The 72,089-nt window shown below is 33.1% G+C and overlaps 6 protein-coding genes across 6 annotated transcripts in view; 3 read left to right on the top strand and 3 right to left on the bottom strand.

The window, feature by feature from the left end:
* The window catches only part of LOC115984341 (isocitrate dehydrogenase [NADP]-like), a 4,247-nt gene extending 423 nt beyond the window's left edge, over nt 1–3,824 (bottom strand). Inside the window, exons 1-15 of the mRNA XM_031107347.1 lie at nt 3,437–3,824; nt 3,120–3,163; nt 2,925–3,034; nt 2,358–2,395; nt 2,181–2,258; nt 2,015–2,068; nt 1,829–1,930; nt 1,567–1,658; nt 1,334–1,437; nt 1,014–1,082; nt 821–936; nt 623–657; nt 372–514; nt 115–237; nt 1–25 (exon numbers count right to left, since the gene is read on the bottom strand). The exon at nt 1–25 is cut by the window's left edge and continues 423 nt beyond it. Coding sequence (XP_030963207.1) covers nt 1–25; nt 115–237; nt 372–514; nt 623–657; nt 821–936; nt 1,014–1,082; nt 1,334–1,437; nt 1,567–1,658; nt 1,829–1,930; nt 2,015–2,068; nt 2,181–2,258; nt 2,358–2,395; nt 2,925–3,034; nt 3,120–3,163; nt 3,437–3,485 — 1,182 coding nt within the window. The 5' untranslated portion in view covers nt 3,486–3,824. The remainder of the gene's footprint in view (nt 26–114; nt 238–371; nt 515–622; nt 658–820; nt 937–1,013; nt 1,083–1,333; nt 1,438–1,566; nt 1,659–1,828; nt 1,931–2,014; nt 2,069–2,180; nt 2,259–2,357; nt 2,396–2,924; nt 3,035–3,119; nt 3,164–3,436) is intronic.
* Nucleotides 3,825–15,489: 11,665 nt separating this feature from the next.
* Nucleotides 15,490–16,919, top strand: LOC115987992 (7-deoxyloganetin glucosyltransferase-like). Its single transcript, XM_031111614.1, has 2 exons — nt 15,490–15,939; nt 16,032–16,919. The coding sequence occupies exons 1-2, from the start codon at nt 15,490–15,492 to the stop codon at nt 16,917–16,919; spliced, it is 1,338 nt and encodes a 445-aa protein (XP_030967474.1).
* Nucleotides 16,920–28,395: 11,476 nt separating this feature from the next.
* On the top strand, nt 28,396–29,933 carry LOC115987558 (7-deoxyloganetin glucosyltransferase-like). Its single transcript, XM_031111141.1, has 2 exons — nt 28,396–28,912; nt 29,002–29,933. Exons 1-2 carry the CDS (start codon nt 28,396–28,398, stop codon nt 29,931–29,933), a joined length of 1,449 nt encoding a protein of 482 aa, XP_030967001.1.
* A 12,990-nt stretch (nt 29,934–42,923) lies between these two features.
* Nucleotides 42,924–46,492, bottom strand: LOC115984028 (serine/threonine-protein kinase RHS3-like). The gene is made up of 4 exons (XM_031106902.1): nt 46,308–46,492; nt 45,675–45,750; nt 44,549–45,459; nt 42,924–44,010 (listed from the first exon to the last, which is right to left on the bottom strand). The coding sequence occupies exons 2-4, from the start codon at nt 45,711–45,713 to the stop codon at nt 43,146–43,148; spliced, it is 1,815 nt and encodes a 604-aa protein (XP_030962762.1). The 5' UTR covers nt 45,714–45,750; nt 46,308–46,492; the 3' UTR covers nt 42,924–43,145.
* Nucleotides 46,493–47,728: 1,236 nt separating this feature from the next.
* On the top strand, nt 47,729–51,331 carry LOC115984043 (UPF0678 fatty acid-binding protein-like protein At1g79260). Its single transcript, XM_031106922.1, has 3 exons — nt 47,729–48,129; nt 48,417–48,485; nt 50,974–51,331. The coding sequence occupies exons 1-3, from the start codon at nt 47,800–47,802 to the stop codon at nt 51,091–51,093; spliced, it is 519 nt and encodes a 172-aa protein (XP_030962782.1). The 5' UTR covers nt 47,729–47,799; the 3' UTR covers nt 51,094–51,331.
* A 774-nt stretch (nt 51,332–52,105) lies between these two features.
* LOC115987773 (DEAD-box ATP-dependent RNA helicase 51-like) lies at nt 52,106–64,798 on the bottom strand. The gene is made up of 11 exons (XM_031111370.1): nt 64,267–64,798; nt 63,245–63,616; nt 57,592–57,675; nt 55,829–55,870; nt 55,555–55,626; nt 54,667–54,966; nt 54,524–54,562; nt 54,303–54,407; nt 53,779–53,847; nt 53,567–53,692; nt 52,106–52,486 (listed from the first exon to the last, which is right to left on the bottom strand). The coding sequence occupies exons 1-11, from the start codon at nt 64,678–64,680 to the stop codon at nt 52,304–52,306; spliced, it is 1,806 nt and encodes a 601-aa protein (XP_030967230.1). The 5' UTR covers nt 64,681–64,798; the 3' UTR covers nt 52,106–52,303.
* Nucleotides 64,799–72,089: the final 7,291 nt, after the last annotated feature.

The following is a 72,089-nucleotide window of genomic DNA, read 5'->3' as shown; positions in this document are numbered from 1 at the left end:
ATTTAGATACTGAGACCTAGTAACCCTATACCAAACATGAAAGTTTTGATTATACATAAAAATTAAGCACAACAGCAGAACTTTCTACAGAAATATCCTTTTAACAGAAATTACTTGGGCCCATGAATAAGAAGTGCAAGATCCTTAGTCATCTTTCCTGATTCCACCGTTCCAACACAGGCTGCTTCCAATTTCTCAGTAAAATCCAAAAGTCTGGCATTGCTGTCCAACTTTGCCCTGATAACATTGATTTACTCAATTTTTATTTGATGATTTAATAAGAAAAGAATCCCATTCCCAAAATTTTTAACTTTCAAGAGCAAAAATTGTACAAGAATTCATCCATATAAAAGAATAAATACATATGATACCTATGTGCAAGACCCCGAGTCCAAGCAAAAATGGATGCTATGCTGTTTGTGCTGGTTTCACCACCTTTCTGATGGACCCGGTAGTGGCGGGTCACTGTCCCATGGGCTGCTTCAGCTTCAATAGTCTTTCCATCTGGGCACACCTGCAATCCCACTCCAACTTCTTATGATTAGGCTTAGAAGTGAAAAATGGACCAAAATGAGATGCAAAAATAATTGGGGAAGACAAAAAGGAGAACAGCAAGATATACCAGCACTGATGTCATCATCCCAAGAGATCCAAATCCTGTATCAATGATAAATTTTTTTATCATAAGCTAAATTAATAATTGAATACCTTGGCTAGGACACTCACAGAGCAAGCACCTTTCCATTTACTTTCAACGAAAGTAGCAAAAGTTACAAAGAATGATATGTCAATCACAGATTATTTCCATATTGATGCAAACCTTGGGCTAAGAAATCACTCTGCACATCCCCATCATAGTTTTTGCAAGCCCATACATAACCTCCTTCACTTTTCATGGCATAAGCAACCATATCATCTATGAGACGGTGTTCATACCTACCAATTCAGCTGTAAGTTGATGACAAGCTTCTCAAACTGTATAAACTAATTAGCATGATAGTTTGATATCTCACCATATCCCTGCAGCTTCAAACTTAGATTTCCATTGAGTTTCATAAACTTCCTGAAATATGTCCTTGAATCTTCATGAAAAGCACGTAATAATAAAATGACAATACATAATCAGTAAGAGCATAAGACAGATAATCAAGTCACAGTGACAAAAAAATGACCCCAAAAAAATCACAGAAAATCATACAGTAACACCCCATTTCTCTCTCTGTCTCTTTCTCTTTCACACACGAAGGTACAAGAGGGGCTTTGATAATTTAGTTTGCAACAAAAATTGAGCAGAATGAGAAGAGAAAAGAAAGTCCAACAAGTAACAGCATACCTTCCATCATATTTCTTAAGAATGGTATTTTTAGTGCTAAGATAAAGTGGCCACTTTTTCTGGTAAGCAGTATTCATTGAAGCCTCAGCAAAAGCACGAATAGACTGTTATCAAGGCAAAAAAATGAAAAATAAAAACAACATCAAAAAACTCTTCCGGCAAGTCAATTTCAAAGTAGGTGCAAGTATTAAAGGAAGCAAGGGAAAAGAACAAGCATTAATGGAAATCTGAACCTCATCAGTGTTGTACATGGACAAGGCTACACCTCCAGCACCCGTAAAGTTGAAAACCTCAAACTCTTTCTTCTCATTATGTCCATTGGGTACTGCAGATATTCCAATTCCCCTTGATAAGATGATTATTATTACGTATGAAGGCATTGATGGAAATATAGGACAGAAAAACTAAGCTGAATGTGCAGACTTTAACAAGTCTCCATAAAAAGTGAAACTAAAAAGAGTATTGAGAAGCTCATGACTGAAAGTAGAATTTTACCAAATACCAATTTAAGTTTTCCAGATTCTTGTATAACAATATCAGTTGCCCTATACTGATCACCAAAAGCATGCCTTCCAATGCATATTGGCTTTGTCCAACCTGAAGAGAATACCAAGTCAACCTGGGTGCTTGGCTCCATCATGAAAAGGAAACTGGCACTGAAAAAGAAAAAAAATTACAAACCTGGGACAAGACGGGGGATGTTTTTGCAGATAATAGGCTCTCTGAAAACAGTACCTGTGGTAAATGGAAAACAAAATGTCCCCCTTAATTTAATAAAAATAAAATTTGGAGCAAATAAAAGGACCCAAAAAAAAAAAAAAAAAAACCATCAGGGAAGTTCATTGACCATTTAAAATATTCCGAATTGTCCCATTTGGACTCTTCCACATTTGTTTCAAGTTGAACTCCTTGACACGAGCTTCATCTATCAAAAACCAAAACCGATTTTACACATAAGCCAGTTACTGGGCCAAAATTTCATCTTTTAAATTTGGGTCATTCCAATTGAGGCTAGAATGAGTACCTGGAGTTATAGTTGCACACTTTATTGCTACATTGTACCTAGAAAGGCCAAATGACAGGATGAATTAAACAACAAAAATAAATGGCACTAAAAGGTAGCAAAATTTTGTTAAAGACTGTACATATAAGTAAGTAGCTTCCACAGGAATTGAGAACACTTCTGAGTTCTAACAACTATACAAGCAAGCTATTCGAACCCAAAAAAAAAAAAAAAAGAGAGAGAGAGAGAGAGACAAGCAATCACAATCTCTTCCTTTGAGACAATGGTAAATAGCAATGCATTCTTCAAAAGGAAACCCAGCACTAATTGAAATGTCAATGAGGCATATTTTGCAGAAAATGATGATAATTGATAATGTTAATTAAGCACTAAGTCAAATAAAACTTAAGTTCCTCCTCTGCAAACCAACGGTGGGGTGAGGTCATGGTTTCAAAACTCACTGGGTGCGTGTATAATTTATCAATCTCAAAAAAATAAAAATAAAAATAAAAATGATGATGATGATGATGTTAAGAAAATAGAAGGTATGAACTATGAGAGAAAAAAGATAAAGACATGTATATATACCTGAGAGTGGCTTGAGCACTTTCAATTGTAACATTATCATTGGTGGCCTCACGATTAGTGAGACCAAGATCAAAGTACTTGATATCCAACTCCACAAAGGGAAATATAAGCTGTGCAGAATCAATACAAAATTTACACAATACCCAAGAAAAAAAAAAAAGGGAGATGAATTATGAATTACGAATGTAAAAAGACCTTGTCTTTGATTGATTTCCAAAAGACTCGAGTCATTTCATCTCCTGCATCAGTAAAGCAACGTTTTGAATATAAAAAAAAAAAAATAGCTGATGAAAATTACAAACTCAATGGGTCAAAGTAGTCTTGCTATCATAATTCATGTCGTGGTGCTTTTCATGGTTCATTTTGATATCAAACCAACACACATGAACAATTAGAACATGATTTGCAACATGTTTTTGTTTCTGGGTTTTGTAAAAATTGAATGATTATATATGTAATAATAATTAAAACATGATTGTAATAGATGATGAACGGTGTGAATTAATAATTACCATCCATTTCGACGATGGGGTTGGCCACCTTAATCTTCTGGAATCCCATTTGTAAATTTGTGATCGACGATGATGTCGTTTGTTGTGCGTTGATGTTGTTCTTCAGCCTTGTCTGGAACACTGTCTTCAAACTCCAAACTCTCGACACAAACCTCGGAAGCTAGGCTTTGAGATGTCCAAAAGTTTGATGGCAGGTAAATGGCCTAATCGACGGAGTTAATGGCACTTAGATTTCTCAATTCCTGTGTGTGCCTGCGGTTTTGGTGTTCTGAGCCTGGCGAGGGAACGGATGGCGGCAGAAAAACTGTGTGTGATTGTATCTTTCTCAAGCCGTTCGTTTGTATTTTTACCGGACTGTTCTCTTCCTCTTTCTCCGCACAGCCAGGCGTTTTTTTTTTTTATGCGGTTAATTTTTTTTATTTATATCTAGCCTTCTCACGCGCATTTCACATATAATGGAGTTTTCTTTTCTTTTTTTAGTGGTAGTAGCCAAAAAAAAAAAAATTTATGTTTTAGTAGAAATTAAGGTTGTATTTTTATGATATTGTTCTTTAACTTTGTCTCTACTTAAATATAGGGATGTAGAGGTATTTTAGAAGAAAAAAAATTCAATCCAAATAGGAAAAGCCTCTTAAATAGTAGTATAGAAAAAATTGGGGTAAATTTGTATTTTTGTTATTATTTGACATCTTCTCCCTCTTAAAACATAAAAACTAAAAATTAAAAAAAAAAAAAAAGTCAAGAAAAAGGGAAGATATAATAGCTAATTTTTGTAAAAATTAAAATCTAATTTTTACATCATCTTTTCATATATGATTCTCAAAAAAAAAAAAAAAAAAAAAAAACTTTCATATATCAACTTTTAGATCTTTTATTTTAACACATTAAGGTTGTGTTTGGATAACTTAGTTTTTGTCAACTTATTTTATTATTCAGCTTACTTTTACTATAATTCATGGCCTCATTGTACTTTTTGCTACTAATCATGAGTCTTACTGTACTATTTCATCTAATTTTTATTTTTATCTACCGTACTTTTAGCAAAAAGTTTTTGACAAAATAAACAGATCCCAACCAAACCATAAAATAGCCGATAATATCAGATAAACAACCTTTTTGGTACTAATTATGAGTTTTACTTTACTATTTTATTTAATTTTTACCTTTATCTACCGTACTTTTAGCAAAAAGTTTTTAACAAAATAAGGGGATCCTAACTAGACCCTAAAATAGCCAATAATGTCAGACAAACAACCAATAATGTCGCTTTAGCCTTACGGTGGAGAAATTATTATGTCTACCAAGAAGACTGCTGACGCAGTCCTCATTGACCTCCCAACCAATAAAATACTGTTATTTATGTAAATGTGACATCATCTAGTAATTTTTATTTTTTATCCCTTGTACTAATTAGAAAGCTCACACATACATTTATATAGATAACATCATCTTATTAGTTAAAAAAGACCACATCTGCTCTCCTTTAGGTGTAAATAATAATTTCTCCTACAAATCACAAGTAAGCAAAGCGTCATTTCCTCTAAAATATTCTTTGTTTTATAAAACCAATCATTATTTTTCTAATAAACCCTTTTTCTCTATCTTTAAAAAAAAAAAAAAAAAATCTATACTTCTTTTTACATTTTTTTTCACTACAAATTACATTGAAAATGTCTAAAATTCCAATATTTAAAAAATGTCTAATTTTTAAACTTATTTTCGTTAACTTTATTACTCTTTTTTAAAATTAATATTGGAATTTTTGGACTTTTTAAAAATGTCTAATATATAAAAAATGTCTAATATTCCAAATTATTCTATATTAGATAAATTTTTTGATATTGGAATATTTGGGTATGTTTGGCACACTGAATGTGGATTACAACAGGAATAGTAATCTTTATTACCTAGAATAAAATGTGTTGTAATGGAATAACTAAACTTATTCATTAGTTTGGTTGTAAGTTGTAATATTAGAATAAAACATATGATCTATTTTAGGAAATATCTCATTCATACAATTATATTTCTTAAAAAATAATATATTTTAAATTTTAAAGAGATAAGTTATTTTTGATGATTTTTTATTTCCATAATTGTTAGGTGGATATAGAAAGTTTATTTATTCGGAAATATATTAATGTTAGAAATTATTACATCTACGAAGGAATAACTATTACAACCCTTTTAGAGAGGAATAATTATTCTTTATTTTAAAGAATAGGTATTCATAAGGAATAGTTATTCCTTGTAATAAAAACATAACCAAACTATTGAATAGTTAAATTATAAGAATAGCTGTTATATTACAATACCTATTATAGTCTACCAAACATGCCCTTATATATACGAAAAAATGTGATCCATGAGATGCTAAACTTTGTTTTGATGTTGTCCATTTTTGAAAAATGAGTAATTTTTTTTATTTTATTTTTCTATATTTAGTAGAACCTTAAAAAAGTGTATACTATATCTTCATTTTCTATATTTAGTTTGGCACAATATTAATTTTTTTTTCCTAAAAAATTTAGCGAAAAATAACCTCAAAAAAGAAATCATACTTTTAATATGGTTTCCATTAATGATAGATAGTATTGACTCTTTTTTTTCCCCCTGATTTTACCAAACATGGAAAAACACAAAAAAAAAAAGTTATTTTCACATAAAGTCTTCCATCAAAATAAACAGAGGCTATAGACAATACATACACACATATATATATATATATATATATAGAATATGAAACGTAATATTTATTGTTACTACGCTTCAGTTTAGTCACATTAACAGCCACATCATCCACCTATTTCCAACACTTTCTCTCTCATTTTTAACCATATTCCTCTTTATTAATTTTTCAACTTATAATTATTCTTCCTCTAACATTTCCCCCTCATTTTTACATTTTTATCTCTCTACTACTTTATACCTAAACATTACAATTTTTGCATCCATTCATCTTCTTTTATTTTGACTCTTCTTCTCTCATTTTATTTATTATATAATTTTTCTATTCTTTCTTTCCATATTTTGCCCACACAAAAAATGAATACTCTCTCTCTCTCTCTCTCTCTCTTGGTGAATTTTCAATTTTTTATTCATCTCTATTTTAGGTTAATGAATTTTTGTGTTGACCATTACTTTAGGATGATGCGATTTAGTAATAGTTTAATTTGTTATCTTTTTTCCTTTCTTTTCCTTGATTGATAGATGTCATCCTATGATATTATATAGTTTACAATGATATAATGTTATTTTATTACGTAGCATATTTTGGATAATTCTTTTTTACAACCATACCTTTCCTTTTGAGTATTATTTTACTCATATTCTTTTATATAAACTAGTATGTAACCCGTATTTATACATGGGAATAATTAATTGTAGTAGTGCTATTGATCATAGTTCAATTATGACATTTGGAGGTAATAAAATAGTTTCTCTTTGCAATTTTAATGATATTGGTTATGCCAAGTTTCTCATTACATTGCTATTACATATATAATTTTGAAAATAACTATTAGATACTACATATACAATATCAATTCATAATTATTTTCTGTGAAAATTTACTAAATACAACACAAAACAAAATAATAAGTTGGTCAAATAGTATTTCCTAAATTGAATGGGAATAGGTGCTCGGAATCATTTAGCTTAATTACAATTTGTTACAAAAAATTTAAATATCTTCGCATACAAAAAATTTAAATATAAATAGTATAAAAATATGCTTATTAGTTCAGAAAAAAAAAAATTGTAAAAATCTAAACAATTTAATTTGTATGGAAAGCTAAAGAAAGAAAATTTTAATTTTGATTTTAATTGAATTTTCTTTAAACTTTGGTTTTAAAAAAAATTACCTAGTTAGTAATGGACCATATATAGTTATGGTATATTACATAAATAACTTATAAATTTGAATTGTTTTTAGTTATACATAAAAAAAAATGGTTCATAAATTAGATTTTTAATGGTTTTTTTATATTGGACTCCTAGTTTTTTACACTAAATTAACTTATTTGGCACAAAAATTGAAAAATTTAGATTCGATGGGACACTTAACCTAAAATTAAACTTCAACTGAAATCTAATTTTCACATTAAATTAACTCACTTGGCACAAAAATTTAAAAACTTAAATTAGATGGGACACATGATGCAAAATTAGACTTTAATTGAATCCTAATTTGAAATCTAATTGGATTTTCTCTTAATTTTCCCTATTAATAAATATAAATATATATATATATATATATATATATATATATTTATATATGTACTATTTTTCTCACATTATCTCCCCCCAAAAAACAATGTGACTATTTCTCTCTCTCTCTCTTAGATAGATGAATTTTTTTGTATCTCTACTTTGGTACATTTTAGTGGTGTGTTTTTTGAGTTCCCCATTGCATGTACTCTCTCTCCTTCTTATGTACTCTCTCTCCCTCTTATAGTTTTAGTTTGAGCTAATTCTTAAAATATTTTGAAACTAAGAATTTAAGTTCATATTAAAAAAAAAAGAAAAAATCTACGTTGCTATGTATTTGAATGCGTCTATCAATTATTTGAGTAATACCCATGGAGATTGTATATGTCAATTTTTTTAGTAATACCAATCGTAAATTTGTGATGAGGTTTGATAATTATGATAATAAACTCTTTAAGAGAATGGGAATTTTGAATCATTAATTTGAAGCTTAAAAAATTTTTGTTGTACCAAAAAAAAAAGTTTGAAGAATATAGACCACTTATAAAAATAATAATATTGTGGTGGGCCTTTTTGTGTTTTTTTCCTTTTTAGGCTGGACTGCTTCCTACCACACTGTGGCCCAATGATTCTAGGGTAAGAGAGTCAAGACCGGCTTGATTGAAACCCACCTCAAGTCGGCTTGTGCACAAGCTAGAATCCTTTCACCAAGATCTTGATCACTTGCTTATGGCAGAGGACGCTGTTATAAAAAATGTTCTGGCAGGAGGCATATAATACAACAAGAGTACATCTACTAACAGGAAAAGATAACATTTAAACCATTTTCTTAACAAGAAAATACGATTGTGTGAATATGACAAGAGTACGGTTAGTTATATGAAGGAAGGCAAAAGGGAATTAGTCTGCTGTATTTAGTTCATTAGTGGATTAAGTCCAAGAAGGGAACCAGCCTTCAATGTGAGCAATCTCACATGGAAATCCTGCCACAGAAATTGCTTACTTTGAAGAAGTGGACCTAAATGGCTTGATCTCAAGACTTCTAACTTGCTAGGGAGTAGGCTATTAAGAGGGGATAGAAGGAAACAGTCTATTAGTGCATGTCTTATCACACTTTTTTGTATTCTTCCTTTCCTTTTTTCTTTTTCTCTCTTTATTTTCCCTATTGTTTTTCTCCTTGCTATTTTCTCGCTTGTTTTCTTTTCTCTCTACTTTTTTGTTCTTGTTTTTTCCTCCCCCTTTTGTCGTGCACAGCTAAGGCCTTTTTATACTGCCTGTCGTGATAAGTTTTAATGTTTTACGCCTTGGCTACTTTTGGCCTAGTGTGGGTGTCCTTCCCGAACCACCCACTGGTTTGCTAGCTGCTCAGCTAGCACCACTACCCTGCATTGGCTACACCATGTCTTGATTCCAGAAAAAAAGAGTTTTTGTTTTACTTTCTTTCCTTCTATAGCGTTCCCCTCAGGATAAGAATTGGGCATTCTCTTTTACTAATTCCTATGGCATGCACCTAGTGATTCTAGTTCATCTTTCCCCCTTTTGGATGGTATGTCATCCCAGTAAGACATTTTCCAAAAGAGTTTCGAGAAGGAATCTTAGAATAGACTTTTCCCTTGTAGTGGTTTGGTACAAGTGAGTGGTGCCTGAGCCTTGTGTGTGCTTCACTTCCATGTAAGCCTAGGGCTTGTTTGTCATTCATGCATTTATCGTGGCCTATGGATTGATCTGATCCATCTGCGCATCCTACTGCTCATTTTTTAACCCTTTATGGGGTGGAGAAGTCACTGGGTCTTTATTCTCTGCATGTCATTCCTTCCATGGGATGGGCTTTGATCAAGTATGGGTTCTTTCCTTCTTCAATCCGACCCCTGCCTTCTTTATGGGTCGGTTGACACTTCTGCCATGCCGCTTCATTGCTTCTGCCATGTTGTCATTTGAGTTGTGCTTACTAGGCCTCCTTTGGGCTTGCCGTTCACTTTCCCTTTACTCAGTTCACATTGCCCAGTACTTTTATTGGGCTTGTTCTCATACTATTTTGGGCTTTCTTGGCCCATTTCATCCATTTGGAGCTTCCTCGATCCACTTCATTTCTTTGGACATCCTTGGCCCATTCCATTACTATATTCCCATGGGTTTCTACTAAATCTTTCAGGCTTCCCCCGGCCCAATTACCACATCATTTACTAATTCCTTCCCTTGGGCTCATTTGGCCCATTTTTGCTTGCTTTCCATTTCTTATGATACCCATGGGCTTCCTTTGGGCCCGTTTGCATTATTTGTGGCCTTTTTACTATTTTATAAGTCTGTGGACCATTATTCATGTCATTCGGGTTTAATGGTTTTTCTTTTCTTCCCTTACTAACTCTTCGTCCCTTGCCCTTTTTTATATTGTTAGGCTTCTTCTTGTTATTGAGCTTTTTTGCCAAAGTGGGCATCAACAAATATCAATTAAACACACCCAAGTTTCTCAACCAAAAAAAAAAAAAAAAAAGAACATCTAAAATAATAGAATAATATATTTGTAGAGATAAAGATATGGAAAATATTTTTAGAAATAGTTAAATTTTTAAGGAGAACAAATGATCTTCAATAAATTTGAAAGAATAAATTATATATTATAACATATATGAATTAAGGTAAATAGTAGTGTTGAGACGAAAATGTAAAAGGGAGGAAGAAATGTTTGAGGAAGTATAACAATAAGTTGAGAAAATAATAATGAGAAGAGTTTAAAATAAGAGAGAGATGTTATTTTGATTGTTAAATAATGGAGTTTTTAATTCATCTTAAATGAGTAAATATAAAAAAAAAAAAAAAAAATACTATAGGAAAAATTAGAAAGAAAAAAGATAATGACATGACTGTTGATGTGGCTCAACTGGAGTATAGCAAAAATAAATACTACAATTAAAAAGTGAAAATAAAATTTAATTTGAAAATACAATCTAATTATCTCAAGGAGTTAACTATGATTGAGAATAAGAAAATTATATGATTATACAAAAATTCATATAATGTTAACAATTGTTAAAACACTCTATGAATAATAACGACAAAGGTTAACGATTGTTAACAAATTAGTCAATCATATAATCTTATTATTTTAAATTATTTTACATAAGAAAATATTGCAGGAACAATATAAATTGGCAAATACAATCAATAAAAAATTTAATTTTTGTATAAAATATAAAAAGAGTTATAATTATCATAAGCCACTTTAGTCTCACACAATTTGCATTCATTATATAACTTAAAAGTAAAATATTAATTTATTTTTATTATTTATTTTAAGTAAATTAATAAAAAAATTATTTGTATATGAATTTGGATTAAGTCGTGCATTGCACAGGTATAATGCTAGTTAATAAAATAAATGCCAAAATGAACAAAGATACTTTTATTTTCTATTGCTTGGGTCCCCTTTGCTTCCACGAGTCCAGCAAATTTGGGCTTCTGAGTTCTATTTTCACTTTCAAAAAGAAAAATAAAAAAATAACGACTTCTGAATTATTAATCAAAACGAAAAAATAAAAAAAGAAGACTGAACAATACATTTAAAAAAATATTAAAAAATTATTATATGGAATCGAAGACTGAACAATCCAAACAAATTTCTTCACACTGCCTTCTTCATTAATCTTATACATCAGTTGACTCCCTCCTTACAAATTTCATAGCCAGATCTACCATCTTCTAAAGATCAAAGTGAACGTGTTCATTTTACTTGCAGACATGAGAGAGGAAGAGGTAATATATATATATATATATATATATATATATATATTTGGATAGTTCAAAAGTTATGGGAATTTTAGTTCTGGATATTATTACTGTCAAAAAAAAAAGTTCTGGATATTATTGATTTGCAATGAATTGTGCTACAAGAATTTTGGCAAGAGAGAAATATTTTTGAGAATAGAAAATTTAATAAAGAATGTGTGTATATTGCTAATGTTTTAGAATTTATTTATTTATAAAAAATGTTAACTGATGTTCCAAGAGTATTAATTTAAAAAAAAAATTTTAAAATTTTTTATGGGAAAAGAAAAAGGCAAAAAAAAATTTTACTTTTTTTTTTTTGGCTGATGTATTAATTAAGTGGCATTTTTTTTTTAGTCAACGTTAGATCTAATCAAATTTATCAAAAACTCATGTTGCTTAAACTCACCTCTATATATAAGAGTCATATAGAAGAGTCAGCAGGAATACATATGTTGAGCAAAGAAACCAGATCATAAATGCTTTGGGAGTGAAGGAGGTGGACCGGTTTGAGACCTATTTGGGTCTACCCACATTGGTAGGTCGAGCAAAATATCACTCATTCGCTTACCTTAAAGATAGGGTGTGGAAGAAGCTCCAAGAGTGGAAGGGTAAGCTATTATCAAAAGCCGGGAAAAAGGTATTGATTAAGGCAGTTGCACAATCGATCCCCACAAACACCATGGGGGTATTTCAATTGCCCAAGGGGATAATGCAGCTGTAATGTCTTCAATTTCATCATCTGGAGCTGATCAATCACGGCTTGGGCACATAACATAGGATATCCAATGGCTGGCCAATGGGATTAGATGGGTTTGTTTTAGTCATGTTAAGTGAGGTGCAAATTCGGTGGCACATGTTTTAGCCAAATATGTGAAAGATGTAACTGAAGACATAGTCTAGTTGAAGGATACTCCCCCACTAGCTATTGAGGCATTTTATTATGATTCCTTACATTTAAATGAGTAATAGATCCTTCCATTTTCAATATATATATATATATATATATTATCACAATTACATTTATATTTAAACATTCATTAAAATCATGATATTTTATATTTTATTTAGATATTAAAAATTTTATTCAAGTAATGTTACGTCAACAATATTTTCACAACAAATTTTAGGTGACATGATATTATTAGTTCTAATCTCACCATTGATTTTACTTTTTTACCCATTAATAATAACTTACAATCTAAGAAAAATTATTGTAAAAATGTTAGGTTATGTTTAGGAAGAGAGATGCAAAAAACAAGATAACATTGAAACATGTTATCGAAGAGAAAACCAAAGTACTAGGCGAAAAACCTCTCCACAGGCCTCCAAGCCAAAATGATCCACTAGTGAATAAAGTTGGAGTATAAAGATATTAAAAAGACTCTCCAAGCCTAATTTACCCACCGTACTTGAATCCTCCGAGTTCCAGCTACCAACGAACTTCATTAAGATTTAAATCATTTCTTCACTAGTTATCCGGATCTTGCAATTAGCACCAAATTGCATCCGTCAATCAATGGCTTCTTCTAATGCTTCCCACGCACACAAAAACTTCTCTCAACACTTAGATTGGGTGAGGTAAGTATTTGAGTTAAGAACCTCTCAAGGATTTGTAATTGGAGAAGCAAGAGTAGAGGAAAACTAAGAGAAATTATTTAGATTATTATGAGTTTACAATCTCTAACTCTCAAGTGTATTACTAGGGTTTTTGCTCTGAAAGTCTCCTTATAATTTTGTGAGTAATGTGGGCTTATATAGTATGGGTAAAGAAAAGAGGAAAGCACTATTTAAAATCATCCAGGCAGAGAGTTTCACAAGTCACTCGCGGGTTGACCAAGTCACGAAGTGACATGCAAAATACAGCCTGGAAAAAGACTATTCAGTTTCTAGCATGTGCTTCTCACATGACCTTTTGCAAGTTGTCCACTCGTGAGTCAGTCGCGAGCAAGTCATGAACTTCACTGTCTTCACAATTCTTCACCAAACTCTCACACTCAACTTTTACATTAAATCCCACAAACATACTGAGAAAAGATTGACAAAATATAATCAAATTTGACACAGAATTAAAACCAACAAAACATAGTTGAAAATCACAACTTTACAAATTTTATATAAACTGATAATGTATTACGCATAAAATATCCATATACTAGTAAAAGAAATATCAAGACAAAATAAAGATATCTAGAGATAATATAACATAGAGAAAACTTCTTTATTCAAGTGATCATCTACGTTACATTATAGATTTTTGGATATCTCTATCTCTCCATATCATAATTAAACACACACATTTATATATGTTATTCGAAGCATTTTTGATAGTGCCAAACTATTTAATTGGCATAAGAGGATGACAAACTTGATTGGCAAGAGAAGCTGTCAATTTTTTTTTTTTTTTTGATAAGAGAGAAGCTGTCAATCTTGATTGAGTTTTAGAGGTTACGCTACATACCAAAAAAGTGTCGGCAACTTTACATTTAGAACAACTTAAATTATATTACATATGTTTTCGGTACTATGCATACATTAGGTAAAGTCATAACAACGTTAACTATATTATTAGTTTATTACATTTGACAATGGTTCTTTATCGTCTACTTTATGGCATCAGTTCGATAATTATTGTTTTTTATTATTAGATCAAGATATTAATAGATTTTTAGTATAGATGAGATAGATACTATAGATCTCTTATTTTAGTCTAGAAACTTTTCTAATTGAGCTATTTAAAACCCACTATATTACATATAATATTGGTGGTATGCATACATTGGCTAAAGTTGACACAAAATTAAAGAGCAGCAGCCAGTTATAATATGATGTTTTTTTTTTCTTAGGCCAAGTGATTCGTTTTTTATAAGTAACGCTACGTTCACAGTATTTGCGCAATAAATCTTATTATGTGACAAACTATTGCTAGTAGTCATTCTTTATTAAGCAAAAAGAGAAAAAAGTTGCTCGTTATGGTTATTTCTCATGAGACAGTATCTTGTGAGATGGGCACATGCGCCCATTGTCTCACCGACATGTAGGTTCCATGCGTATGGAACCCACATGTCAAAGAGACAGTGGGCGCATGCGCCCCTCTCACACAAAATTTTTTCTACTCTGATATTGATGCTTATAAATAAATAAAAAATTGATATTGATGTATTAAATAATAATACTAAAATACGCCTCAAATTAATAGCGTGAGATTTAAATGTCGTAAGACAATGGGCGCATGCACCCCTCTCAGATAAAACTTTTTCTACTCTGATATTGATGCTTTTAAATAAATAAATTATACTAATGTATTAAATAATAATACTAAAATAAGTCTCAAATAAATAGTCTTAGTCATTGTACTTGTAGTGTTCTGATGTGTGGGCAGAGCGCACAAATCGAATAAATATTAAATGGTTATAATACATCAATAAGTATTAAAAAAAAAAAAAAAAATAGGGTAGAGTTTGAATTTTTTAATGATGTTTACATGGATTGCCCTTGACTTGTTACTTGTCTTTTCTCTACCATGTGCCCATTTGCATGTGCCCATTCATTATATCTTATAATATACATTCTCTTCCATCTGTGTGCTCAACGAGTAACAAGTCATTTAACAAAACAAAAAAAAAACGAATAAGTTTAGTGCCACAACTTGTGCCACAAGTTGTGACACTAAACTTATTCACAAATTGTGGCATAAGTTGTGGCACTAAACTTATTCATCTTTTTTTGTTTTGTTAAATGACTTGTTACTTGTCAAGCACACAAAAGGAAGAGAATGTATATTATAAGATATAATGAATGGGCACATGCAAATGTATGCTTATTATGTGACGAATTATTGCTGGCATTCATCTTTTATTAAGCAAAAAAGGCAAAAGTTGCCCATTATTTGAAAGAGTCAAAGAGCAGTCGTAGGTTATTTCTCGTATGTTTGGCATCCAAGGAAGAGAATGTATATATTATAAGACTAGACATAAGTATTTTGCGCTCACACACACTACAGAACAAAGGAAATGGATTCAAAGACACAAGTAGCTGATAAGCCTCATGCAGTTTGAATTCCATGCCCAGTTCAAAGTCACATGAAGGCGATGCTAAAACTTTCAAAGCTTCTCCACCATGAAAGGTTTCACATAACCTTTGTGAACACTGAGTTCAACCATCAACGTTTTATGAAATCTAGAGGTCCCAACTCCTTAGATGGCTTGCCTGACTTTCGATTCGAAACCATACCCGATGGACTTCCTCCATTAGATATCAACGCCACCCAAGACATCCCTTCTCTTTCTGAATCCATTATGAACAACTGCTTGGCTCCATTTTCTGACCTCCTTGTAAAACTCAACAGTGCAACTTCATATAATCCTCCAGTTACTTGTATTGTTTCAGATGCTAGCATGGCGTTTACAATTACTGCTGCTCAAGAATTCAAAATCCCTGTTGTGATATTCTTCCCTATCTCTGCTTGCAGCGTAATGGGTGTTCTGCAGCTTCCTACTCTCAAGGACAAAGGCATCGTACCTCTTAAAGGTGTAACAAAAAGTGCAAAATCCAATTGAAATCTTGCATTATTTTATTGTAATTAATCATTGCATGCTGAAAACTTTTTGTCTTTGCAAATGAGAGCTATCTGACAAATGGGTATCTTGACACAATTATAGACTGGATTCCTGGTATGAAAGACATACGTTTGAGGGATCTTCCAAGCTTTGTTCGAACCATTGATCCAAATGATATTGTTTTTAGGTGTGTGATTGATGCAGCAGAGAGAGCTCCTAGTGCTTTAGGAATTATTGTTCACACATTCGATGAGTTAGAGCAAGAAGTTTTGCATGCTCTCTCTACCATGTTTCCTCATGTATATGCTATTGGCCCTCTAGAACCACAACTAAATCACTTATCCAATGATCATTTGGAATCAATTGGGTATGGTTTATGGAAGGAAGAAACTAAGTGCCTCAATTGGCTTAATTCAAAGGCACCCAACTCAGTGATATATGTGAGTTTTGGTAGCATCGTTGTCATGACACCATCGCAATTGGTTGAGATTGGTTGGGGACTTGCAAATAGTAAGCACCCATTTTTATGGATAATCAGGCCTAAATCAGTTGAAGGTAGATCAACGATTTTGTCACCTGAGTTTCAAGAGGAAATTAAAGAAAGAGGTCTAATAACTAGTTGGTGTCCTCAAGAGGAAGTGCTAAACCACCCCTCAGTTGGAGGGTTCCTGACACATAGCGGTTGGAATTCAACTATTGAAAGTGTGTGCGCAGGAGTGCCAATGCTTTGCTTACCATTCTTTTCAGATCAGCAAACGAATTGCAAGTATACTTGCAATGAATGGGCCATTGGCATGGAAATTGACTTTAATGTCAAAAGAGTGGAAGTAGAGAAGATGGTAATAGAATTGTTGGAAGGAGGTGAGGGAAAGAAGATGAAGAAAAAGGCCATGAAGTGGAAAAATTGGCTGAAGAGGCCACAGGTCCACTTGGTTCCTCATCCATTAACTTAAAAAATTTGGTGAGTGAAGTCCTTTTAACAAAAGGCTAATGTACCCTGCTACTCTCCTTAAGCTTAGGTTCTATTACTTCGCTTGTCTTTAGACTCTCTCTCAATTTGGTCTTTCTCTTTCAAAGTGTTTTTTTTTTTTTTTCCATGTTTTTTCTTGTTTCCGAGGTTGGCCCTTTGTTGTTATTGTTAATGTTAATGTCTTTTAATAATAAATGAAAGGAATTATTTAAGATATAGACATTTAGATTTACTGCACTGGCATTGTCTGACTAAACCCAATTATATTACATCCTAAATACAGCATTGAAAAACTAAAGGATACTGGGAAAAATCAATAGTTTTGCTGCTTTGATTTCTACCTATTGTTGCCAAAATATCAGTGCTATTGATACCATATTTATTGGCTTTTAAATTTTAATGGAAATTTAAGTCTTGAATAATGAGATAAACCAAATTTTATCCACCTAAATTTTTTGTTTATTTCAATCAATTTTGATTGGATTAACCAAATTTAACTGAGATTTACCTGAAATCTGTCCATTTGAATCTTTGATTGAAGTAATTTGGTCCTATATAAATATCGTTAAACTCCCCTCAGAATGTCTGTTCACAAGCAAAAGTCAAGCTTGAAACGTTTGTTGTTTTGTAAAATATACTACAATTTTCTATTGAAAATTTGAAATACATCATGGATTTTTCTTTTTCTGAAACATTGTCATACGTGTTAGGTTCTAAGGATTAGGAACTAATGTATTAGAACTCTAATTTGTATTGTTAGCAAACCATGATCAAAACAGGTTTTAGTCTTGTTTATACTTGCTCAAAGTGTATGCATTTTATGTAAAGTTGGAATTGAGTTACTGCAGAATTTATTGTGCAATTCTGTTTGGCTCGATTGATTGAGAATTAGACTTAATCGATTGAAACTTAGGCAGAATGTTTTTCTGCAGAATTTTCCAACTCAGCCCAAGCCCGTTTGACATGTAGGGTTTTATATTTTGTCTTAAGTATAAAAGAGAAAACCCTAGCCAGGTTTTGGTTGCTCCTTATGCTGTGTGTGTGAATCTTTTGTGAGATCAAGAGGTGGTTGCCTTCACACATACTTAAGGTTTCCAAGATTCAAGATTATGTTAAGAACTTGGTGATCGTTTCAATTGCTGCATTAAGAGCTTAAAGATATACAAGCGGGAGTGCTTGTACTTGCTGGAGAATCCAAAAAAGAAGGAGTCCGTGATCTCGGAGTTTGCACATGATAATATCAGTAAATTTCTACTGGTAGGTAACAATAGGATGTTAATGGTCTAAGTTGCTATTGTAAAACTTCAATTCTTTCATAGTGGATTCAGGTTTACCTTGAGAATAACTAAGTTAAATCTTCCCTTGGTTTTTACCGGTGTGGTTTCTTGGGTCGTCATATCTTTGTGTTCTTCATATTCCGCATTTTACATTGATATGATTATATGATTATGTTAACCTAGATCTGAAATTTGGACTAAGTAATCACTTGGTTAATTCACTAGGTTAATTAGATTGTGCTTTTAAGGGATCTAAAAACAAACAAGTGGTATCAGAGCAGGTTGCTCTCTTGTTGTAGATCTTTTGATCTTTGAGCTGATCCTCAACCCTTGTTGTCATGGAACATGGACACTCTTGTTATTCCACCTTACTTTGATGGGAATAATTATGCTTATTGGAAAGTAAGGATGAAAGCCTTCCTGAAATCAATTGATGAGAGAGTCTGAAACTCCATTGAATACGGATGAGAGAAGCCCATTACTCCTGTTAGTGAGTGACAAACTTCTCAAAAAGAAGCAGCTGCGTTCAATAACAAAGTTATGAATGCTATCTTTAACGTTGTTTCTATAGAGGAATTTAAGAGAATCTCTAATGTTGAGATTACTCATACTACTTGGAATATCCTTCAGACTGTGCATGAAGCCATAAAGGCTGTTGAAATTAATAAGTTACAGCAATTAACTTCTAAATTTGAAAGCATTAGGATGTCTGATGATGAATCTTTTGATGAATTCTATGCTAAGTTTAATGATATTGTTAATTCTGCATATAATTTAGATGAAATCTAGGATCAACCTAAAATTGTTAAGAAGATTCTTAGATCTTTAACTGAATATTTTAGACCCAAAGTGACTGTCATCACTAAGAGTAAAGATGTGGGCTCCATCCCTGTTGATGAAATTGTAGGATCTCTTCAATCCTATAAGTTGGACCTACCTAAGACTAGCAAATCGAAATCAATGGCTCTCAAGTCTATTGATGATGTTGAGACGAGTGGATTTAATGATGATCTCTCTGCTATTGAGATTACTTACCTTGTTAAGAACTTTAGAAATCTTCTTAAGAATAATAACAGAAGGGCAAGAGGTAATAACACTGCTGAAATTAGAAATTTTAGGAGAAATTATCCCAGTAAGGTTAATAACACTGAAAAACCTAAAAAAAAAGTAGGTCAACCTTCTAATAATTCAATGGGTCCTCAATGTTTTGGATGTCAAAGGTCTGGTTATATGAAATCTAAATGTCCTGCATACTTGAGGTCTAACGGTAAGCCTTAGTGATGATGAAGTTTCTAATGATGAGTTTGGTTGTGACGAGGATGGAAACTTCATTGCTTTCATTGCTACTACTGTAGTCAATGAAAGCCTGTCTATTGAAGAGAACCCTTCTGATGGGGAACTCTTTAAGGATGCAGATCTTCAAGAAGCCTATAATAAGTTTTGCAAAGTTGTTGCAAAGGATGCTATGAGTGTTGAATTAGGCTTAAAGAAAATTGCATTGCTTGAGCTTGATAAGAAAATTTTGCTTGTGAATTTATTTGATGCTACTGAACCTTTGAATAATATGAAAACTGAGAATATGCTTTTGCTTGAAACAAGAAATTGGAACATGAATTATCTATTGCTAGAGAACAAATTGATAGGTCTGCAAGCTCCAAACTAGATCACATGCTAAGTGTTCAAAAGTCTCCCTCTGACAAAACTAGCTTAGGTTTATATATATATAGAAGATGAAACGTAATATTTATTGTTACTACGCTTCAGTTTAGTCACATTAACAGCCACATCATCCACCTATTTCCAACACTTTCTCTCTCATTTTTAACCATTTTCCTCTTTATTAATTTTTCAACTTATAATTATTCTTCCTCTAACATTTCTCCCTCATTTTTACATTTTTATCTCTCTACTACTTTATACATAAACATTACAATTTTTGCATCCATTCATCTTCTTTTATTTTGACTTTTCTTCTCTCATTTTATTTATTATATAATTTTTCTATTCTCTCTTTCCATATTTTGCCCACACAAAAAATGAATACTCTCTCTCTCGCTCTCTCTCTCTCTCTCTCTCTCTCTTGGTGAATTTTCAATTCTTTATTCATCTCTATTTTAGGTTAATGAATTTTTGTGTTGACCATTACTTTAGGATGATGCGATGTAGTAATAGTTTAATATGTTATCTTTTTTTCCTTTCTTTTCCTTGATTGATAGATGTCATCCTATGATATTATATAGTTTACAATGATATAATGTTATTTTATTACGTAGCATATTTTGGATAATTCTTTTTTACAACCATACCTTTCCTTTTGAGTATTATTTTACTCATATTCTTTTATATAAACTAGTATGTAACCCGTGTTTATGCACGGGAATAATGAATTGTAGTAGTGCTGTTGATCATAGATCGATTATGACATTTGGAGGTACTAAAATAGTTTCTCCTTGCAATTTTAATGATATTTGTTATGCCAAGTTTCTCATTACATTGCTATTACATATATAATTTTGAAAATTACTATTAGATACTACATATACAATATCAATTCATAATTATTGTCTGTGAAAATTTATTAAATACAACACAAAACAAAATAATAAATTGGTCAAATAGTATTTCCTAAATTGAATGGGAATACGTGCTCAGAATCATTTAGCTTAATTACAATTTGTTACAAAAAATTTAAATATAAATAGTACAAAAATATGCTTATTAGTTCAGAAAAAAAATTGTAAAAATCTAAACAATTTAATTTGTTTGGAAAGCTAAAGAAAGAAAATTTTGATTTTGATTTTAATTGAATTTTCTTTAAACTTTGGTTTTTAAAAAAATTACCTAGTTAGTAATGGACCATATATAGTTATGGTATATTACATAAATAACTTATAAATTTGAATTGTTTTTAGTTATACATAATAAAAAAAAAATGGTTCATAAATTCGATTTTTAATGGTTTATTTGTATTGGACTTCTAATTTTTTACACTAAATTAACTTATTTGGCACAAAAATTGAAAACTTAGATTCGATGGGACACTTAACCTAAAATTAAACTTTAACTGAAATCCAATTTTCACATTAAATTAACCCACTTGGCACAAAAATTTAAAAACTTAAATTAGGTGAGACACGTGATGCAAAATTAGACTTTAATTGAATCCTAATTTGAAATCTAATTGGATTTTCTCTTAATTTTCCCTATTAATATATATATATATATATATATATATGTTCTATTTTTCTCACATTCTCTCCCCCCCAAAAAAATGTGACTATCTCTCTCTCTCTCTCTCTCTCTCTCTCTCTCTCTCTCTCAGATTGATGAATTTTTTTGTATCTTCACTTTGGTACATTTTAGTGGTGTGTTTTTGGAGTTCCCCATTGCATGCACTCTCTCCTTCTTATGTACTCTATCTCCCTCTTATAGTTTTAGTTTGAGCTAATTCTTAAAACATTTTGAAACTAAGAATTTAAGTTCATATTAAAAAAAAAAAAATCTACCTGGCTATGTATTTCAATGCGTCTATCAATTATTTGAGTAATACCAATGGAGATTGTATATGTCAATTTTTTTAGTAATACCAATCGTAAATTTGTGATGAGGTTTGATAATTATGATAATAAACTCTTTAAGAGAATGGGAATTTTGAATCATTAATTTGAAACTTAAAAAATTTTAGTTGTACCAAAAAAAAAAAAAAAGAACACACTATAAAAAAAAAAAAAAAAAAGTTTGAAGAATGTAGACCACTTATAAAAATAATAATATTGTGGTGGGCCTTTTTGTGTTTTTTCCTTTTTAGGCTGGACTACTTTCTACCACACTGTGGCCCAATGATTCTAAGGTAAGAGAGTCAAGACCGGCTTGATTGAAACCCACCTCAAGTCGGCTTGTGCGCAAGCTAGAATCCTTTCACCAAGATCTTGATCACTCGCATATGGCAGAGGACACTGTTATAAAAAATGTTTTGGCAGGAGGCATATAATACAACAAGAGTACGTCTACTGACAATAAGAGATAACATTTAAACCATTTTCTTAACAAGAAAATATGACTGTGTGAATATGACGGGAGTACGGTTAGTTATACGAAGGAAGGCAAAAGGGAATTAGTCTGCTGTATTTAGTTCATTAGTGGATTAAGTCCAAGAAGGGAACCAGCCTTCAATGTGAGCAATCTCACATGGAAATCCTGTCACAGAAATTGTTTACTTTGAAGAAGTGGGCCTAAATGGCTTGATCCCGAGTCTTCTAACTTGATAGGGAGTAGGCTATTAAAAGGGAGAGAAGGAAACAATCTATTAGCGCATGCCTTATCACACTTTTTTGTATTCTTCCTTTCCTTTTTTCATTTTATCTCTTTATTTTCCCTATTGATTTTCTCCTTGCTATTTTCTCACTTGTTTTCTTTTCTCTCTACTTTTTTGTTCTTGTTTTTTCCTCCCCCTTTTGTCGTGCACAGCTAAGGCCTTTTTATACTACCTGCCGTGATAAGTTTTAATGTGTTACCCCTTAACTACTTTTGGCTTGGTGTGGGTGTCCTTCCCGAACCACCCACTGGTTTGCTAGCTGCTCAGATAGCACCACTACCCTGCATTGGCTACACCATGTCTTGATTCCAGACAAAAAGAGTTTTTGTTTTACTTTCTTGCCTTCTGTGGCGTTCCCCTCCGCCTAAGAATTGGGCATTCTCTCTTACTAATTCCTACTGCTCATTTGAGTTGTGCTTACTAGGCCTCCTTTGGGCTTGTCGTACACTTTCCCTTTACTCAGTTCACACTGCCCAATACTTTTGCTGGGCTTGTTCTCATACTATTTTGGGCTTCCTTGGCCCATTTCATCCATTTGGAGCTTCTTCGGTCCGCTTCATTTCTTTGGACATCCTTGGCCCATTCCATTACTATATTCCCATGGGTTTCTACTAAATCTTTCAGGCTTCCCCGGCCCAATTACCACATCATTTACTAATTCCTTCCCTTGGGCTCATTTGGCCCATTTTTGCTTGCTTTCCATTTCTTATGATACCCATGGACTTCCTTTGGGCCCGTTTGCATTATTTGTGGCCTTTTTACTATTTTATAGGCCTGTGGACCATTATTCATGTCATTCGAGCTTAATGGTTTTTCTTTTCTTCCCTTACTAACTCTTCTTCCCTTGCCCTTTTTTATATTGCTGGGCTTCTTCTTGTTATTGAGCTTTTTTGCCAAAGTGGGCATCAACAAATATCAATTAAACACACCCAAGTTTCTCAACCAAAAAAAAAAAAAAAAGAACATCTAAAATAATAGAATAATATATTTGTAGAGATAAAGATATGGAAAATATTTTTAGAAATAGTTAAATTTTTAAGGAGAACAAATGATCTTCAATAAATTTGAAAGAATAAATTATATATTATAACATATATGAATTAAGGTAAATAGCAGTGGTGAGACGAAAATGTAAAAGGGAGGAAGAAATGTTTGAGGAAGTGTAACAATAAGTTGAGAAAATAATAATGAGAAGAGTTTAAAATAAGAGAGAGATGTTATTTTGATTGTTAAATAATGGAGTTTTTAATTCATCTTAAATGAGTAAATGTAAAAAAATAAAAAAATACTATAGGAAAAATTAGAAAGAAAAAGGATAATGACATGACTGTTGATGTGGCTCAACTATGGTATAGCAAAAATAAATGCTACAATTAAAAAGTGAAAATAAAATTTAATTTGAAAATACAATCTAATTATCTCAAGGAGTTAACTATGATTGAGAATAAGAAAATTATATGATTATACAAAAATTCATATAATGTTAACAATTGTTAAAACACTTTATGAATAATAATAACAACAAAGGTTAACGACTGTTAACAAATTAGTCAATCATATAATCTTATTATTTTAAATTATTCTACATAAGAAAATATTGCAGGAACAATATAAATTGGCAAATACAATCAATACAAAATTTAATTTTTGTATAAAATATAAAAAGAGTTAAAATTATCATAAGCCACTTTAGTCTCACACAACTTGCATTCATTATATAACTTAAAAGTAAAATATTAATTTATTTTTATTATATATTTTAAGTAAATTAATAAAAAAAATTATTTACATATGAATTTTGATTAAGTCGTGCATCGTACGGGTATAATGCTAGTTAATTAAATAAAATAAAAAAACATGCCAAAATGAACAAAGATACTTTTATTTTCTATTGCTTGGGTCCCCTTTGCTTCCACGAGTCCAGCAAATTTGGGCTTCTGAGTTCTATTTTCACTTTCAAAAAGAAAAAAGAAAAAATAAAAAATAACGACTTCTGAATTATTAATCAAAATGAAAAAAAAAAAGCTTTTATTGATGTCTTTTCTGTTTCTTTCCTAGTCATTTGCCACTGCTCCACCTTCTAAGAGTATTAATTTAGAAATTTTTTTTTTAAATTTTTATGGGAAAAGAAAAAGGCAAAAAAATTTTACTTTTTTTTTTTTTTTTTTTGCTGATGTATTAAATTTAAGTGGCATTTTTTTTTTAATGAACATTAGATCTAATCAAATTTATCAAAAACTCATGTCGCTTAAACTCACCTCTGTATATAAGAGTCATATAGAAGAGTCAGCAGGAATACACATGTAGAGCAAAGAAACTGGATCATAAATGCTTCGGGAGTGAAGGAAGTGGACCGGTTTGAGACCTATTTGGGTCTACCCACATTGGTAGGTTGAGTAAAATATCACTCATTCGCTTACCTTAAAGATAGGGTGTGAAAGAAGCTCCAAGGGTGGAAGGGTAAGCTGTTGTCAAAAGCCAGGAAAGAGGTGTTGATTAATGCAGTTGCACAATCGATCCCCACATACACCATGGGGGTATTTCAATTGCCCAAGGGGATAATGCAGTTGTAATGTCTTCACTTTCATCATCTGGAGCTAATCAATCACGGCTTGGGCACATAACACAGGATATCCAATGGCTGGCCAATGGGATTAGATGGGTTTGTTTTAGTCATGTTAAGTGAGGTGCAAATTCGGTGGCACATGTTTTAGCCAGATATTGGAAAGATGTAACTGAAGACATAGTCTGGTTGGAGGATACTCCCCCACCAACTATTGAGGCATTGTATAACGGTTCCTTACATTTAATTGAGTAATAGATCCGTTCCATTTTCAATATATATATATATATATATTTTATCACAATTACATTTATATTTAAACATTCATTAAAATCATGATATATTATATTTTATTTAAATATTAAAAAATTTTATTCAAGTAATGTTACGTCAACAATATTTTCACAACAAATTTTAGGTGGCATGATATTATTAGTTCTAATCTAACCTCACCATTGATTTTACTTTTTTTACCCATTAATAATAACTTACAATCTAAGAAAAATGATTGTAAAAATGTTAGGTCATGTTTGGGAAGAGAGATGCAAACAACAAGATAACACTAAGACATGTTATCGAAGAGGAAACCAAAGTACTTGGCAAAAAACCTCTCCACAGGCCTCCAAGCCAAAATGATCCACTAGTGAATAAAGTTGGAGTATAAAGATATTAAAAAGATTCTCCAAGCCTAATTTACCCACCGTACTTGAACCCTCCGAGTTCTAACTACCAACAAACTTCATAAAGATTTAAATCATTTCTTCACTAGTTATCCGGATTTTGCAATTAGCACCAAATTGCATCCACCAATCAATGGCTTCTTCTAATGCTTTCTACACGCACAAAAACTTCTCTCAACACTTAGATTGGGTGAGGTAAGTGTTTGAGCTAAGAACCTCTCAAGGATTTTTAATTGGAGAAGTAAGACTAGAGGAAAACTAAGAGAAATTATTTAGATGATTATGAGTTTACAATCTCTAACTCTCAAGTGTATTACTAGGGTTTTGGCTCTGAAAGTCTCCTTATAATTTTGTGAGTAATGTGGGCTTATATAGTATGGGTAAAGAAAAGAGGAAAGCACTATTTAAAATCATCCAAGCAGAGAGTTTCACAGGTCACTTGCGGGTTGACCGAGTCATGAAGTGACATGCAAAATTCAGCCTGGGAAAAAACTATTCAGTTTATAGCATGTGCTTCTCACGTGACCTTTTGCAAGTTGTCCACTCGTGAGTCAGTCGCGAGCAAGTCGTGAACTTCACTGTCTTCACAATTCTTCACCAAACTCTCACACTCAACTTTTACATTAAATCCCACAAACATACTGAGAAAAAATTGACAAAATATAATCAAATTTGACACATAATTAAAACCAACAAAACATTGTTGAAAATCACAACTTCACAAATTTTATATAAATTTATAATGTATTATGCATGAAATATCCATATACTCGTAAAAGAAATATCAAGACAAAATAAAGAAATCTAGAGATAATATAACATAGATAAAACTTCTTTATTCAAGTGATCATCTACGTTACATTAGAGATTTTTGGATATCTCTGTCTATCCATATCATAACTAAACACACATTTATATATGTTATTTGAAGCATTTTTGATAGTGCCAAACTATTTAATTGGCATAAGAGGATGACAAACTTGATTGGCAAGAGAAGTTGTCAATCTTTTGTTTTTTTTATAAGAGAGAAGCTGTCAATCTTGATTGACTTTCAGAGGTTACGCTACATACCAAAAAAGTGTCGGCCACTTTACATTTAGAACAACTTAAACTATATTACATACGTTTTCGGTACTATGCATACATTAGCTAAAGTCATAACAACGTTAACTGTATTATTAGTTTATTACATTTTACAATGGTTCTTTATCGTCTACTTTATGGCATGCGTTCGATAATTATTGTTTTTTATTATAAGATCAAGATATTAATAGATTTTTAGCGTAGATGAGATAGATACTGTAGATCTCTTATTTTAGTCTAGAAACTTTTCTAATTGAGCTATTTAAAACCCACTATATTACATATAATATTGGTCGTATGCATACATTGGCTAAAGTTGACACAAAATTAAAGAGCAGCAGCTGGTTATAATATGATGTTTTTTTTTCTTAGGCCAAGTGAATCGTCTTTTATAAGTAAAGCTACGTTCATAGTATTTGCGCAATAAATCTTATTATGTGACAAACTATTGCTAGTAGTCATTCTTTATTAAGCAAAAAGAGAAAAACGTTGCCCATTATGGTTATTTCTCATGAGACGGGCACATGCGCCCATCGTCTCACCGACATGTAGGTTCCATGCATATGGAACCCACATGTCAGAGAGACAATGGGCGCATGCGCCCCTCTCACACAAAATTTTTTCTACTCTGATATTGATGCTTATAAATAAATAAAAAATTGATATTGATGTATTAAATAATAATACTAAAATACGCCTCAAATTAATAGCGTGAGATTTAAATGTCGTAAGACAATGGGTGCATGCACCCCTCTCAGATAAAACTTTTTCTACTTTGATATTGATGCTTTTAAATAAATAAATTATACTAATGTATTAAATAATAATACTAAAATAGGTCTCAAATAAATAGTCTTAGTCATTGTACTTGTAGTGTTCTGATGTGTGGGTAGAGCACACAAATCGAATAAATATTAAGTAGTTATAATACATCAATAAGTATTAAAAAAAAAAAAAAGGTAGAGTTTGAATTTTTAATGATGTTTACATGGGTTGCCCTTGACTTGTTACTTGTCTTTTCTCTACCATGTGCCCATTTGCATGTGCCCATTCATTATATCTTATAATATACATTCTCTTCCATTTGTGTGCTCAACAAGTAACAAGTCATTTAATAAAACAAAAAAAGACGAATAAGTTTAGTACCACAACTTGTGCCACAAGTTGTGACACTAAACTTTTTCACAAATTGTGGCATAAGTTGTGACACTAAACTTATTCACAAGTTGTGGCACTAAACTTATTCATCTTTTTTTGTTTTGTTAAATGACTTGTTACTTGTCAAGCACACAAAAGGAATAGAATGTATATTATAAGATATAATGCATTGGCACATGCAAATGTACGCTTATTATGTGACAAATTATTGCTGGCATTCATTTTTTATTAAGCAAAAAAGGCAAAAGTTGCCCATTATTTGAAAGAGTCAAAGAGCAGTCGTAGGTTATTTCTCATATGTTTGGCATCCAAGGAAGAGAATGTATATATTATAAGACTAGACATAAGTATTTTGCGCTCACAAACACTACAGAACAAAGGAAATGGATTCAAAGACACAAGTAGCTGATAAGCCTCATGCAGTTTGTATTCCATGCCCAGTTCAAAGTCACATGAAGGCAATGCTAAAACTTTCAATGCTTCTCCACCATGAAGGGTTTCACATAACCTTTGTGAACACTGAGTTCAACCACCAACGTTTTATGAAATCTAGAGGTCCCAACTCCTTAGATGGCTTGCCTGACTTTCGATTCGAAAACATACCCGATGGACTTCCTCCATCAGATATCAACGCCACCCAAGACATCCCTTCTCTTTCTGAATCCATTATGAACAACTGCTTGGCTCCATTCTCTAACCTCCTTGTAAAACTCAACAGTGCAACTTCATATAATCCTCCAGTTACTTGTATTGTTTCAGATGCTAGCATGGCGTTTACAATTACTGCTGCTCAAGAATTCAAAATCCCTGTTGTGATATTCTTCCCTATCTCTGCTTGCAGTGTAATGGGTGTTCTACAGCTTCCTACTCTCAAGGACAAAGGCATCGTACCTCTTAAAGGTGTAACAAAAAGTGCAAAATCCAATTGAAATCTTGCATTATTTTATTGTAATTAATCATTGTATGCTGAAAACTTTTTGTCTTTACAGATGAGAGCTATCTGACAAATGGGTATCTTGACACAATTATAGACTGGATTCCTGGTATGAAAGGCATACGTTTGAGGGATCTTCCAAGCTTTGTACGAACCATTGATCCAAATGATATTGTTTTTAGGTGCGTGATTGATGCAGCGGAGAGAGCTCCTAATGCTTCAGGAATTATTGTTCACACATTCGATGAGTTAGAGCAAGAAGTTTTGCATGCTCTCTCTACCATGTTTCCTCATGTATATGCTATTGGCCCTCTAGAACCACAACTAAATCACTTATCCAATGATCATTTGGAATCAATTGGGTATGGTTTATGGAAGGAAGAAACCGAGTGCCTCAATTGGCTTAATTCAAAGGCACCCAACTCAGTGATATATGTGAGTTTTGGTAGCATCGTTGTCATGACACCATCGCAATTGGTTGAGATTGGTTGGGGACTTGCAAATAGTAAGCACCCATTTTTATGGATAATCAGGCCTGAATCAGTTGAAGGCAGATCAACGATTTTGTCACCTGAGTTTCAAGAGGAAATTAAAGAAAGAGGTCTAATAACTAGTTGGTGTCCTCAAGAGGAAGTGCTAAACCACCCCTCAATTGGAGGGTTCCTGACACATAGTGGTTGGAATTCAACTATTGAAAGTGTGTGCGCAGGAGTGCCAATGCTTTGCTTACCATTCTTTTCAGATCAGCAAACAAATTGCAAGTATACTTGCAATGAATGGGCCATTGGCATGGAAATTGACTTTGATGTGAAAAGAGTGGAAGTAGAGAAGATGGTAATAGAATTGTTGGAAGGAGGTGAGGGAAAGAAAATGAAGAAAAAGGCCATGGAGTGGAAAAAATTGGCCGAAGAGGCCACAGGTCCACTTGGTTCCTCATCCATTAACTTAAAAAATTTGGTGAGTGAAGTCCTTTTAACAAAAGGCTAATGTACCCTCCTACTCTCCTTAAGCTTAGGTTCTGTTACTTCGCTTGTCTTTAGACTCTCTCTCAATTTGGTCTTTCTCTTTCAAAGTTTTTTTTTTTTGTTTCCTTGTTTTTTCTTGTTTCCGAGGTTGGCCCTTTGTTGTTATTGTTAATGTTAATGTTTTTTAATAATAAATGAAAGGAATTATTTAAGATATAGACATTTAGATTTACTGCACTAGCACTCCCTAACTAAACCTAATTATATTACATCCTAAATATAGCATTGAAAAACTAAAGATACTAGGAAAAATCAATAGTTTTGCTGCTTTGATTTCTGCCTATTGTTGCCAAAATATCAGTGCTATTGATACCATATTTATTGGCTTTTAAATTTTAATGGAAATTTAAGTCTTGAACAATGAGATAAACCAAATTTTATCCACCCAAATTTTTTGTTTATTTCAATCAATTTTGATTGGATTAACCAAATTTTACTGAGATTTTCCTGAAATCTGTCCATTTGAATCTTTGATTGAAGTAATTTGGTCCTATATAAATATCGTGAAACTCCCCTCAGAATGACTGTTCACAAGCAAAATTCAAGCTTGAAACGTTTGTTGTTTTATAAAATATGCTACAATTTTCTATTGAAAATTTGAAATACATCATGGATTTTTCTTTTTCTGAAACATTGTCATACGTGTTAGGTTCTAAAGATTAGGAACTAATGTATTAGAACTCTAATTTGTATTGTTAGCAAACCATGATCAAAACAAGTTTTAGTCTTGTTTATACTTGCTCAAAGTGTATGCGTTTTATGTAAAGTTGGAATTGAGTTACTACAGAATTTATTGTGCAATTCTGTTTGGCTCGATTGATTAAGAATTAGACTTAATCGATTGAAACTTGGGCAGAATGTTTTTCTGCAGAATTTTCCAACTCAACCCAAGCCCGTTTGACGTGTAGGGTTTTATGTTTTGTCTTAAATATAAAAGAAAAAACCCTAGCCACATTTTGGTTGCTCCTTATGCTGTGTGTGTGAATCTTTCGTGAGATCAAGAAGTGGTTGCCTTCACACATACTTAGGGTTTCCAAGGTTCAAGATTATGTCAAGAACTTTGGTGATCATTTCAGTTGCTGCATTAAGAGTTTAAAGATATACAAGCGGGAGTGCTTGTACTTACTAGAGAATCCAAGAAAGAAGGAGTTCGTGATCTCAGAGCTTGTACGTGGTCGTATCAGTAAGTTTCTACTGGTGGATAACAATAGGATGTTAATGGTCTAAGTCGCTATTGTAAAACTTCAATTCTTTCATAGTGGATTCAGGTTTACCTTGAGAATAGCTAGGTTAAATCCTCCCTAGGTTTTTACCGATGTGGTTTCTTAGGTCATCATATCTTTGTGTTCTTCGTATTCCGCATTTTATATTGATATGATTATATGATTATATTAACCTAGATCTGAAATTTGGACTAAGTAATCACTTGGTTAATTCACTGGGTTAATCAGATTGTGTTTTTAAGGGGTCTAAAAATAAACAAGTGGTATCAGAGCAGGTTACTCTCTTGTTGTAGATCTTTTGATCTTTGAGCTGATCCTTGACCCTTGTTGTCATGGAACATGGACACTCTTGTTATTCCACCTCACTTTGATGGGAATAATTATACTTATTAAAAAGTAAGGATAAAAGCCTGTTGAGGTCCAAAAAGGATCATAGTAAGGGAGGCCCAAAAGAATGAGTCAAGCCCAAAAGGAAAAGATCAAGCTAAGTCCAAAAAAGCAGATGCAGGGAACCACGAAGGAATAAAGAGGCCCAGGAGACTTGAAGCCCAGATGAAGAAGCATCCAGAAGAAAAAGGAAAACCGCGGCAAGGGGATAAGAAGTCAGGATCCTCAGCAACTATCAAGAAGCGCGGATCCTTTCAGGCATACAGTCAAAAGAAGACTAGGATAGCTCAAAAGAAAAAGACAGAAGAAGAAAATAAGAAACAAAGCAAAAGAACACAAGCGCCAATAAATGACACAAATAGAAAGAACCTCGGGGAACCAGAACTGAGAAATACAAAAAAAAAAAAAAATGATAACAAGTGGCTTTCAAGTTGGCAGAACAGGATTCCGCCCAGATGGGAAAGAAAAGGGAAAAGTGAAACTGCAAAAATGGTGAGGCCGAGAAGGGCATACCTCAAAACATCCCAAAGAAGGTAGCCAACCAGGGACTTTCAAAAGAATCAGAGCTGAAAGAAGGAAGGAATGAGAAAAACGGGAAATGGGATTTACCAAGTGATAGGCACGGAACAGGCTCTATTCATAAGAAGGCAAAACAGGGGAACCAACGATTCCCCGGGAAGACCAGAACTTCATTATAAAAGGGAGGGGTAGGTTGCGAAGAAAGGGGCAGTGAAAAAGAGAGAAGAAATAGATTTTTTTAAAGAAAAGACTTATCAGTAAAGTCGTAGTGAAGAGAAAGAAAACACTGAGGGAAAAGTGAATATTACTTCCCGGTATCCCAGAAACAGCCACTATTGCACATAATCGGATTCAAAGAGAATCAAACTTTACAAGTTTTGAAGGCTAAAATAGCCATTCAAGACTGCAACTTTTGAGCTTGATTGAACCTTGTATCACGTCCTAGTGAGTTTCTTGTAACCATAACAGAGAACTCATTAATGAAATACATTTCAGTAATTCCAGGATCCCTTTAATGTTAATTTTGTACCTCTTTGCTAATCCTGCTTCTTTCCTTTTTAATTTACCTTGTTGTTTTGGCATTTTCAATACGAATATCCTTACTTGTCATTTTTCTTGTATTGTCAGGAGTATCCCCTGTATATTACTTGACTCTTAAACAGTCTTTTAGCTGCAGTGAGTCAAGGCCCGATTCACCAAACCTCTTATTAGGTCCGAGATCCTTGGGCCTAAGTGTCGTAAAAAAAAGACACTCTCATAAAGCCTTCCTGAAATCAATTGATGAGAGTGTATGAAACTCCATTGAATACGAATGGGAGAAGCCCACTACTCCTGTTAGTGAGTGGCAAACTTCTTAAAAAGAAACAGCCGCATTCAATAGCAAAGTTATGAATGCTATCTTTAACGCTGTTTCTATGGAGGAATTTAAGAGAATCTCTAATGTTGAGGTTACTTATATTACTTGGAATATCCTCCAGGTTGTGCATGAAGGCATAAAGGTTGTTAAAATTAATAAGTTGCAGTAATTAACTTCTAAATTTGAAAGCATTAGGATGTCTGATAATGAATCTTTTGATGAATTCTATGCTAAACTTAATGATATTGTTAATTTTGCATATAATTTGAATGAAATCTATGATCAACTTAAAATTGTTAGGAAGATTCTTAGATCTTTAACTGAAGATTTTAGACCTAAAGTGACTATCATCATTGAGAGTAAGAATGTGGGCACCATCCCTGTTGATGAAATTGTAAGATCTCTTCAATCCTATAAGTTGGACCTACCTAAGACTAGCAAATCAAAATCAATGGCTCTCAAGTCTATTGATGATGTTGAGGCGAGTGGATTTAATGATGATCTCTCTGGTATTGAGACTGCTTATCTTGCCAAGAACTTTAGAAATCTTCTTAAGAACAATAATAGAAAGGTAAGAGGTAATAACACTATTAAAGTTAGAAATTTTAAGAGGAATTATCCCAGTAAGGTTAATAACACTGAAAAACCTAAAAAAAAAGTAGGTCAACCTTCTAATAATTCAATGGGTCCTCAATGTTTTGGATGTCAAGGGTCTGGTTATATGAAATCTGAATGTCCTACATATTTGAGGTCTAAGGGTAAGCCCTAGTGGCGATGAAGTTTCTGATGATGTGTTTGGTTGTGACGAGGATGGAAACTTCATTGCTTTCACTGCCATTGTTGTAGTCAATGAAAGCTTGTCTGTTAAAGAAAACCCTTCTGATGGGGAACTCTTTGAGGATGCAGATCTTCAAGAAGCCTATAACAAGTTTTGCAAAGTTGTTGCAAAGGATGCTATGAGTGTTGAATTAGGCTTAAAGAAAATTGCATCGCTTGAGCTTGATAAGAAAAATTTGCTTGTGAATTTATTTGATGCTATTGAACTTTTGAATAATATGAAAACTGAGAATATGCTTTTGCTTGAAACAAGAAATTGGAACATGAACTATCTGTTGCTAGAGAATAAATCGATAGGTCTGCAAGCTCTAAACTAGATCACATGCTAAGTATTCAAAAGTCTCCCTCTAACAAAACTGGCTTAGGTTTTGTAGAAAGTATCTCTGTGTCTGCACCCTATTCCACAAACTTTGTTTTTTCTTTTTCTTCTTCCGAACCCCCTGTGAGTGAGGCTAAATTTGTAGAAGTTACATCACCTAGGAAGATTAGAGTTAATCTGAAAGATTCTAAACCTAAGGAGTCTACCCTTACTAAGGACAAGTTGCATGGTAAGCCTACTTGGGTTTGACATTTTTGTGGAAAGTCTGGACACATTCGTCCAAACTGTTACAAGCTGTAAGCTGCTAAGAGAGCAAACAAACCAAAAATACTTGTGCCTCAAGCACAAGATCCTATGGTACTTATTGGTGAATTGGTAAAAGCTCTAAACCTTTATTCCAATCCTGGAGTTGGTAATCATTCTCATGTGAATAAGAACTCCAATGCTCGAGGTGCATCTAAAAAGTTTTGGATACAAAAGGCTCAGTCTAAGTGAGTCTTTCTGACATGATCTTTGTGCTTCATCGCTCTACTCTTTGTGACAATTGTTATTTTTTTTGTTTTATTTTGTTTCTAGGACTTGCATTACATAACATTCATGCATTTCAAATTAGGACTGTTTTTTTTTTCTTCTTTTCAAAAAAAAAAAAAAAGGGAAAAGGAAAAAGGAAGCAAATTGTGTTTTGTATTTTTTTACTTGGATTTGAAATCAAGGTTGGCCAATTTAATATTTACATAACATGTCTATGTACTTTGTTTAGCTTGGATGAATTTATTTATTACACTTTACTAGTTGAAGCTTTGTAGTGCATGTTGTGTGAGAGGATGTTTATAGCTTTTAATCACAAGATCTTGATCTTGAAGTCACATGCTTTTGATTGTCGAACTTGAACTTATTGAGAAAGGCATAAATAACCATCTCACCACTGTTTACTAGCCAATCATGAACAGCTTAGTGCATATCGTAAGATTTTTGTGTTCAAGAAAGTATAGCACATGTACAAAAAGAATATAAGATGTAGCCTCGGCTTTAATAACTTCACAATCAAATAAAATTGGGGTGTACACTATCCCGACTATTATTAATAAGTTTCTGAACAAATAATATTGGTGTGTACAATATAAGGCAATTCAAGAAACTTACATGATTGCAAGCTTATTTTATAGGAGATGTGAGAGGTATATTATGTAACTCTTTAGGTGATAGTTTCTTTCAAATTCAATGTGATAAATTTTGTAGAAATTGTAATTGATTTCTATTTACATATCACCTGACATGTATCTCAAGTTTTTGCAAGTTGCACACATTACACAAGTTATTCTTTGCTAAACTTCGTACATGTTATTATGTGTGATTTTGGTTTGGCTAACCAAGTTTGAAAATTCCTTGTATTTTATGCGAAATGTGTTTGAAGCCTGAGAATTTAAGGAGAATTGTTTGAACATCTTAATTTTGGGAAAACTGGTTTCAAAACAAGTGTTTTTGAAAAGCATTTCATCTCATGCTTATGCATTTCATTCATAAAATTCAATGTTTTGAGGAGTTTCTGCAATATTTTTCTTTGATTTTCAAAAAACTATTTTTTCTAGAATTTCGAACAATCGAAAGTGTCTTTCAACCGATCGAAATTGTGATTAAAATTTTTGGTTTGGCTCTGTGTATTTCGATCGATCAAATTTGTTTTTCGATCAATCAAAATTGCAATTAAAAATTCTTGGCTTGGTTCTATGTGTTTCAATTGATTGAACCTATTTTTCGATCAATCGAAAATCGTATAGGGATTTTTTTTTTTTTAAAACCTTTGTTCCTCATGTGTTCTTCACAATTCAAACTTTTCCAAAACACGTTATCTCTCTATTCGATCGGTCCAAGAATCCTAGCAAGTTTTTTTGTCATTTTCCTCCAAAATTTTTGCAAGGTTTTTCTCCCCTAAGGCCGGTAAGTTTACCCTTCTTTTTGCATTTATTTTCATGTTTCATGCATTAAATCATGCATTTTGGGGAAAATTTCGGACCTTGAAAAATTTGGGGATTTTGATGTTTTAAGCTTTTTCTTTCACAATCGATCATTGGGTTTTTGCTATAGGACACTATAAAACTATTCATGGTGAATTGATTTGAACAATTTGATGAATTTGGTGAAATTGAAATTTCTAGGGCTTGAAAGTAACCGATTTGGGATTTTTGTTCAATTTGGTTTAAATTGATGAAATTGGCTTGTTTGGTTGATTGATTTGGTCATTATGAACTGTTATCTATCATGTATAAAGATCAATTTGGTCAATCTATTGGTTTTGTGAAATTGGGTTTTTCAAATTTTGGGGTTTTTTATGTAAACTTTATGCTCAAGCCAATTTTGTGATTTTAAAGCTAAATTGAACTTATTCTCACTACATTAGGGCATGCATCATCTGTTGATAATGTTCATGCATCATATAGAATTGTTATTTCTTTTTCTTCTTTTTTTGTGCTAACTTGCAGTCTACCTTTGGTTTTTCTTGTTTCTTTTTTGGTTCTTTTCTATGTGTCTTATTCTTTCCTTAGCATCGTGCCTAGGAAAACTAGAGTCAATAGGACCTCTACTTCTTCTCCTTCCCCCACCTTTGATAGTTATAGGTTCTTGAGTGAGAAAAACCAGGAAGCATTTGAGAAGCTTAACCTTAGGAGAAACATTTGGATTGAGAGAAAGGTTCTTTTAGATGAGCTAGATCTCGAGATTAGGCGTAACTTTGAGCGTAGGGGCTAGTTACCTTTATTGGATGTTTCACATCTGCCTCCTGTTACCTTGATCAGAGAGTTCTATTCGAACCTCTCTGTCTACTCCTATGATGCCAACACTCTGGTGAGGAGTTGGGTACGAGGTGTAGGGTACACCATTACCCCTTGGGTAATGGCTAATGCCTTTGGGGTTCCGGTGGTCTATCATCCTGTCTACCCTTATGATGAGTCTCCTCCCTTGGATGACATCATGTCTTATATCACTAGGTCTTCTATCTAGTGAGATTCTAATCCTCGGATCACCACTGTTGAGCTCACTAAGATTCATTATCTCTTCTTTTGGATTGTTTGTCATTCTTTTTGGCCTATCTCTAATTTGCACACAATTCCTTTGGAGCGTTGTGCATTTTTGTATGCCCTAGTTACTGATGCTCCTATTAGCTTTCCTCATCCTCTTATTCGTTCCTTAATTGAGGTGCATAGGAGTAGGTCTATTGCTCATGCTTTGTTCTTCCCTGTTTTTATTTATCGGATTCTTTTGCATCTAGGTTTAGTTGAGTTTCCCGTGTCTGAGCCTGTTCACATAACTGCTCCCATAGGTGTCACCTTTCTTAGGCAAAGGGCTGCTCAGTTGAGAGCTAGCTCTAAACGCCCTAAGGTAGAGCCTCTCGGTGTCGCACCTCCTCCTCCCTCTTTTACATGTGATACTACGGCTGAGGAGCCCATTGATCATGCTACTGATGCTGCTACTGCTGATGTTCCCCCACCTCCTACCTCGGATGATTCAGACATTCGACATATGTTGGAGACTGTCATGATCGTTCAGGTGGCTCATGGACAAATTTTGGTAGACATGCTTATGAGTTTCATGCTCTGTGAGCAGATCTGGAGCATTTGAGACAATCGCCTCCGCCACCTCCTTTTGATGATGTGTGATTGCCCTTAAGCATTCCGTCACAAAAAGGGAGAATACATTTGTAGAGGATTTTTGTAGTTAGAAGGAGATTTTTGTACTTGTGGAGCTTGTGGAGCTATTAGATTATATCTAGGTGCTTCATTGTGTATTTATTTATTTTTTGGCTTATGATATTTTTTTTTATTGGGTTTTTCATAATAGGAGGAGATACATTGAGTGGTATATGTTTCTTGTTTCACATTATTTATTGATTTATATTTATGAGTCATTCATGATATATGTCTTTATTGTGTATTATGTGAAATCAAGAAGTTATTTTTGTTCCTTCTCAAAAAAAAAGAAGAAGTTATTTTTGTTTTACTTGTATTTTCCACATGCGTTTATGTGTTTGTTGAGTGTTTCAAGAAATATACATGTTGATTCAGTCATACTGTTATCTACACTTGCAACTGATAAATAGTAGTTAGGTTGAATTTGTTGTATTGGGCTATGTTTTTATATTGGGCTGTTTTTATGTAAATTTTGAGGAATTTTATTTAGTTTTGTGTTTTGTCATAGATTGCCAAAGGGGGAGTTTGTTTGTTTCTAAGGATTAAGAACTAATATATTAGAACTCTAATTTGTATTGTTGGCAAACCATGATCAAAACAGGTTTTAGTCTTATTTAGACTTGCTTAAAGTGTATGCATTTTATGTAAAGTTGGAATCAAGTTACTGCAGAATTTATTTTGCAATTCTGTCTGGCTCAATCGATCGAGAATTAGACTCGATCAATCGAAACTCGGGTAGAATGTTTTTCTGCAAAATTTTCCAACTTAGCCCAAGCCCATTTGACGTGTAGGGTTTTATGTTTTGTCTTAATTATAAAAGAGAAAACCCTAGCCACGTTTTGGTTGCTCCTTATGCTGTGTGTGTGAATCTTTTATGAGATCAAGAGGTGGTTGCCTTCACACATACTTAAGGTTTCCAAGATTCAAGATTATATCAAGAACTTAATGATCGTTTCAGTTGCTGCATTAAGAGGTTAAAGATATACAAGCGGGAGTGCTTGTACTTGCTGGAGAATCCAAGAAAGAAGGAGTCTGTGGTCTCGAAGCTTGCACTTGGTCGTGTTAGTAAGTTTATACTGGTGGATAGCAATAGGATGTTAGTGGTCTAAGTCGCTATTGTAAAACTTCGTTTATTTCATAATGGATTCAGGTTTACCTTAAGGATAGTTAGGATAAATCCTCCCCAAGATTTTACCGGTGTGGTTTCCTAAGTCATCATATCTTTATGTTCTTTATATTCCGTATTTTACATTGATATGATTATATGATTGTGTTAACCTAGATCTGAAATTTGGACTAAGTAATCACTTGGTTAATTCACTAGGTTAATCCGATTGTGTTTTTAAGGGGTCTAAAAACAAACAATATGTTTCTTTGTGGCTTGGATGATCCCAAAATTTTGGACAAAAATTATAAATTATAAGTTTCATTTTGGACTAAGTTTAATTTGTTATCTTTTTTTCTTTTCTTTTCCTTGATTGATAGATGTCATCCTATGATATTATATATTATATAATGATATAATGTTATTCTATTACGTAGCATATTTTGGATAATTTTTTTTTACAACCATACCTTTCCTTTTGAGTATTACTTTACTTATCTTCTTTTATATAAACTAGTATGTAAACCGTGCTTATGCATGGGAATGATGAATTGTAGTAGTACTATTGATCGTAGTTTGATTACAACATTTGGAGATACTAAAATAGTTTCTCCTTGCAATTTTCATGATATTGGTTACACCAAATTTCTCAGTGCATTGCTATTATATATATAATTCTAAAAATTACTATTAGATACTACATATACAATATCAATTCACAATTATTGTCTATGGAATTCTACTAAATACAACACAAAAGAAAATAATAAATTGATCAAATAGTATCTCCTAAATTGAATAGGAATAGGTGCATGGGATTGTTCCGCTTAATTACAATTTGTTACATTCAATATCTTCGCATACAAAAAATTTAAATATAAATAGTATAAAAAATATGCTCATTAGTTAGAGGAAAGATAATTGCAAAAATCTAAACAATTTAATTTGTATGGAAAGCTAACAAAAGCAAAATTTAATTTTGATTTTAATGGAATTTTCTCTAAACTTTAGTTTTAAAAAAATATATTACCTAGTTAGTAATAGACCGTATATAGTCATGGTATATTACATAAATGACTAATAAATTTGAATGTTTTTAGTTATACAAAAAAAAAGGGTTCATAAATATAAAATCATTCAAACTCTCTCTTCCTCTAGTTTTATATATATAGTTAAATATATTATTAGGTATTTAATGGTTTATTTATTAGATTCCTGGTTTTCTACACTCAATTAACTCATTTGGCACAAAAATTGAAAAACTTAGATTAGATGGGACACTTGACCTAAAATTAAACCCTAATTGAAATCCAATTTTCACATTGAATTAACTCATTTGGCACAAAAATTTAAAAACTTAAATTAGATGTGACGTATGATACAAAATTAGACTTTAACTGAATCCCAATTTGAAATCTAATTGGATTTTCTCTCATTTTTGCCTATATATATATATATATATATATAAATTTACTATTTTTCTCACATTCTCTCACAAAAGAAAAATGTGACTACTCTCTCTCTCTCTCTCTCTCTCTTTTGCAACTCTATTTTAGATAGATGAATTTTTTTTTTTTTACCTCTACTTAGGTACATTTTAGTGGTGTGTTTTTTGAGTTCCCCATCGCATGTACTCTCTCTCCTTCTTATGTACTCTATCTCCCTCCTATAGTTTTAGTTTGAGGTAATTCTTAAATATTTTGAAACTGAGAATTTGAGTTAATATCAAAATAAAATCGATATGGCTATATATTTGAATGTGTCTATCAATGATTTGAGTAATACCCATGTAGATTGTATATATCAATTTTTTGAGTAATACCAATCGTAAATTTGCGATGAGGTTTGATAATTATGATAATAATCTCTTTAAGAGAATGGGAATTTTGAATCATTAATTTGAAACTTAAAAAATTTTAGTTAAGAGAATGGGAATTTTGAATCATTAATTTGAAACTTAAAAAATTTTAGTTCTAAAGAAAAAAGAAAAAAGAACACACTAATATAAAAAAAAAAAAAAAAAATTGAAGAATATAGACCACTTATAAAAATAATAATGTCAATTAAACACATCCAAGTTTCTCAACCAAAAAAATAAAAAATAAAAAAATAATAGAATGATATATTTGTAGAGATAAATATATGGAAAATATTTTTAGAAACAGTTAAATTTTTAAGGAGAACAAATTACCTTCAATAAATTTTAAAGAATAAATTATATATTATACCATATATGAATTAAGGTAAATAGTAGTGGGGAGATGAAAATGTAAAAGGGAGGAAGAAATGTTTGAGGAAGTTTATCAATAAGTTGAGAAATTAATAATGAGAAGAGTTAAAAATAAGAGAGAGATGTTATTTTGACGGTTAAATAATGGAGTTTTTAATTCATCTTAAATGAGTAAATGTAAATAAATAAAAAATACTATAGGAAAAACTAGAAAGAAAAAGGATAATAACATGATCATTGATGTGGCTCAACTGAAGTTTAGCAAAAATAAATGTTAAAATTAAATAATGAAAATAAAATTTAATTTGAAAATACAATCTAATTATCACAAGGAGTTAACTATTATTGAGAATAAGAAAATTATATGATTATACAAAAATTCATATAATGTAAACAATTGTTAAAATACTATGTGAATAATAACAAAGGTTAACAACTGTTAACAAGTTAGTCAATCATATAATCTCATTATTTTAAATTATTTTACGTTAGATAATATTGCAGGAACAATATAAATTGGCGAATACAATAAATACAAAATTTAATTTTTGTATAAAATATAAAGAGTTGCAATTATCATATGCCACCTTTGGATTGTAGGGTAGAAAAAATTGGGTTTGAGAAAGTTTGTTTGTTGTGAAAATTTCTAGTAATTCAAAAGGTAATTCATGTTGTAGTTCATTTTTTAATTATATAGTTGTATGATGAATTTTGGTTGTAATTTATAAGTTGTTTAGGATATTAGATGTGTGTAGTGTTTGATTTATGGAGTAGTCAATTAATTTTTCATTGTTTTTAAGTTAACAAGAACCTTACATATACTTTTTTTTCTTTTAAAAAAATTTAGTCCAAATTGACCAAAAAAAAAAAATAAAAAGAGAGAGGAAGAAGAAGTAGAAGATCACCATAAAAAAATTATCATGCACAATACGCGAGTTTATTGATAAAAGATTATACCACAATTTATTTGGTACATATTTATTAATTTATATATGAATCTACTATTAACATCACTTTATTATTCACCTTTAACAAAGAGCATGTTGGAGTGGACTTGACGTGGATTTTTAATTGAGGTGACTATAATTGGTCGAACCTAATAGACACATTGCACATATTGGATGTTACCAAATTGCAGGTAATATGCTTCCACCATTAATAAATTGTTAGCTTGATAGCTGTTAAATATTTGTAAAAAATTTTCATGTCATTGGAATTATTTGTAATTTAAGAAGCTTATATCTTTTTAAGAAATTTAGGGTCTGTTTGGGATCCGTCTATTTTGCTAAAACTAAAAACTTTTTGCTGAAAGTACTATAAATAAAGGTAAAATTTAACTGAAATAGTATAATAGAACCTATGAATAAATGCCAAAAAGTGCAGTAGAACTCATAAATAATAGTAAAAATAAGCTGTATAATAAAATAAGTTGGTAAAAATAATTTTTGTCAAACAGGCACTTACTAATCATGATTGTAAATTTAGAACCAATTGTCTTACCATTTTTCCTTTCCATCTCTTCAAATTAGTATTATATATTAGATTTTTTTTCTCAATCTCTTTAGTACGAAGTTTCATATAGCCATAGCCAGAATAAGTTTTTCGATTTAACCTATAGTAATAACAATTAAAATTATTATTGTTGATATTAGAGTGCCTGAAAGCTGAATACTTCTACTTCAAATCATCTTAAATATAGTGACATCATTACAAGAAACCCAAGTAAACCAATTCAGTATATTCATAAAGTCTTGACCCACAAGGAAAGAAAAAAAAAAAGTGAATACAAAACCTTTGAATGAAGATTTCCATCCCTACATATATAATATATTTATTCCTCTTCATCTGAAATGTGAATCAATGAAATAATGTTATGCTCCAGAGAGGTCTTCTTTAGTACACCATCAACAAATATGTCTAATTAGGATTCATTTGTTTGTTTCTGCTCTTCATACAAGGTAAATTCCCTCCAGAAATGTATAAAATCGCCAAATTAGAAGGCGGGTCTCTTATTTCTAAAAGTACTCAAAATCTATATAAGGAGGATCCTTAGGACTATTGCTGTTTTTGTCACCTCCTCCAATTTCTGTCATTTTCTTCTCTGCAGGGATTGCCTCTTTGCTAGCATATTGTGAGAAGTCTACAGGATCAGGAACGTGGGGAGGTGTTGCACATCTCACCAGGGCCCAGTTCACTCCCTCAAAAAATGGGTGTTGTTTTATTTCTGTAGCACCCCTTTTATATGCAATCCGCTTATTTGGTTCTTTTACCAAAAGTCCTCGTATGAGATCACGAGCCACATTGCTTACTTGTGGAGTTTCAGGAAATCTAAGTGGCTGGCCTACAACATTGAAGAGTGTGGCACGATTGCCTGAACCTTTGAAGGGAGTTGTCCCATGCAATAGCTCATACAAGAAGATGCCAAATGTCCACCAATCCACTGCACTACCATGACCCTCTCCACGGATGATCTCCGGTGCTAGATATTCATGTGTACCAACAAAGGACATTGAGCGCACATTTGTTGGCTCTGCCATCAATTCAGGAAGGGAGCCTCCAGCACACAAACCAGAATCTGATTTTGATTTTCTATTCTTTTTACTTGGTAAAATGCGTGGAAGAAAATTTGATGGCTGCATACAACCATGAATTACCAACTCATTATCTAAGATTCCCCCAGCAACACCAATGTTGTTTACATTGGTAGCTGAAGACTTCACAAGTGTAGGACTCACGGAGCAACGTAGGGATAGGTCAAAATCCGAGAGCATGATATGACCCTCTTCTCTCACTAGTACATTTTCAGGCTTCAAATCCCTGTATACAATGCCTAGCATGTGCAGGTACTCAAGTGCTAACAACACCTCTGATGCATAAAACCTGTTAAAAGATGTAAGAACTTAAGAAATCTATTTCCTCTGAATGTCTAAAATCAAATCAACACAATGAATTCAATTCACTAAGCAAATTTCGATAAGTATTAATAATTCTTTAAATTTTTTAGGCCTCCACTATTCTGGTTGGTCTAATAGTGCAAGGTAATGCTATATCAAATCCCTGCATACAATGCCTAGTATGTGCAGGTACTCAAGTGCTAACAACACCTCTGATGAAAAAAATAAACCTGTTAAAAGATGTAGGAACTTAAGAAATATGTTTGCTCTCAATGTCTAAAATCAAATCAACACAAGAAATTCAATTCAATAAGCAAATTTAGATAAGTACTAATAATTCTTTAAAAATATTAGGCCTCCTTTATTCTAGTTGTTCAAATAGTATGATGTATATGCCTTAAATACCATCATAAAATAAAATTCATCATCAGAAAAATAAACCAATTTCAACAATTTGTAGAAAGATAAACTTGACTGATAATCAAAGAATACAGTGAAAATGTAAATAGGTGGTAAGTAGTAACCGTGCAGCCTCCTCAGTGAAGTGTTTGTTGGGTTGTTTCTGGCGAAGAGAATGAAGATTACCACCACTACAGAATTCCATGACCAAACAATAGAATTTATCAGTCTCAAAGTATGAATATAGAGTGGGCAAGAATGGGTGGTCAAGAAGTCCAAGTATCTCCCTTTCTGTCTGTGCTCGCAGAAGCTTGTTTCTACTCGCAAGAGAGCCCTTGTCCATGACTTTCATGGCAAAATAGGTCTTTGTTCCTCTAAGCTCGACAACATAAACACTCCCAATATCTCCAAAACCAATGCGCTTGAGAAGCCGAAAATGGCTAAGATTTAGAGGGCAACCTTTGGAAACTATGTTAATGGCATCCCACCGTACATCTCCACCGGTGTGTGGCCTGAGGGGTGTGTTGGAGCCCTCTAAGCTATTGCTACGAGAACCATTCACAATCCCTTGGCTAGGGTTGGTGAAGGAACTGGTACTCTTTCCACCATTTGTCTTTGTGCTCGCTGGTGTTACTCCAGCTATCCCTGCTGTTGGAGTTATTGGGAATCCAGATTTTCTAGGTGTCCTTGGGCTTGGAATTCCATTACAGCTTGGGCTAGGAATTCCATTATAGCTTGGGCTAGGAATTCCTTTATAGGCACTGTTGGAATTAGAAACAAACTTGCCAACTGGCTGCTCCAAGTTTCTGAGATCAGATGGTGGGTCAATTGTCAAATTTGGTTTCCTTCTGGACTTTGGATCCTTCTGTCCAGGTTTACTTGTTGGATCTTGAGATGAATCAACATAAGCTTTTGCTACTTTATCGAGTTTTTTCGGCTCATACAGTAAGTGATTGTCTGAACCAGCAGCACTATTTGCAACATCAACCATCTTTTTGGGTCCCCATGGTGCTTTTTCAGATGAAATGTGGCTCATCTGTATTAACAAATGAAAATTTTATTTTTATCACAATATGTAATTCTTCACATGTTTAAATAATTAGTCTAAACTAATTTACAGTTTTATTTCCTGTTCTCAATAATTTCATTGAAGAGTAATCCATTTCAAACAATAATATCATGTCTATTGTTAGATTTGTTTCTAAAAAGAATGGTAGTGCATGAATGAGTCTAGATATAGAGCATATTTACCTCAGATGAGTCTGGCCTCTTGACAGGATTTGATGACATTTTTAAGGCTACGAAACACCACCACTCAGCAGGAGCTCTGACAAGTTTTGTATAAATATGAATTATTTCTCCCAAAATAAAATGCATAACAAATTTGTAACAGATGACATGATGTGATCTTGTGTGTATTGAAAGGTTGGACATTCGAGATCTTGTGTATCGATACAATATTCTCAGATTAATCAGCAACTAGATCCTCCATTCAAATGAATCATAATCTATAAACCTTGTGGACAATGCAGTTGCCAATTCTTCTATACATGTATCCATAATAATCATTTATGCGCCTAAACTCCTTTACGTGTATGAAATTTTGCAATGAATAAGAACATGTCAAACAAATAAGTCCATAGCAAAAGCTACCAACTTTTGAAACATGTATTATGCATACCAAATCAACATGAGTGGCATGCACGTTATGGTACGACACAACACACAAAACAAAAGGTCATAGTTGGATTAAAAAAAAATGCAGACAGGCAAAAAACAATACAACAAGAAGCACACACACACAAAAACAAGGAAAAGATCAATGCAAATGCAAAACTAGCAGAGACCAATATGATAAAATATAGAAGGGAATGCAGGACAAACCAGAAATTGAACAATGATAGCAGCAAGAGGAACCAAGTTGTAATTTTTTTTGTTTGTGTTCCTGACAAGTCATTGCATTTGTGTTGAATAATATGAATGAAAGGGAACAACTTTTTGTTGGAATTTGGGAGAGAAAAAAGAGGAGAGGGAGTAAAGGGAGGGAGGGAAAGAGAAAGGAAAAGGAAACTGGGTGTTGAGAGTGAATGAGTTGGAACTCGTTCTTGATTGAACCACCATGCACCACCCATCATCAGGAGTGACAATTTTTAAGAGAAATTTGTGGAACAAAATTGAGAGACTAATAACAGAACTACAATTAGAAAATCTCAATTTTATATTTTGTATATAAAAAATAATAATAAAAAGGCAAAAAATAAATAAATAAATCAATTTGTGTGAGTGTCAAGGAGAAAAAGAGAGTGTTTCAAACTTGTAACAGGAAGGAAAGAGAAAAGAAAGAAAAGGTCATGAGTGAAGACGGATGGATAGGCACTTAGTTCTCTCTATCCTTCAATTCAAACTCTATAACTTACCAAATTTAGCCTAAACTAAAACTAAAACTAACAGAATTGGGCAGTAATTTCATTGCAGGTAACTTGTTTCATGACGTAAATTATTTATTTATTTCATTTTTTGTTTTTGGATCAAGACACATTGCACAAATTGCATGTCACTAAAGCAATATCACTACATTACCATGTCACCATTTTTTTAAGGAAAAATTACATTTTCCCTATCATAATCTTTCACAGAGCTTTTTACAATCCCCTCCCCCCACCCCCAATTTCAAATTACTAAATTACAAACATTCTAATTTGAGAGAATTGTAATAATATCCACTCCACTATTTTGTCTAAATTAGGGGTTCATTTCAGAGGAAATGACGTTGAAAAACAACTCATTGATTAAATTGCCACTCATTGATTACAATACTAAACAAACCAAAACTGAGCACTACCATTCGGTCTTCTTCAACACGACTTGAATACTTAGTGCATGTTTGAGAATCTCATAGTCTTTAGAAGCTTATAATAATATAATGAGGTTTTCTATTATTATACTCACCTCTCTTGTAATTTAAAATAATAAACACTTACCCTAAAATTTAAACTATTTATTCTGCTTTCCTCTAAATAGTTAAAAAAATATTTTAAAAATTTCCCAAAAAGAAAAGGATTAGAAAAAAATTCCAAATTTACTATTAGAGAGTATAGAACCTATAGATGACTGTTTAAGTGAAGGTAAAACCAAAAAAATTAAAGTTTTTATTTTTAAGTATTTTTACACTCATTCAACCTTAATGCAATTTTGCCTATGTGTCCCTTGAAACTTCTACATTAATGGTTAAAAAATAAACAAAAAAACAAAACAAAAACAAAAACAAAAACAAAAACAAAAAAAACAAAAAAAACAAAAAACAAAGGTGGAAAAGCAAATGTAAATCCCAAAGCTATATCCAAGGAACAGGAGTAGAAAGTCAAGTTGAAGAACAATGGAGAGCCCAACACCAACACCAACACCAGCACCATCTTCATCATCATCAGCATCGGCCGTACACCCAGGAATAGCACCAATATCATATCTGCTGGGAACATGGAGAGGCCAAGGAGAAGGTGGTTTTCCCACCATCAATTCCTTCTCTTACATCGAAGAGCTTCATTTCTCTCACAACTCTTCCAAGCCCGTCATTGCTTACTCCCAGAAGACTTGGAAACTCCATTCTGGGGAGCCCATGCACTCTGAGAGTGGCTATTGGAGACCCAGACCCGATGGTACCATTGAAGTTGTCATTGCTCAAAGCACTGGCCTTGTTGAAGTCCTGGTAGGTACTGCAGGGTAGCACTACTTATCTATGTTTTTTGTGCCTACTCATCAATTCTAAACTTAATAGTAATTATCTCTCTTTTTTCTTTTCTGACTTGGATTATTATTTCAAACAATGAAGAAATGGGTCAAAGTTGATTCTTTGATTTGATGCAAAATTCTGGGAATCAAGAAGCTATCTTTTCTTTAATTTATGTAATATGAAATCATAAGCAGTTCACATATATCATTGTTCTCTGTTTGGGGATGAATGTGGTGTTGATGTTATATTTGTATCCATTCCAGAAAGGGGAATATGATGCAGAAGAAAAAGTCATAAGGCTTCAAAGTGAGCTTGTGGGCAATGCTTCTAAGGTAATTTATACTGATTATTGATTGTGGTATCATGATGCAAAACAGGTTTAAGATATGATGGGTTCACATAGAAAAATATCCTACTATTTAATTTTCCTACTAAATGAATGAGTTTTCTTTAGAACTACTTAACTCTCCTATGACAACTCAGTTTTGCCCTCTTCAGTATGGATTGTTTGTGCTGATAAATTCATGGTTATTTTAGAGGTTATGTGTAAAAATGGTGATAAATGAGCTTTCTTAACAGTCTCTGTTCTTTTTTCTTTTTTTTAAGTGGAGGTAGACCAGTATTTTCTTTTTCCTATTGTTGTTGAAAAGTGAAAGTTTCGTTGATGCATTCGATAATTGCAATATATATGAGATTGTTATCTGGGAAATGGCTATGGAATTCTTCTAATGATGTGTAGAGAGCATTAGTAGGTGAATACTTTCTTGTTAAGCGGTTGTTTTATACCCCAATGAAGATAACAGGCTCCGTTATCGTTTTCATCTTTTTCCCTCTCTTTTTGGCCTAGACACTTTATATGAGAAGGAATATTAACATGATCCGTATATGTCTAATCTAATATTATGCATTGCAAAAACTGTCAAGATGGTGCTCTAATGCAGAGAAATTTAAGTTCTTCAATTTGACCTTGAGATAGAAGATACCTCTAAAATGTGCATTTGAGTTGAGCTTTGAATAGCAATGTTAAAGATTGCTTGCATCCAACATCTTTGATGTGGAGCTTCAGTTACATTTGAGGTTTGTCCTTGGGAGAGGTGCTCATCACTTGACTTTTGACTTAAATTGATTGTGATAATACCTCTGGAAAATCTGTAGGGGATCTCAACTAAAAATCAAGGTAGAGTCATTGACAATTCATTCTTGATGGTCTTTTTCTGTTTAATGGGTATGTTTTACGTACTTTACTTCCCCTTTGTGCTTACTATTCATCTGCCCATCTGACACTTAATGCCTGGTATTTGGCCATTATAATTATTATTGCTTCAATAGATTCATAAAAATTAAAAAATAGGGATATAGAATGATCACCAACGGCATTTAACCTGAAGCAGAGTGTACAAATCTAATTATTTAATAGTTTAAAGGCATTCTTTTGTCAGTGAAAAAGTAGAGTTGACGCTTAAAATTGGTTGTTTTTGGTACTGCTGAGTTTTGTTCACTGTCATCCTGTTTTTAATCTGTAAAATTTGTTTTGCATATTACTAGAGTCAAATAGATTGCACTAATCTCTTGGCTTTTTCCTCTAAATGATGTGACCTTGCCTTTGCAAGAACTTCCCAATCAAAATTTTAGGACTTGGACATTGTGTTTTTTTTTTTTTTTTTTATGTAATCACCTTTTCATACTGATATTAGCCACCCACTTCCATTCTTTTCTACTTATATTCTGCATCCCACTTCCTTTCTCTAAGCACAAGCAATCAGACTGTTATAACTTATTACTCACATATATTGCATGATAAATTAAGCATTTCTATTACATTTTATGTTTAGACCAGCATCTAAAGTTAGATGATTTCTGATTCCATGATTATCTGGTTAGTTTTGGTTTAGTGTTGTTGAAATGTACATATATGCAATGTTGATGAGAAGTTGATAACTATCACTAAGATGACGATTTTAAGAGGATGATTTAAAAGTGTGCAAAGAAAACTTGTGATGGGACTGGTAAAAGAAGTGTCCTTCTATGAGATGAAAGGTGGGCCAAGCAAATCTGAGCATATTTACAGTTTCATAAATATGATATGAAGTCCCTTTCTCTCGGGTAAGAGGATATGAACAAAACAGACCAAGAGATCACTGGGGACTGGGGAGGGCCAATCTTGCTTGATACATGGAAGTATCATGGGGACATGAGGAAGGTATACCAGGTGACATTCTGAGCGATATTAAAGGTCATTCTAAAGGACACTAATAAAGCAAGCGATCATAATTTTGTAATTTATTAATTGAGAAAATTTGTTGCACTTTTGGAAATGAAGATTTGTGAGATTAGGCATCATTTAAATTCTAAAAATGATATCTTTATGTGTCTATGCAAGCATCTCGTTGGACTAATCTACACGCTAATATTATAAATGAATTTATTTCTGACAATCTATTGGTTGTTCATTCATATTCTTTAAGCAATTTTGATGCTGTGGTAAGAAAATTCCTTTTTTCTCTATTGTGGACACCAGATGCAGCCATGCAGCCCCCCAATCTTATGGTTGGATGATGGAGGCCCATTGAACCTGATTGACTCTATGGGATTTGATTTGATTTTTGGAATTTGATTTATTCCTGGAATTAATATAATTGAATTTTGAGTTATTTCCTTTCATACTGGGTTCAAAAAATTATTTCATTTCCTTACTTGGGTGCCAATGTTAGATTTTTTTTCTTTCATTGATGTAACTTGGAATTTTGTGCTGCATCACCCTCTCTAAATAAAATGTTTTGACTGTTAAATAATCTATGTTCCTTTCCTTTTCTGCTATAGGTGGAAAAGATAACCCGGGTTTTTCAGTTAATTGGAGGAGATCTATCTTATGTGGTTCAGATGGCTACAAATGCTACTAGTCTTCAACCACATCTCAAAGCCTCACTCAAGAAATTGTGACGCAAGCATTCTTTAGAAAAGTTAAGTGTATAAATGAGCATCAAAATAAACTCCTGTATGAAACTGACGCTGATGGAAAGGTATAGCTTCCCGTTTGTTCAAAGGATAGTGATATCCAGCTTGGTAGGAATTTGGGGGTAGACATTTACAATTGAGTCTTTATTAGAATACAATTTAGTTCTTCACAAAGTATATTTACATCAATAATTTCTGATTTGTTGCTTATTTCCACTTTCCAGTCTAAGAGTTATGCCATATAACTATGAATATTGCTGTTCTCCTCTCTCTCTCTCTCTGAAAGGTGATTGTGTCACTTGTTGAAATTCAATGATGAAGACAATCTCAATCTGTTGAATTTGCTGTCAATACTCTGCCCATTTATTAATGGAGGGATCACATGCCTCTTACACGAGTTAACTTTTTAGCCAAATTGAGAGGGGGGGGGGTTGGGGTAAGGGACAACCTGTCAACTCTCTCTCTCTCTTCTTACAAGCCACTCCTTTGACTGAGCCACCAATTGTTTGTCTCACCAATTGCTGTGAATCCATCTTCAGTCACCTCTCTCTCTCTCTCTCTCTCTCTCTCTCTCTCTCTCTCTTTATATATATATATATATATGAGCGTGTATGTAAATATTTCATGACCCATGCCACCAAATACCCACACCCAATATCAAGCCTAAACGATCATGTAATTGAATTGATATTATGAAGTGCATCCAATTTATAGACTTCTTTTTTTTTTTTTTTTTTTTTTTTTTTGGATAAGAATTTATAGACTTCTAATAAGCCTTTTTTTGCGTGATAAATTTGATAGTTACAACAGAGATTAGAGATTTGAATTCTAGAAGTCATCATTAGAAACATCAGGAGATGCCAGTTGAGCTACAAGGCTCTCAACATAAGCCTATTATTATTGTTGTTGTGAGGATGAGACCGATGATGCACACAATTGCTTAGGCATATAAAACTGAACAATAACTTGCATAGTGTAACGTAGAGAGGAAACCAATTAAGACTAATTAAAATCAAAATTTTTTGGGCATTTATGCCTACATTTCCATGAGTTTGACTTTTGTTAAGCTTCTTGTATGTGCATCACATACAAGATTCAATACACAAGATATCGTGACCACCAGTACATGGTGATGAAAAAGAAAAAAGAAAAACCCTCTATTGCAGAGGCACGACACTCTACAGACCCCGCCTATCTAATGCCTTGAAAATTGTCGTTTATCATCTCCACCTCCCTGTCTTCCATAAGGGTTGCTCTCACTAAAACCATGTTTAGTTCCTTCAACTTTTCGCATTTTCCTTCTGAACTTCGAAGCACCACTATCTATGTTCAGATTCACCTTTGGTGGGTTTGAAAAGCAGAAAGAAGCTGCAACAGCCTGAACAAACAAAATACCCAGAACATAAGCATTGTTTTATATGTTGTATATTACGGCACAACAAACAGAAATTAATCAATTTTTCTTTTTAAAAAAATTCAGAATCATTTGAACTCAGGTCAACAAGCATGTCAAATTGGTTACACAGGCTACACCTCTAGCCTAAACAAATCAAGTTGCTGTCTATTGATGTCACCGTAAGTAATCATCACAATTTTCTTGACATTTTTGAACCAAAAACAAGCTAAGGCATAGCTGGTCGTACCAAAAGAAATCAGTTTTCTTCTTCCAAAAGCTGCTAAATGCCCTGAGCTCTAGCCTAATGAGAAGCAAAAGCCTCTCCAAAAATACAAACTGGTCTGGCTGGTTTCTTTATTTGTCATTCCCTAGCGGAACATACCACAAATGCCTAGAGCTTACAGCCTAACAGACATCCAAGGTTCATAGTTGATGAGATGTTGTTGTAACCCTTAGATGAGGCATTCAAGCACTATGTTGTAGGCACTTCCTTTTTCTTTTAATATGATTAGATATTTTCCCATGTGTATGTTTGGTTGGGTTTTCTCTTTTACCCAAAATTTTAGGTTCACAAATATGGAGAGGAACTCCCATAATTGCGGGATTAAAATCCCTCCGTTTGGATTAAAATGGAGACTCCATCAAGAAATCCATTGCTGTTCAATACAAACATACTATAAAAACGTATTAAAAATTTTAATAAAAAATATGACACATCTTTTCACAATATGCTTAGGGCCGTCCCCCTAGGGTCAAAGCAATACAGATTTCCAAATAGACACTCTCCATTTGAACCTAAATTGAGAGGATCCTTTCCCAGAATTAGTGGATATAAAGCTCACCCAAAACACCAATTTAGCCAGGTAGGTGATACTTATTTGGAACCAAATTGCTCGAGACACCTAAATTCAAGAAAAGGCCCTTAAATTTTTTATTTCTAGAACTTTCTTGTCACCCCTACAATTGTTGTCAACAATATATATTTAAAATGATAGAAGTTCCTGTTTACCAAGGAGAAAGGCTTTTAACAGCAGATCACTTATAAATATAAAAGGCTTTTACCTGCAGATCAAGGCGGTGAACATCAAAGATGTCTTTCATAGAGTGAGAGTTATATGCTAATAAGTAGGATCTGTATGCATCTTTAGCTGACTTATTCAAGTAATAGTTACTGCCCACCAACTTCTCCTGCAATAATCCAAATACTCCAAACTAAATCCAGCAGTTTAAAATAGAAGAGATATTGACCATAAAATGTGGAAGCAGTAAAGTACCAGGTGAGACTGCACATTAGCCAACTTCTTTTGATCAAATTCATACTCTTTAACATGGACTTTTTCTGCCTGAAAGTAGATGTCATCTTAGGATGCAAAACAAGCAACTATACAGCAACAATTTATTATGGAAAATAAAGGAAAAACCTATTGGCCACTAATTTGATTCCTACTCATTTTTCTTCACAGGATCCTCCACAAAGCAATAGTCTTTTTCTTCTTTTTCATTTTTTTTATAAGCACTTTTAATGTATTTATTTTTTTAAAAAAAGGCAAGTTACACATGCACTTAATGGGCCTTGAACCCAACTCCGCATTCCCATTCTTCATTTTAATCTAAACTTTAAGTTATACAATAACACCCCCCTCCCCACCCACCCCAACCCAAAAAAAAAAACTAGCCTCTTCACATCATACTAAATATGGACGTGTCGACTTTAACATAAGGATTGTCTAAATCAGTGGCCTCTAGTTTGTTTTGTTGGATTGCTTTTCCTTTTTCTTATTCAGTGAATAAACTATACCTTTAGGAGGCGAAGAAGTTGCAACTCTTCAGGTATCAGAAAAATCAGAGCATTTCCTATTGCACCTTCCCCACGAGCTGTTCGACCAACCCTATGAACGTAATCCTGAAAGGAGTAACCCCAAGCTAAATTTCAACATTATACTAAACATAGAAGAATAGAATATAAAACAGAGATTATATTAAATTTGTTATAGGAGGGCAGGATGGGGAAGTAATCACCTTGGGCTCATCTGGAGGATCATACTGCACAATCCAGTCCTACAAATGAAGACAAGGGGAAAATTACAGAATTTAAAACCATATCAGGAATAACAATAACAGAAATTAATAATTATGTCACATAGTAAACAAAAGAAACATACCACATCAGGAAAATCAAGCCCACGAGCAGCAACATCAGTACATAATAAGATCCCCTTCTCTGCTTTGCAGAAGTCAAAAAAGGTTGATGTCCTTTTCTGCTGCTTTTGCTTTCCATGGATATCAAGGCAGTCCACCTGAATGTATCTCAGTAGTTCAGAATGAAATTTGACCGAATTGCATGAAGAGAAGAAGACCATCACTTTCTTTGACAGATTCCGTTTCAAGAAGGAATACAAAAGAATAAATCTCTTGGCGCTGGGCACAACACAATAGCCTTGCTGCAGCCCTTCATTGGTGACCTATAACATCCAGGATCTTGTCAGATTTCAAAGGCAAGGGGCTGAAGAAGAAGCAACATGATATAAATTCAGGACATCAATACTAAGTAGTTAAATGAACAAGGTCATTGACACAGGACGTGGCAACAGAGCAATTCCTGAAAAATTAGGACACCTCATGGTGGAGATATGATAATTAATTAATTAATCAATTAATACATACTTTTAGGCAAAATTTATGGCTATTTTAAGTTTTCAAAATAAATAAAAACATATCTAAAATCAAAGGAATTTATTTAAATATCTTTTTTTTCTCCCAACACACTGAGGACACGCATGTAGTCCCCAGCGAGTGTGTCTGTGCTCTCACTCTTTAAAAGACAATATTATCAGGCCATAAATTAAAGCCTACACAGTCTCATAATCTCATACTCAAAGACATCCAATAACATCAGTGTTAAAAGGTACAATAAAAATATCATGTTAATAGACATGACATCAGTAAAGTTATCAATAGCAATTATTTGATAGAAGATCGCTCACTGTCACAATAAGCTATTTACGTGCACTGCATGTCAAGTAGTAGTATATTAAATTAAACTTATCAACCTTTTTTCTCCCAGCATCCACATCAATATAGATAGGAGTTGTCTGAAATGATAAGCGTGCAAGATCCTCAACCTACAAATTTACAGGAAAAACATTAGAATCCAAATCAAAACCAAACTATTTGATATTTATATAACACACACACAAGAAAAGTGAAAGTATGTTGATACCAAATTTTCTCCACAAAAGAAAGAAAAAGAAATAAATAGCATAAAATATTTGTAACGTGGAAAAGAGAAAAGATTAACTACCATGCGGCTTCAAAATGACTAACCTTTTTAGTCTGGGTAGCTGAAAATAAAGCTGTTTGCCTATTCTGCACATTGAGTACCGACTCACAATCAGTTAAAGAACCTTGGATATTACCACAAATGATATAGCATATGATTTCAATTACTAACTGATAAGTAAATGGAACTGAGAATATTTACATTTTTAATCATTACATTGCTAAACAAAGTTGAATCTTTTCAGAAAAATAAATTGCATGCTAGATGTAGAAATTGACTAATAAATAACATCTGTCCTTAGCAGCAATGTCCTAGCATCAGACCCACAGTCCTAATTTCAAGTGGTGGAATATTGGAATCTATGAATTAGCTGACATGTATCACTTTGTTTGTTTTGTTGTAAAAGGTTTTCACATGTAATATGTTTTTATAGCAAAACATTTTCGAGTGTTTGGTGTGACATAAAATTTTCAATTGAAAACAACACCATGGTGCCTCCTAGCCACCAGATCGGCGGCCAGACCACCATGACCGATGGCTAGACCACCAGATGGAGAGGGGACAGCCACTGTGTTTTTGTAAAATGTTTTACCATGTTTTTTGTTGGTTAAACGTCTTACAGATTTTTACAAAGAGTTTTATGGTCAATGGAAAACATTATTAGGTTTGACCAAATTTTACCATGAAACAAACACGGTAAAATGCTGAAATTACAGCAAAACAAAGGGTAGTGCATGCGTGTGTGAAAATTTTATTGAAAATAGATAACACCACTGAGTACACAAACTGTGTGCTCAGATAACAAAATCAAGACAAATTACAGCAGTCAAGAAACTCTTTAACAGATTGGAACACTGATGGAAGCATCCCATGGATGCAACTACAATAATTGAAACCAATAGTTGAGACAATTCTTTCAATTAGTACATCCATTCCAAGGAAGCAAAGTGAATGCAACTACAAGAAGTAAGGCATTTTATCAACTTGATTTGTAGTTAACATTGCATTAAAAATGCATGTCTGCTCAGCCAAGTAATATAACTGATGTAGAACAGTGTAAGAAAATAAAGATAATAGAGGAACAACAGGATAAACATGACAAACCCTTGGCTCCACCACCTAGAATCTAGCTGAAAACCTTAGGCATCACCACCTAAGGGTGTTTGGCATCACTACCAAACAAAAGAGGAGCACATTCTAAACTCATAAAATTGTTATTCCAAATCACACTGCCTTTCACAATTACAAGAGCACTAGTTTAATAGGATTCAGGGATTACACCAATATGGAAAATACCTAATTAAATTCCATAAAACCCTTAACATTAAAAACCAAATTCCAAATTCAAATTCAAAAACAAAATTAATTTCAAATTCAAAAATGAAATTTTAAATGATTTTGGTGTTCCTTGCATCAATAACCTTCTTCAGAACAGATATATGTACAACTTTACTTTCCTCCATTGGGATCTTGGGAAGTACCAAACGGAGAAAAACAACCTAGATTAGTTTGGAAAATGCTAAGGAAACAAAGTCAGTTTCTCACCATAACCCCTTCCTTTTTCCATTTTCCTTGTCTTTCTTCCTAATAACTAAACATGACCTGGCTCTATTGTTAGATTTGGTGAAAGCTTGACACAGCATTAAACCTTTTTTTTTTTATAGATGATACAGCATTAAACTTGCACATGGTGTTTACTTCCATATGATAACTGCCTTAATTCACTCAATGATAAATAAATAAATATATATATATATATATATATATAATATTTTAAAAAAAAACATAGATTACAACATATTTTTACCTTTGGTAGGAGCTTAATAATCTGCCTCATTTCGTCCTCAAAGTTTGATTCTAGTATCCTGTCAGCTTCATCAATTATTAGGCACTGCCAGTTCAAGTTTATAAGAAAAAAAAAAATAAGAAGTGTAATTAGAACATATACAGATAAATTGCATGGAATAACTAGCTTTAACTAGAGGGGAAAAAAAATAAATTTATTTAAGATATCTTCATAGAACAGCCTAAAACTGAGGCCCCTTGCAAATTTTTTACTTTTTATTTTTGGGTTCGAGACGACTTTTTTTTAGTGTTTACTAGAATCGACAAGGCACAAATGATGTGAATGCTTAAAAAAAAAAAAAAAAAAAAACGACGACAGCAGCAGCAGCAACAACAACAACAACGAGCTGGGAGAAAGATCAAATGCTCAACAACCAACAATATACAACTGACGCAGGACAACCAGAACAAAATTGAAATAACGGAAAAATAAAAGATATGACCTAGGAGTCAGCACCTAGGCCTTACTTGGAGTCAGCACCAAGCGGGGAAACCAGTAGGAATCAGCACCTAGGGTAGACCTGGAGTCAGCACCAGACCAAAGAAAGACCAAACGGCCATTGTTTTCATTCATCAAAATATCAACTATCTCCTCAAGGAGTACAATAGGTTGCTTATAAAGGATTACTAAACCCTAGTTCTAATTGGCTAGGAAACCCTAATTGCCTTATTACGAAAATAACCTTACTTCCAAATTAAAATATTAATAGCCTAATAAACTACTAGGACCTCAAATATAAAAAAATACAATTGACTTGCAAACATAAATAATACTAAATAAAAATCTTCTTGCGTCTCCCGCATCATTCTCCCCTGGTTGGAGAAAACTCGACCTCGAGTTTTAAAGCATTGAAGGATTAGGATGCTGACAAGTAACACTTGCTTCAAGTCTGGAATCACCTTAGGGAGCATAGGGAAAAGAAAAACCTTGAATTCCACCACATCAAACTCATTTGGAATAACAAAATCAATGTGTGGAATTAGTATAATCTTGTCTTGAACCTTATGAACCATAGGAAGCACTGTGGTTTTAACCTCTTCGACTTCACCAAGATGTAGATCTTCAAAGACTGTGGAGGGTTGATCAGAAGCACGTTCAACAACTTCAACTTTCACATCATGTGCACCCTCAAGCTTGCTAGGTAGTTTTTGAGTGGGTGCCATCATCTTTTCTAACTGGGCATTAATCCTAGTGATTACTTGCTCCCCCAATGTCCACGAAATAGGTGAAACATTATGATTTGCCTTTCTTACAATAGCAAAAAGTGAACTGAGAAGATCCAAGGAAATGTCTTCACTTTCATCTATGACCAGATTCATAATTGTCTCTATAGCTGAAAGTACAGAAGGTGGATGGTTAGACCTAATTATCTTCAAGAAACTTTGAAACATTTCAACAACCAATGCATCACACTCAAGATCCAGCATCACCAAGCATAACTTGACCTTTGCAATGGTATCAAGAATTGAAACCACCTTCTTATAAGAGCGAGTAGACACATGAGGCATATTTTCAAATGCTGCCACAATAAACTGAAATATTTCTTTCATTTGCTCATCCTTATATGGGGCATCCGGTGCTGTTATCCTTGTAATCTCAATAATGCAAGATACAACTGAGACCTTCACATCCATTTCAGCATGTCTCAAAAGTTAATTAGTAATCAATGCCTTCACTGAGGGTAAAAGTGCATCTCGCATTGATTTGGATGGTTCTTGCTCCACATATGCTAACAAATTTTCAACTTTATTAAGAAGAGTGAGAAGATCATCAATGGAGGAAGGAGGGTTAAGGAGTCTATTCCCAGCCTCCTTAATTTGCTTTTCAAATTCTCTATCTTTAAGCTGCTTCTCAAGCTTCCTATCAAAGGAAGTCATTTTCCAGCTCCAACTTAGAGGCACAATACACAAAGACTAAAACTTAATTTTCTGCCTTTTTTATTTTTTTTTTGGTCAGGCAATGTTTCATGGTTCGGTATAGTACTGGGTTGTCAAACAATAGGCTCAGGCTTGCATTTGTTAGGAAAAGGGGCTGATGGGTGGACTTTTAAAGGGAAAATTGGGCCAGGTAAAGAATTTTTTTTTTTTTTGGAAGAATGGGTTTAGACAAGGCTAGGGGGTTACCTCATGAGATCGGATTGATGGAGACTGATGAGATTGCGGCAGCGTGACAATGGGCAAAACTGAAATCATGGCAGCGCAGAACAGAGGTGATGGTAAGGATCGAAGCTGCTGGCGGTGAGTCGCTGCAACTGGGGCTTGCGAGTGTGTACAGCGGTAGTCACGGCGGCAAGCGAGAACCGATGGAAGTGGTTCTCCGACGCGAGGAAGACCAAAAATTGATGAACCAGGGTCAGCGGTGATAGAACTTCTCTGTCTTCGTGGTTGCAACTAGTTTGGTGATTTGAGTATGGGCTTAGGATCTACGGCCGTGGGGTTGGCGTCTTGGAGTGATTGGGATGATTGTGTCAAATTGGCAATGGTGGCGATATGGTGGTGGTGCTGGTAGGATTTTTTTTTATTGTGGGGTCTTCTGGTGGTGGTAAGAAGCAACGGTGATTAGGATTTCTAATGGGTTGTGACGGTGGTTCAACAGATTTTTTTTTTTTTTTTTTTTTTTTTTGGTTCTGGATTGACTGCGATGATACTTCAAACAGATCGGTGTTTGCTCTGATACCAAAATTGACGCAGGACAACCAGAACAAAATTGAAATAACGGAAAAATAAAAGATATGACCTAGGAGTCAGCACCTAGGCCTTACTTGGAGTCAGCACCAAGCGGGGAAACCACTAGGAGTCAGCACCTAGGGTAGACCTGGAGTCAGCACCAGACCAAAGAAAGACCAAACGGCCATTGTTTTCATTCATCAAAATATCAACTATCTCCTCAAGGAGTACAATAGGTTGCTTATAAAGGATTACTAAACCCTAGTTCTAATTGGCTAGGAAACCCTAATTGCCTTATTACGAAAATAACCTTACTTCCAAATTAAAATATTAATAGCCTAATAAACTACTAGGACCTCAAATATAAAAAAATACAATTGACTTGCAAACATAAATAATACTAAATAAAAATCTTCTTGCGTCTCCCGCATCAACAACATAACAAGTTTTACCCGTACAAGTGATGCATGCTAGGCCTCGTTTCTAGGTAAGTAACAAAAACACACGATTATAGCACAACAGGCCAATCACTTGCCAGCTGCTTGATGCTTGCAGTTAAAGTATGATTGCCCAAGACAATATGGCATGACTTGTGGTCACGCTGTTTATGGGAGAAGCAATCACATTCAAAGTCAAGCTTTTTTTTTTTTTTGATAAGTAATAAACTTCATTGAAAATTGATATAAGGAAAAAAATAAAATAAAACAAGGCACACAGGCAGTGTGCTAAAAGGCAACAAAGAAGAGAAACTAATTAGGAATGAAGGTACAAAAGTCAAACATATTAGGAAGAGAAATGAAAGTAACAACACCCAAAGCATTTGCCCATTCAACAAAGTCTGAAAGAAGAAGTGCTTCAACTCATGAATCGACCTTTCATCCCCTTCAAAAGTGGGTGCATTCCTTTCCTCCATATGGCCCACATAAGAAAATGAGGGATCATACTCCAAAGCACCTTAGTTTTGAGTCTGTTAAACTTATGAGGCCAACTTGCTATAAGTTTCACAACACTACGCAGCATGACCCAATGAGCCCCAAAAAGGGAACACACCATATTCCATAACTCTTGAGCTACTAGGCAATGTAGAAGTAAGTGATCAATAGTCTCCCCATTCCTCTTACACATGCAACACCAATCCCCCACCACCAATTTTCACCTCCTTAAATTATCAATGGTGAAAATCTTCCTTAACGCTGCTGTTCAAATAAAAAAACTAAACTTTGTAGGCACCTTAAGATAGGGATCATGCATTGGACTATCCATATAATTCTAGAGACTAAGGATGAACAAACCAGTGTGTTTTTTTTTTTACTTTGATAAAGACAAGCAAACAAGCAATATACTGTCTATAATTAATGTCACCTTTGTGGAACTTACAATCAAGTCAGTACATTTTAGGGACTTAAACAGTATGATGACTCAATGAAGGACAAGAGAACACAGCATATATATATATATATATATATATATTTTTCCAGGGTAAGAATGCAATATTATTGATAAGAATAAAATATTGTTTCTTTGATAAATAAGTTTTGGCCTTGTGGAGGAAAAGAATACGTGTGACCGACCTAACTAATCAGTTGAGGATCCATAGCCCATGAAGGTGAAAAGGGTGGGGGGAGGAGGAGAGGTTCAAACTAGTGATATCTGCTTCATGTGGCATGGTCCCTAGCAGATTGTGCTACCTTGGGGTTAAAAATGATATTATATTTTTTTGTGAACTGAAATTCTCCCTGATTCCCATCCCCAGACCCAAGGAAAACTTTGCCAAAGGAAACAACATGGACATCAAATACATTGATGCTCATAATTGATCAAATAATAAATGTACCTCATTACAAAGAAATGGATTAAAATTATATTACAAGGTAAAGAAGTAATGGAGAGTATACTGCAGATAGAATAGAATGGAGGAAAATAATACGTATGGCTAACCCTAGCTAATCTATTGAGGATCCATAACCGACCCTAACATTTTGGGACTAAGGCTTTGTTGTTATTATTATTATTTTTTGATAGGTAAAAAAAATATTATTGAAAAGAGACTACGTCATGAAAATAAACAAGAGGTAGCCTAAAGAACTACAATGGGATAATATCTACATATGAGTTGACTCTATGAAGGAGTGAATAGAAGAATTACTATCAATAAGACCCAAAAAAAATACCCCTCATAAAGAGAACTAAGAAGACATGCACTCCACATCTTCAAAAATATGCTGATTTCATTTCCTCCATATAGGTCCACATCAAACATAAAGTAATTACTCTAATAAATACACTATAACCTAGATTTTCTTAGGCAAATGTAATCAAACCCAAGATTGAACTCAAACATAAGCAAGAAACTAGTCAAAATTCAACTCAAAATCCAATCGAAAATGGCCCATTGCCATCACTCATTCACAATACTAAGAGATGAGAACTAGCATATAGTATGCATTTAATTAGAAATTATCAAATTCATAAACAGTATCTATATATATCATCTCTTCTTTGTTGGTAGGTTGTAGCCACATTATGCGATCCAATAAGGACAAGTTTCATAACGTTGTAGATTTGTGAAAGCTCCTTGAAAGAAATTCTGTATAAAGCAGCTGTGGGATTTTTGCTATAATATTTTTTGATAGATTATTTGCATAAGCATCTGATATATTCGAATTGCTTTGATGAATTTTGGTAAATATTCTTATAGAAGTGCAGTAAAAATTTGAAGTTAGTCAGTTACCAAGGAGGATATCATGGTATGATTTGAGAAAAATATAAGAATTTGATGGGATAGTTTTTACAACAGCAATACTGTTAACAGTTTGAAGTTACAAATGAGTTTCGATGAGAAAGTCACATATAGCAACATTCGCCTAAACAGCTAAAAAAGTATAATATGTAGAAAAAATATTAATAATAACAACAAAAATAATGTTAAGAAATTGTGTGTGCATTACCTTCAAGGTTTTAAACATGAATCCCTTGGTATTTTGAAGATGATCAAGCAGTCGACCAGGGGTTGCAACTAATAAATTCACTCCTTTGACAATACGCTCTGCTTCCGATCTTCTAGCTGAACCACCAATAACCAAACCAAGAGTCTGGGAATGGTACTTGAGAAGGTCTTTCGCGACAGCATGAGTCTGTATTGCTAGCTCCCTTGTTGGGCAAATAACGATGACTCCGGTTCCATTACGTGAAGAAAAATGGCTGTGATGTAACAACTCGACAGCTGGTATTAGAAAAGCAAGAGTTTTCCCAGAACCTGTCCTTGCAGCTCCAAGAATGTCTTTGCCAAGCAATAGTGGTGGAATTGCTCTGGCTTGAATCTGCATTGCATTTTTTAAAAAAGTGAGGTAAAAAAAATTGACTAAGCATAATAATTAACAAGTCTTCTTCTACAAACTTATCTTAAGCCTACAACATAACATGGAATAGAATAAAAATACTATCTTTGATCAAATACATGATCCCATAAAATACAAAGTGAGAGAATTTCCTTTGCTAAAGAGTATTTACATAATGACCCAAAAATTTTCACAAGATAAATGACAGCTGCCAAGGTGTCAAGTTATTAATAGTAGATGAAAATCAATAAAAATTTGCTAAATTAATTGTCATAGTAGCATTAGGGTCCATTTGGTTAGGCGTTTTGGGAGCCTAAAAGTGCGTTTGTTTTGCAATAGCAACTCCTCGTAGCTTTCTTACAAACGCTCATTTTAAACCCAAAACACGGTTTTGCAACAGCTTATACAAATGCACCCTTACTCATGTATCAAAGAACAGCAATAGTCATATATTCCAAAGTAAACTCATATTTAAGGAAATGAAGTTTCTTTGCTCATGAAATCAGACTAACCCAATAATAATAATAATAACAATTAAGGTTGAATTGAAATGAAACAAGCAAAGGCAAGGCAAGGCTTTTGAAATTGAATTATAAATTTAGTGAGAGAGAGAGAATTTGGGGAAAGCTAACCTGAGTCATATATTGAAATCCAATATCCTTAATAGCATTGGAAGTGGGTTCAGAGAGACCCAAAGATTCAAAGGACTCACTGCTCATAATCCCACCACCACTCTTCTTCACCTTCTTCTTCTTCTCTTCCGTCGATTCCTCACCATTCTCTCTCTCTTCCTCTTCCTCTTCCTCTTTCTTCTCCTCTTCAATCTTCATCTTCTTCTCTTTCTTATTCTTCTTCTTCTTCTTATTCATCTTATTCTCCTTCTCCTCAACCTTTTCAACTTGTTCTTCTTCATTTTGAGGGTTTTGAGGCTCCTCCTCCTCCGCTGAATTCTTGTTGGGTCTATTTCTCTTGCGCTTCTTCTTCTTCTTGTTGGTCTCGTCGGCGACCATTGTTGTGCGCTTTAGCTCTGAATCTTCTGCGGCCATGTTGTTGTTGTTGTTGTTGTTGTTCAGCTGATTCGATTCCAATTTCCAAAGAAAGAAGAAGAAGAAGAAGAAGTTTATCTCTATGAAGGGTTTTTGGGTCAGTCAGTCACTGTTACTAAACCCTAGCCACCATTTCTTTTTTATTTGGGCCGGGCTAAACCGAGTCCAACGGATCGGATCACTTTATCATTTTTTTCTTTCTTTTTTCTTTTCTTTTCTTTTCTTTTCCCCTTCTTGAAAATATTTCGAAATTCAATTGTGTTGAAAATTTGAACCCATGCTAACCCAAAAAAAAATTACTATATATTTATCAAAACCTGTTATATGGTTCTAGAATTATTGTAATATGGTTTCCCAAAATATATATATATATATATATATATATATATATATATTTATTTATTGTAATATGAATACATTATCATCTTTAATAAGAAGTAAAGAGTAATAGAAACTCATATATAAAATATACTTTGATATTTTTCAACACATTTAAAATGCCTTAAGAAACTTTAATGATTCAATAGGGGTCATCCTCATTTTTAAGTGATTGTTTTTGTAAGGACCGGATTTAAGTTCCCTAACCCAAAGGTTGGTGGACTTAGACTCAAAAAACTCAAAACAATGAATTTATAGAAAGTAAGTTGGAAAAACTGGGGTTTAATGATTCAATAAGATAAATTGGAATGACAAAAGAATGAAAACAAACAGGTTTATGTTGAAGAAAAAACGTCCTCAGCAAGATCCGAGGAGCACAACTCTTATATATTGCTTTTAGGTTTGATTACTAGATTGGTTCCTAATTGCTACAGTATTTTCCACTTGATTTCTCGCCCCCTACTCTCCATGCCTTCTTTTTCTTTTATACTATTGTTTCCCTTCACCTTTGCCCTCCACGTACATGCTAGATGGCGGGTGTTGATACTTATCCCATCAAGCCCTTCCTTAGGTCTTCGAATAGTAGCTGTAAGGCTGATAACTACTATTCAGGTATCATATCTACATTAATGCGGCTAGAGAGTTAGCTGGAGAGCAATTAATAGGGTAATAGCAGTTTTTCCCTTAGATATTTTAGAACTCTCCTTTGTACCTTGTTTCTATAATGTTTATCCGTACTAGCAGAACTCCCTAGAACATTCCCCTGAATAGCAACCCATGTATTCGGACCTTGGCTTTGGATAGCCGAGGATACATTTATCCTTAGCCCATCCTTTCAAGCTATTATGACCAAAACAAACTTCTTTATTTATTAACACAATCTCCTCTACTAAAGATTTATCCTCCTCGGACAACCCCTCGTCTTCGGCTTAGGCCATGGGCCAAAGATACAATCAAATAAAGAACTCCTGGGCCTAACATCCCTACAGTTTTCATTTCAAAACCTATATTTTCCTGTGTGTTTTGTTTATCTATCTTAACATTTTTATTTGATTACACTTGTTTTTTGAATATGTTGTTATTTAACAATCAATATTTAATGCCATAGAGCATAGCCAATGTATGCATAGTATCATGTATTTAGTTTGTTACTAGTTTCAAGTTTGAAGAGATTTTGACATGCATACACACAATTTGGCTAATGCAAGAAAGATTAAGGATTTTTAACAATCCCGCCCCAACTGTGTATATTGTCCGCCTTAGGATTCCATGAATTACAAGACCCTCTACCAATTATAGAGAACCAAAAGAGGATCTTATAATCCATGAAATTTCACGTCGCCTAGAGAATCACATGGGGATATGCTTATAAGGAGTGACCTCCCTTTAATGTGTAAAGACATTTTCTTCTAATGTCGTGTGCTTTGAAGAGAACAAAACCATGAGGAGTATGGGTTCCAAAGTGGACAATATCTACCACAATTGTGATGTGGCGGCATGAGTCTTGGAGAAAAAATATATATGAGGTCCATGTATAATTGATAGGCAACCACTCAAAGTCTGTCACATAAAAAATATGGCAAAAAATTGTGAAATAGAATGTGGTACTAGAATCACTCGAGAAGGAAAGTTCAAGTCCCTCCTCCCACTTTAAAAAGAAAAAGAAAAAGAATAAAACCAAATGGCTTGAATTGAGCTTTTAAGCAATATATGGATTTATTTATTTATTAATATATATTTCTTGGCATCCAATCCTGTTGAATCTAAATTGGCCAACCAGCTGAATCTATATGTTTTTGCTCAATCTAAGACTTTTACTACTAATGGGCTGGCCCAAAAGTTTTACCACTCAAGATGGGCTCATTGGCCCCTAGGCCAGCATTTCCAATGACCACTGATTAGTTCGCTTTCCAAATAAGCATATTACGAATGCGCTTTATTTTAAAACGGCCCGCAATGATTACAACAGTTTAGAGCAAACTATTTTTCTTTTGTGTAAATGATCTTAGGACTCTCTTTTCCTTCTTCTTCTTCTTTTTTTGGTTCTCTCTCTTCTTCTTCTTCTCTTTTTTTTTTTTTTTTTTTTTTTTTAAATTAACAGTAAATGATCTTTCTTTTAGGACCTACATAAGATTGTGTTTGAAATTTAGAATATAGAATCACATACATCAATTCATAGTTTACCAAATTAGAGCACTCATTAGATTAAGAATTTTAAAATGTGTGGTAGAACCAAGAGTTTTATAGTTCAATTGGCATCTACCCCCACCCATATTCCCAAAACGTGGCACTTTACTCTCTACCCATATTCCTATTCTCACCTACTTCACCGTTCATTCTCCTTTTTCTCCTATATTACTTTACTTTCCTTTATCTCCATCTTATACAATTTACTTTCTCCTTCATTTCAACTCAAACTTTCTAGCTATGAACTATATATGAATCATCAATTGATAGGAAGAAAAAGATATACTTCAATTTCTTACTTTTTGATATGTATCTGTCTCGCTCTTGCAAACATGTAGGTATCATTGTTGTGGGTTTGTTTTGGGTTAATTTTGTAAAATCTCTATCTCTCTTTTTTCTCATAAACCTTAGAATAGCAAAACTGGGTCTATTGGGATGTTTTGTTTTTTCATTTGGGTCCAACTGAGCCTTCTATCAAGTTAAAAAAGATTATAAGAAATCAGGATTGTCCAATCCTGAATGATCATAGCGATCCTATCAAAGATCCTTGAAAGATTTGGATCATTTTGGACAAGTGAAATCATAAGATTGTAGGATTGTAGGATCGTATGATCTAGATTGGGATTTTGACAACCACACATTATCATCTCTAATAACCAGTAAAGAGTAATAAAAACTCATATAAAATATACTTTGATATTTTTTAGCACATTAAAATGCCTTAAGAAACTTAAATAATTCAATAGGGATCATCCTCATTTTTAAGCCAATGTTTTCATTTCAAATCTTATATTTTCTTGTGTGTTTGTCTATATCTATCTTAATAGTTTCATTTACTTACACTCATTTTTTTAATATGTTGTTACTTAACAATCAACATTAAGTACCATAGAGCATAGCCAGTGCATAGTTTCATGTATTTAGTTTGTTATTAGTTTCAAGCTTAAAGAAATGAGAAGGATTGCAGTTAGTTAATGCCTAGAGTAAAATTTTAGTATATCACATAAAGGACCTTTTTTGAGAAACTCACATAAAGGACCTAATTGCAAAAAAAATACATGTATGATGTATTACTGAATGCAAAGGATTGTCTGCACTTAGCTAATGCAAGGAAGATTAAGGATTTTTTTTACCATGAGATTTTGACATGCATACACACAATAAGAAAATCAAGAAAAATGTTGAAAGTCTTGGAATATAATGGTATCATTTAAATTCTTCAATGAGAAGTAAAGTTCTAGTCCCTTCTCCCACTTAAAAAAGAAAAAGAAAAAAAAAAGGGAATAAGAATAAGCCCAAATGGCTTGAATTGAGCTTTTAAGCGACAATATGGATTTTATTTATTTTTTAATACATATTCCTTGGCATCCAATTCTGTTGAATCTATATTGCCCAGGATCATATGCCCAATCTATGACTTTTACTATTGATGGGTTGCCCCAAAGTTTTAGCATTCAAGATGGACTCATTGGTTACTAGGCCAGCATTCCAATGACCAATGATTAGTTTGCTTTCCAATTATAGCTTATTACGAAAGCGCTTGATTTTAAAATGGCCCACAATGGTTACAACTTACAACAGTTTAGATCTTCCTCTCCTTTTAAAAAAAAAAAAAAAATTTAATTTTTTTTTTTTATAGTAAATGGTCTTTCTTTCAGGACCTACATAAAATTGTGTTCAAAATTTAGAATACTGAATCACATAGAACAATTCATAGTTTACCAAATTAGAGCATCCATTAGATAAAGAATTTTGAAATATGTAGTAGGATCAAGGATTTTGTAACTCAATTGGCATCTATTGACATTTTCAATGAAGATGTTTGTGGTTTAAATTCTTTCACCCCAATTATAACTTGGGGTGTCAAATGGGTGGGTTTGGGGTGGGCATAATTGGATTGGGTATATAAAACTCATTTAACTAATTGCTTCTAACCCAAATCCAACCCAATTATTATGGGTAAATCCCAACTCACCCAATTATCCAATTATCAAAATTATACAATATGAAATTCACAACTACAAGTGCAAAAACAAAGAGGATTAATTTTAAGTTCCATATCATAAAAGAATTAAAATTGTAAAAAAGAAATAAAAGACTGTCATTTTTTCAAGAACCAAACAGAGAAGAAGGAAGCGAAATTACCATAGTAATAAACAGAAACGATTAAAAACACAAATCTACAAACCTGAAATTCCTTTCCACATCCTTTTTCATCTAGATCATACTGAAGCCATTTTCAACGAGGTAATTGAAGGTGTGGCCATCAAAGTTGTAGGTGAACTTGTTGTTGGAAGTCGGAAGAATTTGGAGGCATTGGGAAGCAATGCTCGGGAAATTTCCGGTGAACTCCGTGTACTCCGCCAGAAAGAGAGAGAGAGAAGTGTTTGCAGGCCAAGAAAATGAAGGAAAATGAAAACCCTGAAAGCTAAAACACTGAAATGTCTGAGGGTTTTTTTATTTTTTTATTTTATATGGAAATGGCTGGGTTGAATTTGGGTATATTGTTTTTAGGTTAAATGGGATTCAATGGGTTTTTAATTAAAACCCAATAATCACTGGGTCTAATTGGGTTGCTGCCTATTTAACCCAACTAATAATTGGGTGAGTTTGGGTTAAATTAGAGTGGGTGGGTTTGAGTGGGTAAATGGGTTTGGGTTTACTTTGTCACCCCTAATTATAACTATTAATTATCAAAATAAAATAAATATGTGACATTAAATAATATATGGGTTCTAGGAAATGGCCTAATGTATTTGCATGATGGCAGGCAAATTTTATTTTTATTTTTTATTTTTTTCTCTTTGAGATAGACCAGAGTGTTAGAGATATATTAAACATATTAGCCCAATGTAATAGGTTCAAACTCACCTATTATATGTGCAAGATAAGTCTCTTATTTGTACTAGTAGTTTAGGGTTTAGTTTCTTATGTATATTTATGTTATATGGTTCATTGTAATAACACAAATTTTGTATTACATTTTTACATAATAAAGATATAGCTCTTAAAACAAGATTGAATCACGTATACAGATGGAAGTCAAGTAAATTCTCATTTTAGAACATTTGCATCAGCCTTGATGTGAATTTAGCCAAATTTGGTCTTTGAGTGAGCTGCGAATGCTCTGACATTGTAGGGCTATTGATGACTATTGCTGCTATATATTCCACCACCTCTATAAGCTATAGCTATGCTATTTCGGTGCTTCCCATGATCCCATCTTAATTAAGTTGAACCAAACGACCGGTGATTATACAAAAATATTACATACCATACTTTTTCTTTTGTGTTCAATGTGTTGAATGAATGAATAAGATTTTGCTGTATCAAAAAAAAGTTCATCTTCTATTTCTTTATGTTAGTATATAATTAAGTACTAAATTTTTTGTTGACAGCTCATTGGTAAGATTGTCATGGATGATGCATAGAAATTTGCTTAGAACGTGCATGCTTTGACTGTCAATGCTTAATTTGCTTTTCCATTCACATCGATCGATCTTAGTTGTGTTCCATTAATATTCTGCTCTGCCGGCCCGTTGAAGAAGTAGAACAAAAAGAATGTCTATACGCGGAATTCGGTGCTCTTCTTGACTTTGAGTTCTCCTTCTTTTAAGCAGAGACCATTTTTTAAAGAATCATTCTTAATTATTTGAATGTTTTTATATACTATTAAAAAATGGTTTTTAATTTTCTTTTTTTTTTTTATAATAATAATTGATAATTACCACAATAAGGGACTAAGGATTTGAATCATTCCTCTATATATATATATATATATATATATATATAAATAAATAAATAAAAACCCTTGAATAATGATTTTTTTTTTTTTTTGAGAAATAATTACAATATACTGCTAACCCACAATTGAAATCCTTTTCCCCAAGTCCCCAAAGCACTTTGTGTATGAGAATGTATCAATTTAGTTACAAGGCTTTTGACAATGATTCTTTTAACATAGAACAACATAGGATACCATTGGATTATAAAACTCTTTAACAGATAGCTAATTAATAACTTAAGAAATTTGATGGAGCTCAAAATTGATAATTGGATTATCATCATAAAATGAAGATCTTACCACCAATACAGAAAGATGAGGAAGCATACCCTGTTTCAAGTGTATGCTTTTTCTCCCTCGCAGTTGAGTGGGTTCCAAAATTAACGGGACCCACTAGCTATGAGTGTGAGGAAATATACAAGAGAAACATAATGTATTATCTCATAGGAACAATTTATCCATGCGCAGTTTCCAAGAAATTTCCAACGACATGCCAATTTGCCATGTTGGTAATTTGGGGTCAATGTCCCTAGTCCTAGGCCAAGGCTAAATTTAATTCTATTCAGTAAGTCTATGGCTAGGTACAAATTATTATTAGACTAGTGATCATAAGTTTGTTAGTGGTATCTTCTTTTTGTGGGATTTGGTTAATAATGCATGGTATATTATATATAGTTCGTTAATATCATCATATGGTCTGTTGCATATATATGTCGAAATCCAACACAGTTGTATATATTATTATACTACAAAATCATTGTCAAGTCAAGGTTGGTTTTTTTTTTTTTTTTTTCATTGTCAAATCAAGTTAACCGCGTTTTACTTGCACACATAATATGATAGTAACCACCGCTATTTTTAATATATAAGAAAATTGTAAGTTTAATTATTGAAACAAAGATAAAAGCGATATATCATGAACTAAAATAGATTTAATTATGTATGGATTTTCCTTCATTCAAGTTGCATATGAATCAATGTTCTTGGCATACTGAGCCAAAATATGAGCTAAGCGATTGCCCTGTCTCTTTACATTAGAAAATTATACCCTTCTAAATTC

This window comes from Quercus lobata, chromosome 4 (assembly GCF_001633185.2).
Source record: "Quercus lobata isolate SW786 chromosome 4, ValleyOak3.0 Primary Assembly, whole genome shotgun sequence".
NCBI classification, from domain to species: Eukaryota; Viridiplantae; Streptophyta; class Magnoliopsida; order Fagales; family Fagaceae; genus Quercus; species Quercus lobata.
Note: the sequence above shows the minus strand (reverse complement) of the source record. Positions and strands in the feature narration are given on the sequence as shown.

Coding starts and splice junctions, on each gene's coding strand:
- LOC115984043 (XM_031106922.1), top strand. CDS start 47,800: ATGGAGAGCCCAACACCAACACCAACACCAGCACCATCTTCATCATCA. Junction 48,130..48,416: donor CTGGCCTTGTTGAAGTCCTG/GTAGGTACTGCA, acceptor TATCCATTCCAG/AAAGGGGAATATGATGCAGA. Junction 48,486..50,973: donor TTGTGGGCAATGCTTCTAAG/GTAATTTATACT, acceptor TTTCTGCTATAG/GTGGAAAAGATAACCCGGGT.
- LOC115987558 (XM_031111141.1), top strand. CDS start 28,396: ATGGATTCAAAGACACAAGTAGCTGATAAGCCTCATGCAGTTTGTATT. Junction 28,913..29,001: donor AGGCATCGTACCTCTTAAAG/GTGTAACAAAAA, acceptor TTGTCTTTACAG/ATGAGAGCTATCTGACAAAT.
- LOC115987992 (XM_031111614.1), top strand. CDS start 15,490: ATGAAGGCGATGCTAAAACTTTCAAAGCTTCTCCACCATGAAAGGTTT. Junction 15,940..16,031: donor GCATCGTACCTCTTAAAGGT/GTAACAAAAAGT, acceptor TTTGCAAATGAG/AGCTATCTGACAAATGGGTA.
- LOC115984028 (XM_031106902.1), bottom strand. CDS start 45,713: ATGTCATCAAATCCTGTCAAGAGGCCAGACTCATCTGAG. Junction 45,460..45,674: donor AGAGGCCAGACTCATCTGAG/GTAAATATGCTC, acceptor TTGTTAATACAG/ATGAGCCACATTTCATCTGA. Junction 44,011..44,548: donor TTCACTGAGGAGGCTGCACG/GTTACTACTTAC, acceptor ATCTTTTAACAG/GTTTTATGCATCAGAGGTGT.
- LOC115987773 (XM_031111370.1), bottom strand. CDS start 64,680: ATGGCCGCAGAAGATTCAGAGCTAAAGCGCACAACAATGGTCGCCGAC. Junction 54,967..55,554: donor TGGATGCTGGGAGAAAAAAG/GTTGATAAGTTT, acceptor TGGATGTTATAG/GTCACCAATGAAGGGCTGCA. Junction 52,487..53,566: donor TTCACCGCCTTGATCTGCAG/GTAAAAGCCTTT, acceptor TTGTTTGTTCAG/GCTGTTGCAGCTTCTTTCTG.